The 62,553-nt window shown below is 43.6% G+C and overlaps 1 protein-coding gene across 3 annotated transcripts; it reads left to right on the top strand.

Annotated features, from left to right (window-relative positions):
• The first annotated feature begins 27,543 nt into the window (after positions 1–27,543).
• ITGA2B (integrin subunit alpha 2b) lies at positions 27,544–62,014 on the top strand. 3 transcript variants are annotated; one of them, XM_069952025.1, is made up of 31 exons: positions 27,544–27,598; positions 27,669–27,825; positions 30,382–30,512; positions 31,164–31,258; positions 32,387–32,558; positions 33,902–33,951; positions 34,548–34,593; positions 35,522–35,638; positions 36,911–36,955; positions 37,971–38,011; positions 39,112–39,162; positions 39,540–39,592; positions 40,530–40,738; positions 40,941–41,123; positions 41,202–41,247; positions 41,589–41,690; positions 43,498–43,553; positions 43,893–44,044; positions 44,131–44,253; positions 44,733–44,800; positions 45,650–45,797; positions 46,070–46,156; positions 47,020–47,099; positions 47,351–47,431; positions 48,725–48,830; positions 50,603–50,752; positions 51,006–51,161; positions 53,918–54,031; positions 55,713–55,814; positions 61,544–61,666; positions 61,791–62,014. In XM_069952025.1, exons 2-31 carry the CDS (start codon positions 27,686–27,688, stop codon positions 61,854–61,856), a joined length of 3,093 nt encoding a protein of 1,030 aa, XP_069808126.1. In that variant the 5' UTR covers positions 27,544–27,598; positions 27,669–27,685; the 3' UTR covers positions 61,857–62,014. The 3 variants fall into 3 exon arrangements, with proteins under 3 accessions (XP_069808126.1, XP_069808129.1, XP_069808128.1); XM_069952028.1 differs by lacking the exon at positions 36,911–36,955; XM_069952027.1 differs by lacking the exon at positions 27,544–27,598 and having other exon boundaries at positions 27,612–27,825.
• The last annotated feature ends 539 nt before the right edge of the window (positions 62,015–62,553 follow it).

The following is a 62,553-nucleotide window of genomic DNA, read 5'->3' as shown; positions in this document are numbered from 1 at the left end:
TTCATCAGCTTAGAAATTCATTTAAAAGAGGAAGCCCGTCACAGAACTCTCAGGACTTTACTGAGAACACAAACTAAAGACAACATTTTTGTACCATAGAAAATTCAAGAATAAAAAAAATGCTTTTCAAAGGTGTCCATAGCCCTAAAACTCTTGCGGCATTTCCTTGTTTGAAGCATATAACTAGTCTTAAAGGAAAAGTCCGTCCATTTTTAAAATCCGGCAGGGGAGAATAGAAATAGAAACTTCCCTCTCCCCGCGCCCGCAGTGAGCAGCGGGACCAGCCTCGGGACCCCCGCCAGCCACTCAGTCAATTAGTGACTGGGGGTGGGATGCCATTCCCAATTGCTGATTGGCTGAGCCAGGACATCATCACAACTCGGGGGGGAGGGGGGAATGCCTTACCGGCAGGGGGCCCGTGGCCGGTCCGGCTGCTCACCACGGGCACGGGGATAAGGTAAGATTCTACTCATTATCAAATTTCCCCCTGATGGCTTCAGATTTTAAAAGCCAGACTTCTCCCTTAAGGGAAAACATGGAAACTGTATGCATGGTTTCAATATTATGCTGAACTGATGTGAAAATAATTATTTAGTTGTTTTTCAGCTTTACCAACTCATGTGTCCCATATTCAGTGCTTTTGTTATTTGCATTGAAGAATTGTGTATGACGTTATAACGTCTAACCTGGAACATCTACTACTGGCCTTAAACTGACTGAAAATATGGATGCATAAATAATTCCTAAACACTGTCATAGTACAATAGTTGTTATGAATACAGACATGTTCATGTTTTTGGATAGCTCTTGTAGCCTTAGTATGACTGTGTATTACTTATCCTGCTACTATGGTAGTGGAACAAAATACAGAGAGTGCATATTACTCCTTTGCTAACACTAATATCACATATTGATATGATCCTTATAGAGTACCTACTGTTTTTATGCTGGCTGAACCAAGAGGCAGTGAGATGGTCCCAGTGGCTTCTCCCTGCCCCACCAGCTTTGAATGCTAAATCTTTTTCCATTTGAGTATAGGGAAAGCTCTGTTAATCGAGGCCCGTGGGGTTGGGTGAAGCCTCCCGGGACTACCATTCTTTTTTTTATTAATTGTATCTTTATTGAAATTTTTCCTTTTTTTTAAGACAAACAATGACAATAGTTCAATCTCGTCAATGATACAACACGTATTCACGTCTATGGCATCTTTGGGTTTTAAAATAGAAGCAAACAAGTTAACACTTCGAAGCATCCATGTAACAGACAGAATAATAAGAAAAACAACAAAAAATTGAAATAAAAATAAAAAGGGATAGACAGGACACCAGATACAGAAAACACAAGAGGAAAAGGGGGGGGGGGGAGGGAAGGAAGTGGATAGAAACTGTGGTCTACTAGGGACTGCCAACTTATGGAACCCTCATGCGAGTGGATTCTTTATCCGCCCAGTATATGTCCCACAAATTCCAAACCTGTTTAAGTTGGTCTAACCTATTATTAATCATGGCCGTCAATTGCTCCATATTCCTTACGTCCAGGATACGTGAGTACAAATCATTCTTAGTGGAAACCACCGTTCTCCTCCAGAACCGGGCTATCAGACATCGGGCCGCAGTAAGAACATGGAGCAGCAGTTTCATAATTTTGCGACCCAGTTTCATAGCGGGTACATTAAATAAATAGAAGACAGGATCTAGAGGAATATCTAAGCCGCTAAGTTCTTTGATCAGATCTCTCACCAGTTCCCAATAAGGGACTATCAAAGGGCATGTCCAATATATATGTTGGAGGGATCCCACTCCCCTTCCACATCTCCCAACACAATTGGGGCAGTGTTGGATTTATGGCATGTAGAAATTCAGGCGTATGGTACCAAAAGTACATCAGTTTGTACTTATTCTCTTTATAGGTTGTACATATGGAGGTTTTGGCTGCCCTATCCCATATCAGCCGCCAAATAGGATGGGGCAACCGTTTACCAAAGAGTGTTTCCCATCGGGTCATATAAGGATATCTAATATCTTCTTCAGGAATAGAGCCCTTCAAGATGCGATATATATCAGAGATCAGCCCTTTAGTAGAGACCCCTGCCTTACATAGCCTCTCGAAGTCTGTAGGAAGAGAGACTGTGGTAGATGAGAAAAGTGTGGTCATAAAATGTTTGATTTGGAGATATTGGTATTGGGCAGTACTGGGAAGTTTATGGTTAGTGACCAAGGTATCAAATGGGAGTAAGGTTCTATCCCTAAAATTAACAATATCAGCAAACCTAAACAATTTACTAGCTTGCCATATCCTAGTCATGGTGCTGGTTAGACTAGTTGGTAGGTCTGGATGGAACTAAAAGAAGTCATGGGAGATTTTTTAGAAACTAAGGGAAACTTTTTAATACACGTCCGCCATATTTGTCGGGTATGTGCTATGGGGCCGAGTACCGATCCCTGCAATAATGTATTCGGGGTGACCCATAAAAGGGAATTAGGGTGCACTGGAGCCATCCACAGTTTTTCAAGCATCATCCACTTCATGTAGGCCAGAGGCGCCGACCAAGCTGGAATATGGCGCAAATGGGCTGCCCAATAGTAGCAAATTAAATTGGGTAAAGCCAGGCCTCCCATAGATTTGGGAGCCTGTAGGATGTTTTTCGCAATTCTATGCCGCCTATGAGCCCACAAGAAGCGTAGGATAGAAGCCTGTATTGCTTTCGGGGACTACCATTCTAACTCTTGGTTGAGGCAGCATGAAAATTACTGGTTCCCTTTTTGATGGTCATATTCACTGCCAATAACAAGTACGAAATGGCGACTTAGCACATTGATCAGTACTTTTGCTCAATGTTTATGAAGGATTTGAGTTTTCAGGCAAATGTTCATGCAAACTACTGTCAGCAGCTTATCCCATGCTTACACCAGGGGATGTCCTGCTGTAAAATGCTAGCTTTTATGCCCCCATAAATGATGTGATTAATGACAAGTGTTTTATTATTTGTTCACTGGGCATGTCAACACACAGCAATCATGGAGCAAGGGCATTTGTATGTACATTCATTCTTGAGATTATCACCCTGTGTAAAAGATCATTTACACTGGCCGTACACATTAGATTGATTGGATGGGTCACCATAGGTCTATGGCACAATGTTACCAGTCTATCATGTTGCAAATTCTAATATTTTTCTGATTTGTAAGTTTTCTTGATAACGTAGTAACAAATTATCCTCCACTCGCTTATTTTTTGTATAAGCATCCCCCCCCCCCCCCAAATCAGAAGATTGTTAGGATAAATATGGTGCTAGAAGATTCTCATGCGAATTGGTACATTTGCTTTAATGCACTGTAGAAAGTATATGCAACTCTTGAAGGGGTTATCCAGCGCTACAAAAACATGGCCACTTTACCCCTACTGTTGTCTCCAGTTTGGTTGGGGTTTTGAAACTCAGTTCCATTGAAGTAAATGGAGCTTAATTGCAAACTGCACCTGAACTGGAGACAACAGTAGGGGGAAAAGTGGCCATGTTTTTGTAGCGCTGGATAACCCCTTTAAACAGCCAAAAAGCAAAAGTAGTGAATGTAAACCAACAGTGTGTGTCTAGAACATTGGGTCAAAACTGCAAAATATAATTGCCAATAATAATAGTAATAAAATTGTACTTTAGATTTGTTATAGAACTTTATTAACATTTTTCAGGTCCTGGACAACCTCTTTTATTATCCTATCATTGTGGTTTTTTTTGTTTTGTTTTTTTGCTACAAGCAGAAACTATTTTCAGAATAAGCAGGAGAGCCTGAGGTAAGACATCGCAAGTCATGTCCCTGCCAGCCATCAATATCCTGGAGGTAAGATTGGAGTTTGTTGATTGACTCCAGGGAGTCACACGCTTCTCACTGCAAGTTCTAGAGATGGGATGGTGTCTGAACACCCTGGACCAACCAATCGAAACTTTAAATATGTCCCTAAGGGTCCTATTAGACAAAGCAATTTTTACCGATAATTGATTGCAAACGAGATTATCGTTAACCTGAAATCTTTCACCATATTACACAGAGCGAGAGTCGTTAGTTACAATTGTTATAACGATCGTTACTATCATTGCTTACTCCATCTGATCCCAGCAAAAGAATGAACAATATGTAATTCCACTGAACAAATGCAAAATTATAACAAATGATTAACAATGATTTTAGAGTCAGATCTAAATCGACAGACGATTTTTCGATCGTTGCCTGCAATAACACAGGATGATTTACGTATAAATTCAAACAATATACCGATTTTCCACACTATTATCTGCCCGTGTAATAGGGCCCTAAAATATGTTGAAGTTTTTTGTTTTTTTTTAAAGCTCTGGTACTTTTTAAGGCTTAAATAGTTAATTAATAGAGATGAGCGAACCTCGAGCATGCTCGAGTCCATCCGAACTTTCGGCATTTGATTAGCGGTGGCTGCTGAAGTTGGATAAAGCCCTAAGGCTATGTGGAAAACATGGGTATAGTCATTGGCTGTATCCATGTTTTCCAGACAAACTTAGAGCTTTATCCAAGTTCAGTAACCGCCACTAATCAGATGCCGATCGTTCGGGTTCGGATGGACCCGAACCCGCTTCGCTCATCTCTATTAATTAACTTAAAACCTATTGTATTCATCAATACCATTATGTTTGCAACCATGATGGAAGCCTACACCTGATTTGAGACTTAAAGGGGATGGCCTCTGTATAATAAAATAGTTTGGTGTACAGTATAAGTGTACTCACTGCACACACTGACAGCAGCTGTCTGTGTAGATGATAGAGCTCAAATCAGAGACTCCTGCTCTGTGGTGATTCTGGCCAACATGGAGGAGCATGTGACCATGCCTTTCCCCTTGTGTCCTCCTTAGGCATATACATGTTTAGTGGTGGACACTGAGCAGTTTTACTTGCATAAGGTGGCCAACCCCTTTAACCTCTTAAGGAAATATGACGTACCCCTACGTCATATGTCCTCACTTGCACTTCAAAGCGCGCGCGGCCCCGCTTTGAAGTGCCGCGATCCCGGGTGCCGCGAGTAGCCCGGGACCGCTGCTATTAGCGGGCACGGTCTGATCGCCGTGCCCGCTAATTAGCTAATCGGAGGCAGCTGTCAAAGTTGACAGCTGCCTCCGATTACCGGAGGCAATGTTTCCCTGGGGTCTAGTGGGGGAGATCGCTCCTCCGGGACCTTGTCCCGGAGGAGCGATCTCCGTTACTGATGCCGGCCGGGGACGCGTCCAAGATGGCGCCGTCCTCGGCTCGGCACTCGTTCGTTTTCGGCTGCAGCAGCCGAAAGCAAACGAGTGCCGATCTCATGGATCTCTGCAGCATATCTATGCTGCAGAGATCTCAATGAGAGATCACAGTGTATATACTAGAAGTCCCCCAGGGGGGCTTCTAGTATATGTGTAAAAAAAAAAAATAGTGTTGTTAATAGTAAAAAGCCCCCTCCCCTAATAAAAGTCTGAATCACCCCACTTTTCCCAGGTTTTAAATAAAAGTAAACAAATAAATAAATAAACATGTTTGCTATCGCCGCGTGCGTAATCGCCCAAACTATTAATTAATCACATTCCTGATCTCGTACGGTAAACGGCGTCAGCGCAAAAAAATCCCAAAGTGCAAAATTGCGCATTTTTGGTCGCATCAAATCCAGAAAAAATTTAATAAAAAGCGATCAAAAAGACGTATATGGGCAATCAAGGTACCGATAGAAAGATCACATCATGGCGCAAAAAATGACACCTCGCACAGCCCCATAGACCAAAGGATAAAAGCGCTATAAGCCTGGGAATGGAGCGATTTTAAGGAACCTATATTGGTTAACAACGGTTTGAATTTTTTACAGGCCATCAGATACAATATAAGTTATACATGTTAAATATCGTTTTAATCGTAACAACTTGAGGAACATGCATAACAAGTAAGTTTTACCCCAGGGCGAATGGCGTAAAAACACATTTCCCCCAAATAAAAGAAATGTGTTTTTTTTTTCAATTTCACCACACTTTGAATTTTTTTCTGGTTTCGCAGTGTACTTTATGCAAAAATTCAGCCTGTAATTGCAAAGTACAATTAGTGACGCAAAAAATAAGGGGTCATGTGGGTTTCTAGGTGGAAAAATGCAAGTGCTATGACCTTTTAAACACAAGGAGGAAAAGCCGAAAACGTAAAAACGAAAATGGGCCACGTCCGTAAAGGGTTAAACATGTGTGTACATTTCCATCTGATGCAATAGTGTTAACTATTAACTAACTTAAAAAAATATGTTTAGGGTATAAACCCACACACCGTATATGCAGCAGATATGCAACAAATACGCAGCAGATTTGTTGGTACAGATTTGATGCTGTGTTCAGTTATTTAGATCTAATCTGCTGCGAGTTTGCTGCGTATCGCAGCAGTAAATACGCTGCATATACTGTGAGTGGGTTTATACCCTTAGGGTACAAACCCACACACCGTATACGCAGCAAATACGCAACAAATACGCAGCAAATACGCAGCAGTTTGATGGTGAAGATTTAATGCTGAGTTCAGTTATTTAGATCTAATCTGCTGCGTTTTTGCTGCGTATTTGTTGCGTTTCTGCTGCGTATTCGCTGCGTATCGCAGCAGTAAATACGCTGTGTATACGGTGTGTGGGTTTATACCCTAAAAGTAGTTTTCCAGGGAAACTGGTTGATGGTACTCATGCTGTAAAATAAAAACCGTGAACAAAGCCAGAAACATTTTGCTCCATTCACTGTGCAGAGGCTGTGATGGGTTACAGTAGCTTTGGTCCCATAGAAGTGAATTGGAGCGAAGCTGAAGTAACCCAGTGGTGACTATACAATATGCAGAGCCGAGGCTTCTGGCTCCCTAAGCGGTGTTTACATCTGGCCTCTATAACTTGTCAGGACAGCTAATGCACCCTGTAGATCAGGTATTTGAGCCCTATCCTGATGATAGGCCATCAGTTTTTCCTGGAAAACCGCTTAAATGTTTCATTTTTTTCCTCAACCATTTTTAGCAGACAGTATTGACACATTACCTGTAGATATGTTTGTTCCCTGCAAATGGTGTTAGTTCAACCTTTGCATAACACACAATGTATCTACGGAAAGAGAATGGGTCATGTTGAAAGTGCAGTCCATTCTACAGGTGTTGTGTTAGAGCACGAGGAGCTGAACAGATTGATAAAAAGTCTTATTAAAAAAAGTTCCTTGGTAACCTCTATGTAAATTTGAGCCTTCTCATTAAGTAGTCAAGTTGGCGGTTGTGCACTGTGACTTACAGCTATATTTGTGTTGGGAAGAGCTGTCTGTCTATGATTAGGACCACCCACTTGACTAGTACAACATTTCCAGAAATGAATAAACTGTTCCCACAAATCCATATATGATGCTGCTCAGCAGCTACTGCTCTATAATATGACCCCTGCATTTTCAGCATGAAAGGTTTCCTTTTAACATTGTGTAGGTGTTGACATTTTTGGCAGGTTCTGGCATGTCCATTTTTAGGATTCAAGAGATCCACACAGCCAACAATATGAATGATCCCAGGTAAACTTGATGGTAGATACTGTTCACAAGTATTGTTGAGCTGTTGCTATATTCAGTTAACCTTCTGAGCCATGGGTGTTGGGCAAGCACAGGAACTTGTGAGCACTTATCTATAACACCAGTTTCTCTCTAACCACATCACTGTATCACTGTGAAACACTTGGAATCAATCCACTATAAATTACCCAGAAATTTTCCTTGGAATGGAGTTTTCTTTTTTTCATTTGTAACTTGCCCTTTATCATTTTGTGAAGATGAAGAAAACTGTGGCTCTGAAGATTTAACTTGGGGGAATCTACTAAATGTATATTTTTAGCTGCTATTTGACAAATGTATTAAAATATATAGCAGACCATGTACTACACAACTAGGCAGGGTCAACTAAGCTGTGCTTGATTTGGGAGACACTTGCCCACCATAGGACATTTTATATACCACTAGTTTGATGTGACACCTGTACTGTTGTATGCAATTACTAGGTTTTAATTCTGCACCTCGTGTATTTGAGATTAAACTCAAATGCACCACCTTCTCAAGAGTTTGATAAGTTATACTAAGGTGCACAATGTAGCCTCCTAAATAAAGAGTTTGCATACATTTTGGCTGAAAAAGAGAAAACTACCCCACTGTAAGGGGCCTTTTACCTGTCTGCAAAATACTGGCCGTGCACAGACTGTATTCTGCAGACAGACCTTAGAGCTTCCGGCATGAGCACTTATGATGCCGTGGGGTCCGAAGCTGTTTAAATATTTGTGCTACTATACTGGCACAGCAGCACCAAAGGGCAATAGTAATGATCCAGCAATCATTTGTGTGGCCCTCCCCACACAATGCTTGATTCATACAATAGGCTCTATAAATATGGGCCAATCTCTTAGATTGCATTTACAGTGCATGGTTGGCCCTTAGGCTGCATTTGCATGTTGCGGTTCCTGCATGCAGCCTAAACCATGCTCCCATGTGGTTTCCCATAACCATTCAATGTTGATGTTAATCCCTAATGGGGAAGAGCTAGTGGGATTTTGGGTACATTTAGGATTGCAAATGTGGGAAAGTGGCCTTAGTTCTTCTACCCAGTTAGCATTATAACATAGAGCAGTGTTCCTCAAGTTGTGACTCTACAGCAGTTGCAAAACTACTACTCCCATCATGCCCTGACAGCCTTTGGCCATTTAGAGTCAGAAGAGAAGTCATAGTTGTATTTCTTACTAAGGTGCATTACCTAAGGAAAATGTTCAAATCTAGTACAAATCCAGAACATGCAATATATATAAGTATGTATAATAATTCACCAGTAGTTCTACCATAGTCAAGCCTTCCCTGCTGATAACAAAAATGCGATCATATGAAGTCTTCTTAAAGCGAGACTGTACCCACAATCTGACCCCCCCACCCCAAACCACTTGTACCTTCAGATAGCTGCTTTTAATCCAAGATCTGTCCTTGTGTCCATTCAGCAGGTGATGCAGTTATTGTCCCAAAAACAGTTTTTAAACTGGCAGCCCCGTGCCCAACGGCCGGGGCTTAAACTGTGTATGCATTAAGCTGGCACAACATCTCTGTCCCTCCTCCCCGCCCTCCTCATCATTACGAATGCTCCTGGCAGATTGTCTGCTCACCTGTGTGAATACTGGACATGGGCTGGATCGTTAAGGCACCTGTGCAATGTTCAGCATGGAGAAAATGTTCCAGTGGCATTACTAATAGTGAAGAGGGTGGGGAGGAGGGACGGAGGGATGTTTTTAAAGTTAGGGCACAGATACTCCCATTTGGCACGGGCTGCAAGTTTAAAAGTTGTTTTTTAGGTCAATTACTGCATCACCTGCCGAACGGGCCCCAGGACAGATCTTGGATTAAAAGCAGCCATCCGAAGGTACAAGTGGTTTGGGGGGGACAGATTGTGGGTACAGAGTCGCTTTAATGTATTACATTTTTCACTAGAACCTCCTATCTGGTATACTTTCCGACCCTTACTGTCCTCTATGTATAAACTATAATGCTATTAATACCCTAAGTAATCTATTGCTCTGTAGCATACAGCACTGGCCCCAAGTGATAAGGACGAATCTTTCCTGTTCTAACTACCAGAAGAATTCTGCTCAGGGTATAGAGGGAATAAAGCATGGTCAGGGGGAGAAGTACCAGGTCTAGCGTATGGCAAAGCAATGCATATACTACCAAGATGAATTTAGAATCTAATTCTGTTTAATCAATGATCACTGAAGGGTTAAATTCATTAATTGGAACAATATCAACCTCTTAACTATGCTGCTTTTATGTTTTATATGTGTGATTTCTTGTATTTTAACACTTTTATAGAGGTTCTCTGCTGTGGATAATCCTTATTTGTTGGAATGTATCAGTTTGTTGGATGCATCTAACCTGCTGATAGTCTAACAAGGCAGGGGATGGGGAGTGTGACCATACCTTTATTTAGATCTGCTATAAATATTCATAGAAGGTATGCTGCAGGAGCCAGGGAGTGGGAAAATTAAGATTTATTAATGGCACAGTGGACCTTCTAAATAGGTGTGGTCACACTCCACTTGCTCTTCCCCATTAGAATCTATTATCAGAGTAAATTTGTCTAACCTGCTACGTTCCCTTTGAGGATCCATTAGTGTAACAAAGTGTTCCCTTCTTTAACCAGCTGTAATCTGAGAAGAAAATTGATGTGTTCCTTTCTCTGCAGCGCCACCACAGGTTTATAAAAGCATTACACAGCGCCATTCAAATTGGTGAGCTGTCTGTGTAATACATGGTATCATATAACATATACCTATGAGAACTAAACATTTGTCACATAAACATGTGAGAGGCAGGATTGTGGAACAAATAGCCATAATGTTTTATTTGTATTAACATAAAACTGCATTCCCCCCACCTCACCCCATCCACCTTTCACCGCCAACATTACGAAGCTATTGCCAATAATACTCCAAATTAGAAGATGTCATAGCTGATATCGGACAACTCATACAACGGACCAGCAAACAAACCCTATTGGCAGTCTGTTTTCAGATGCTGGAAACTGAAGTAACTTACAGATTGGAAAAATGTGCCAAACTTTCTTTCACTAATTTTTTAACATTTAACGCATAAAGGCCACCTCAGGTTTAGACCACTCAGAGTTATGAACTACTTCGGAATAACATACTACCCATTGGGGGTCTAAAGATTTAAAGTGAGACTGTATCTACCAACCCACCCTACCCCACCAAACTGCTAGTACCATCCATTTGATGAGAGTAAATCCTTATAAAGAGTATAAAGAACAAATGGGAACACGGGACTACAAGTCCCTATGATGGAAAAGGGATAATAAGGAGAACATGTACACGCACACAGTGCGGTAATGCAAATGCAAACAGAAAATGGTAACATGGAACAAGAAATAAAGATAGCACTAATATTCAAAAGGCTCCAAGAGAATGGGGCCAAAGTGTTGGCCGGTCTTAGCCAAGCACGGCACAAGAAATAATGTATTACCGCGTATGAACTAGATTTAAAAAAAAAATAATAAAGAAACAAGAAGAGAGAAGAGGAACGGAAACAATCAGACAAGACAACAAAAGGGGAGGTCGGATGACGGCTGTCCCTGATGGCAGGGGGGGGGGGGCATGCGTTCTAAATATGTAGGTATGAGGGGTCAATTCTAAGAGGTGGCTGTTCTGTAGGAATCAGAGTCCTGGAATATGAGCCATTGGCCCCACGTGGCAGTGTACCTTTTCACCGCCGCTGGGGCAACGGCGAAGAGATTTTCCATGTGATGCGTTTGGGTTATCTCAGCAAACCAGTCATCAATGGTTGGGGGGGTCAATGGATTTCCATTTTCGGGGGATAACGGTTTTAGCGGCTTGGAGCAGATGACGCGCCAATGACTTTTTAAAGCGTGATTGGGCTGTTGGAAACAAGAAGAGTAGCATCGCTTTAGGGGTATTGGGGATAGTGGTGCCCGTGATTTCTTTTATGAGGCGCAGGACTGTCGACCAGAACGTTTGTAGTTTAGGACATCCCCACCAAATGTGTGTCATGGTGCCTCCCACGCCCCCACAACGCCAACATACATCAGGAACTGAAGGGTACAATTTATGAAGTGCAGCTGGGACCCGGTACCAACGGGATAAAATCTTATAACAAGTCTCCTGCAACTTACACGCCATGGTAGCTTTATGGGAGAGGTAAAAGGCCTTAGACCACTGTTGTGGCGTAAAAGTTTTCCCCAACTCAGTCTCCCATGCCGAGCAATAAGACAGCGCTTTGTAGAGCATGTGGGTACGTGATAAAGTTGCGTAATAATGTTGTAGCTGAATATACTCGAACAGGTATCTTGGCGAGGAGGGTGTGGCGGCGAGGATGTCGGATAATGGAAGCAAAGCCCCCTGTTTGACCACTTGATAAAAGCGGAGAGGAAGATCTTTGGGCGTACCCAAAAAGGTAAAGATTCCAGAGTGTGGCGTGTGGTATAAGACAAAGGTGTACGGTCTTCCAAGGTAGGAGACCACGTCAGTGTGGACAGGGGTCGAGGGCATTGAGCTTGTGCTAATTGCACTCAGAGCTTGGTGGTTGAGTGATGGAACATGTCCAGAATCCGAGCATGGACACAGGCTAAGTAGTACAGGCGGCAGTCCGGCAGACCAACCCCACCCACATCCTTAGAACGGGAGAGCACCTCACGCCTTATTCTGGGGCGACCGGACGACCAAACAAAAGAGGAGAAACAATGCTGTATTTGTTTCCAGAAAGGGGCTGGTATGGGGATGGTCTGCAGGAGATAAAGCAGCCGGGGCAGGAGGGTCATTTTCAGGATATTGATTCTCCCGAACCAAGAAAAATCTTTCTGGGTCCAACTTTTTAAGTCTACAAGGAAACGGTTTAGCAGGGGAAGAAAATTAACATCAAAGAGCTGGGACAATTTAGGAGGGATGCGTATACCTAAGTATGTTATGCCCACTGAGGGCCACGTAAATGGGAAATTTTCCTGAAGAGAGCGCACTGTGGCGCTATCCAGAGTAACGTTCAGTGCTTCAGATTTAGAAAGGTTGATTTTAAAATTGGACCACACGCCAAACTGATCTAACCGGGACATAAGGGAAGGAAGAGAAATACGCGGATTAGTGACGTAGACAAGTAGATCATCCGCAAAAGCACTTGTACTCATGAGATCCTACAGTAACCCCCCTTATGTCTGGGTCAAAGCGAGTGGTGGACATCAGGTTTTCCATAACAAGGACATAAAGAAGAGGGGACAGAGGGCATCCTTGTCTAGTTCCGTTGGAAATGGAAAAGGATGCCGACAACGTGCCATTGATTTTTAAACGGGCAGAGGGGGTGTTGTAAAGAGCGAAGATTTTGGAGATGAAAGACGGGCCAAAGCCAATATGTTGCAGGGTTTGTACCAGGGAGGGCCACAAAATCCTATTGAAAGCCTTTTCGGCATCTAGTGAGAGAATCATCAAGGGGACATTGTTAGACTGAGCATAGTGAACAATGTCCAATGTCTTGAGAGTATTATCGCGGGCTTCCTTCCCTGGTACAAAGCCCACTTGATCAGGGTGAATGAGAGTGGGCAGGTGCGGGTTCAACCTATTGGCAAGTAGTTTGGCATGAAGTTTTAAGTCTACATTGAGGAGGGATATGTGCCTATAGCTCCCGCAGGACTGAGGATCCTTCCCAGGTTTTGGGATAAGGGCAATGTGGGCCATAGTAGTGTGTTGCGGGAAGGGGGTAGTGTCGGATATGGAATTAAAGGCCAAGAGCATAACCGGGCCTAAGGATTCCTATAACACTTTGTAAAATTGGGCCGTCAGGCCATCTGGCCCCGGGCTCCTCCCTCCCGGAAGTTGTGAGATTGCACAATTAAGTTTGTGGATAGCGAATGGCTCATTCAGATCTGCTGCGGCTTCACTGGGGATACGCGCTGCAATAGGTGGGGGAGAGAAAGGCTCGGGAGCCGGGACTGAGGGTCTGGGGAGGTTATAGAGGGCAGCAGGGGCGTAGCTAAAGGCTGATGGGCCCTGGTGCAAAATTTTAGCTTGGGGCCCCCCCATCTCCCCCCGATCAGGCAAAGTCCTATCTAACGTTATATCCAATTACTCTAATGTGCCACCATGTTCTAATGCCCTGTCACTGCCTCCACCTCATGTACTGCACTACTGCCCCCTATAATTAATGGACTGTACTGTGTCATTGTCTAATCATTGTATTCCAATCTTTGACTCTACAGCTGAAAAACTAAAACTCTCATCATGAACTGCCAGTTGGAAACGATGAGGGTTGTAGTGCTGCAACCTGAAGAGCCACATGCTGCAAAACTACAACTCCCATTATAAACTGTCAGCAGGGCACGATGAAGTTTGAACTTCTGCAACCTGGAGAAGTCACCTGATATCACCTGCAGTCCTATGTAACACCACAGATAACAGTGATGTCCCTCTGAGTACAGATAATGTAGTAGATGTCACCTGCAGTCCTATGTACCACCACAGAAAACACAGTGATATCTCTGAGTACAGATCATGTAGTAGATGTTCCCTGCAGTCCTATGTAACACCACAGATAACACAGTGATATCTCTGAGTATAGATAATGTAGATGCAGCACAAGCTGGAGCTCAACGCGGTAAAGATACGGCCATAGGACATAGCTTGGGCCGCCAAGGCAGATGTCTGGAGGAGGGGGCGCTGGTACTTGCTGTCATCTGATTAGGTAAGAGGCCTAATCAGATGACAGCATGTGCCAGCGGGCGCAGCGGGACAGATTAGCGCAGTGCTTCCCAACCTTTTCCACCTCGAGGCACCCCTACTAAATGATGTTCTACAAAATAAGAAAACCGTCATACAGTGACTCACCGGTGATGTCTTCTTTGATCTGAGGCGTCACTTTCCCTTTTCCTCTTCATCCGGCCCAGTCCTCCAAGATGATTCCTTCCAGATACGTTTCATCCCCTTAGAACCTGCGAGACAAACAATTTAGGCTCCGCACATTTCTAGCAACTTCCTTCCCTTCCTCCCTCCTGTAGGCTCCCATAGTAACTGCACTGTTTGGTGTAATGTGCAGTAAAGTGAGTAGGAATGTGGGATGCCCCCTGTATGTAGGATCCCCTGCTGTGCCCCCATGAGCTAATAATGCCCCCAGAGATGCCCCCATACAATAATAATGCCCCCAGAGGTGCCCTCATGAGCTAATTATGCCCCCAGAGGTGCCCTCATGAACAAATAATGGCCCCAGAGGTGCCCTCATGAGCTAATAATGCCCCCAGAGGTGCCCTCATGAGCTAATAATGCCCCCAGAGGTGCCCCCATGGACTAATAATGCCCCCAGAGGTGCCCCCATGAACTAATAATGCCCCCAGAGGTGCCCCCATCAACTAATAATGCCCCCATGAGCTAATAATGCCCCCAGAGGTGCCCCCATGAGCTAATAATGCCCCCAGAGGTGGCGCCCATGAGCTAATAATGCCCCCAGAGGTGGCCCTAATGAGCTAAAAATGCCCCCAGAGGTGGCCCCCATGAGCTAAAAATGCCCCCAGAGGTGCCCCCATGAACTAATAATGCCCCCATGAACTAATAATGCCTCCAGAGGTGCCCCCATGAACTAATAATGCCCCCAGAGTTGCCCCCTATGAACTAATAACGCCCCCAGAGGTGCCCCCATGAGCTAATAGTGCCCCCCAGAGGTGCCCCCATGAAATAATAATGCCCCCAGAGGTGCCCCCATGAGCTAATAGTGCCCCCAGAGGTGCCCCTATGAACTAATAGTGCCCCCAGAGGTGCCCCTATGAACTAATAATGCCCCCAGAGGTGCCCCCATATACTAATAATGCCCCCAGAGGTGCCCCCATATACTAATAATGCCCCCAGAGGTGCCCCCATCAACTAATAATGCCCCCAGAGGTGCCCCCATGAGCTAATAATGCCCCCATGAGCTAATAATGCCCCCAGAGGTGGCCCCCATGAACTAATAATGCCCCCATATACTAATAATGCCCCCAGAGGTGCCCCCATATACTAATAATGCCCCCAGAGGTGCCCCCATATACTAATAATGCCCCCAGAGTTGCCCCATCAACTAATAATGCCCCCAGAGGTGCCCCCATGAGCTAATAATGTCCCCAGAGGTGCCCCCATGAGCTAATAATGCCCCCAGAGGTGGCCCCCATGAACTAATAATGCCCCCAGAGGTGCCCCCATGAGCTAATAATGCCCACAGAGTTGCCCCCAAGAACTAATAATGCCCCCAGAGGTGCCCCCATACAATAATAATGCTCCCAGAGGTGCCCCCATATACTAATAATGCCCCCAGAGGTGCCCCCATACAATAATGATGCCCCCAGAGGTGCCCCCAAGAACTAATAATGCCCCCAGAGGTGCCCCCATACAATAATAATGCCCCCAGAGGTGCCCCCAAGAACTAATAATGCCCCCAGAGGTGCCCCCATATACTAATAATGCCCCCAGAGGTGCCCCTAAAAAAACAAACATCCTACTCACCTAATCGGCGCTGTGTAGCTGCAGGCAGCAGCTCTCCTCCTCTTCGGGCTCCATCTTGCGAGCCGCAGGGACGGGACTTCCGGCAGGCGTGATGACGTCACATCATCACACCTGCCGGAGAGGTCACGGCCCGGCCTCCCATAGGCTGCTGGTATGAAGTGCCGGCAGCCTATGGGAGAGAATACAGGAGGAGGACGCTGACAGGTCCTTCTCCTGTATTCTGATCGCTTTAATGTTCCGCCCGAACATCAAAGCGATCAGTGCATCCCGAGAAGCTGCGCGGCCGCAGCTTCTCGGGATGCTTAAAGTGACACTGTCACAAGTGGCAAGGGGGGGCCGTGCGGGCCCCCCTAGCGTAGGGGCCCGGTCGCCATGGCGACCCCTATAGCTACGCCACTGGAGGGCAGTATAATAGGAGTGGAAAGTGGATGTGGTTTCCGGGGTGGCGTGAGTGGTTACATTTGCAGTGGTCCGGATACAGATATGTGATTGCGCCAGTTTTTCCCTTAGAGCCCTTGCCAACAAACGCCCACACTTGTTGCCGTGTTCATAAAATTTGCTACGACAAGACTGCAGCAGAAGTCCCCAGGACGTCTCCAAGACGTGGCAGGGCTGCCCTTTGGGCTAGAGTGTGTCGTGAGAGGTCCGGTAGAATAAGTAGGTGTACCCCTCTGTGGATAACAGCACGACGTTTGGGAGCTTGCAAGAGGATTTCTTCCTTTGTGGAGTAGAAGTGGACCCGGCAGATGACATCTCTAGGTTTCTGATCATCCCGACTGGGTGGGCGCAAGGCCCTGTGTTCCCTGTCCAGTTCAATATGTGTGTTAGGAGGTTGTCCCAGGAAGTCATTGAAGATATTGGAGAGGACTGCAAATAAATCAGAAGATGCCACTGACTCCGGAAGACCTCGGATCCGCAGATTATTGCGACGGTTGCGGTTCTCAATGTCGTCCAGATGTTGCTGGAGGACAAACAATTGGTCAGAGTGCAAGTCCACTGTAGTTTGCAGGGCAGACAAGGAAGCAGAGGCATGTTCCTGAGCTGCCTCCAGGTTATCAACTTTGGTGGAAACAACTGCCAATTCTGTACGAAATTGCGCGAATTCTTGTTTACATTCGTCCACTAGTTGTTAAGCTAAGGTGTATATATCGGTTCTCATAGGCAGAGATTGAGTAAGCAGTTTGAGATCCGCCAGGGAGGCTGGTCTGCTGTCATCTAGTCCAGAGGAGTAAGAAGCAGCCAGATGCAATGGCAGGTCCTGGGTTGAGTGGGCAAATGGCGGGGTGGACTGTCTGAATATTGGCGGGGTGCCCGTCCGGGACGGAGGGACGTCCAATAAGCCCACTGGGGCCAAAGAAAGGCCGTGAGGAGGGGGGTGCCAGCGGCAGCGTGGACAATGGCCACAGTCTGGCCTACTGAGGCCTGATTGGGAGCAGGGGAGTCCCCCCAGGAGGAGCCAGAAGACCACGCAGGGGACAGGCCGCCCGGCATGCCGGCAGGGACCACAGTTAGTGAGGCTGCAGATGTTTCCCTCCGGGGTGGAGAGGGGGCAGGAGGAGAAAACCACGGGTCCTGGGGGGCCTGCACCCATGGGGCAGCATGTGGATTCAGGTTTGCAGGGGTAGGCTGGAGGGCATCAGTCCCCTGTGCATGGGGGGAGCGCCATTTTGGGTCTGGATCTGGGCCTGCCGGGTGGTGGAGAGAGGGGCGGATGGGGGAGAAGGGGGTAGCAAACAGGGGGCACAGCCCTGTGATACCTGGCAATGTCCTGGGCAGGCGTCCCCCCGGAGTCAGCGGCGCAGCTGTGAGCCTCTGAGCTGCGGCTCCTGTGTCCTGGGTCCGGGCAAGATGGCTGCCGGGTCGCAGAGAAGGCTGCAATGTAGGAGGGCTGGGGGCCCATGCCGGACCGTCTTGGCAAGAGGGTAAGCGGGAGGAGGTTACCGGATCGCCCAGGGCCTGGGAGATGGTTGCGGGTGCACCCATTACGGGTCTCGGGCGAGGCACTGAGGGAGAGGCGGGATCGGGTACCTCATGGCGGCGGCCATCTTCTCTGTCCTGCAGGGCTGCCGCTCGCGTGGTCGGTGGTGCCGCAGGGCGGACGAAATACTGATCAATGTCCCCCTGGGGAGACACAGAACGGGAGACAGAGCGACTCCTGGTCTTCCTGGACGTTTTCCCCATTGTAGGAGTGGTGGATGCCCGTGGATTGCTGTGAGGTCTGGAGGAGCTCTGCAAGGTGCGTCCTCACACAAGCATGGCAAGACACGCCCCCCACTGGTTGTGTCTTTTAAAATGTGCACAGTGCCTTGGTTAGAGCAAAAAATTTTTCTTTTACTTCTTTCTTTTTTTCTTGTGTCATTTGCGTGACTTGGAATGTTTGTGCCACAGGTCTGCAACGCCTCTCCTTTCTTCCTCTCCCCCCTGCTCATTGTTTAGACAAGTGTTGAATGGAAATCCTGCCTGGGGATGTTCCTAATGATGACAAGGGTAAGGAGGAAGAAAGGAGAGGCACCACAGACCTGGGGCACAGACACGCTAGGCCATGTTGGTATGACACAGCGCTGCAGATGAAAAGATTATTTTTTTGCTCTAACCAAGGCATTGGGCATATTTTAAAAGACAAACTGGTAAGGATCTACTCTCATCAGACAGATGGTACTAGTGGTTTGGTTGGGTGCGTTGGTGGATACAGAGTTGCTTTAAGATTTCAACCCCTATCAATATTTTATAAAACCACATGTAAAATAAAAAAAGTACCATTAACAGTATGTACATCAGAGGCATACAGATTTGATTGGGATGATTTGTTTGCATCTGTGAACTTGCCATTAGAAAGCTTAATAATGCTAAGATGAAAGCACAAGAAAGAAAAAAATAATTGTTAGGATATTGGTTGCATCAAGAGTCACTGCACCTTTGTTGTTACCTTGGAAAAGCTGCTTTGCTGGTTGATGCTCATTTATTGGTGACAAACCAAGCATTTTTAGGAAGGACATGCTATTATAACTTTACGTTGGGGATCCTGGATAAGGATTCCTACTAAGGCTGAATCAAACTCCTCCTGCTGCTCTATCCTGTGTTATATGCCGCCTATGATTGAGGAGCCAAGGATTTTTGAGTATAATTCTGGATCAATCCATATAACTCTCCACAATCTCTTTTTGACATGGGGATCTAACCAACTCTGCCCAAGGGTTCTGTTTTTTACAGTGCCGAAAGCAAGACACAGTGTCCACAGAGTCATGAAACCTCATTGCACCTAGAATGTTAGTGTCGTGCAGACCACAGTGCAGGTGGAATATGGGCAAATCATATGCTACCATACTGATACATAATGATGAATATGTTTAAACCACAGATAGCTATATCAATTAACCATTAATGTCCTCGCATATGGCACGATTACACCTGTAAAAACAATGAATGATATGAAATTATTTATACAGACCCTAAATGGCAATATTAATTAAACGTTGAATGCAACGCAATTACAACTATTATGGTATTGGTATATTGGAAAAGGAACTTTGTATGTTCCTACATCGATTTTATATGCAGCGAATATAAAAAGGTAAGAATACTATATATTTCCATCTCCTACTGATTTTATATCATATGTTTATAACTATCAAAAAAACCTTGCAAAATTGCATATTATAAAGATGGTATCACCAAAGCGCCAAAAATGATCAATTGATGCACAATGTGTTGGCCATCATATAACAATGTCCATGAATTATGCGCATGCGCCCTGGAGAACAAGAAGCCTGTCTATTGTATCTATTCCCACAAGGTGAAAAATTAAATAACATTACAAGGATGAATTTAGGTAACATGAAGAACTACAGCCAGGCTCAGGAGCCAACAATATTATACAATACCATAATCAACAGTAACAGTAAAATGAAGGACCTAATAATCCTGCTCTAATATCCCAACAGTCCAAGACAGAATTCTCCAGAGATGCGGCTTAGAGCAAGAACTCCCTCAAAGTACAACTTATCCATTAAAGCAAAAGGAGTCTTTTTCTCCTCAACATAAACTTGAAATGGCAAAAGGATACAAGAGTATGAGTTCCAATCAGAAAATAATTCAAGGAATGATAGTCACAAATCCAGAAGGGCTAAACACAAAATTAAACAAGGATATAAGTAGGGATAGGGACACTGGAATCAAAGAAAATAAATAAAAACAGTACAAGTGCCAAAGTGTAAAACAAACAATATAAAGGTGTCTAGTACAATTAAGCAATAAAAATAGTGATAAAATTAGGGGATTGACTAATAAGAATGAGTGATACAAGTGATTGTTTTCTGTGTATAATAAATATGAATACCTTGTGTACATATAAATAAGAATTAATACCTACTTTAATCAGTGAGTGCAAAAAAAAAGGGTCCCCAGCCACCTACCCATGATAAATCACTTTTTATAAAATACTACAAATAAAAGCTCCTCATTTAGACCAAATGGAGTTCTAGAATTCAGTTGGTAAACAGGATTCTTTGCGGAGGAGAATGGAAACCAAATGACCCCCCCATATTGCCCTGTACCTTTTTAATGCCAAAAACCCTCAATTCATCACACTTACCTCTGTGACATTTGAGAAAGTGAGCAGCCACTAAAGTGGACATTCTTTCCATCCTTTTATCACGTTCCACCAGTGATATTGCCGAAATATGCTTCTGAATCTGTTTCTTCATTTCCTGGGTTGTCTGGCCAATGTAAATTTTAGGACATGAACAAGCCAACACATATATTACATTCTTTGACTTACAATTTAATAAATTGTTTGATATTAATCTGCTGACCATCCCCAGGGTGTGCAAAAATCTTAGTGGGTGTTACAAATTTACATTCACCATAAGGGTAAGATCCTGTTAGGGGTGGCCTCTCCCCAGCCTCTGTGATGGTCAAGAGAAATGGCTTATCACCAACTTGTCCTTTTAAGTTTGCAGCCCAATTTTTGGTGTTGAATGTATATACTTAACAATTCATTGGTCATTTAATAAAATATCCCACCGTGATCTGACAATATGACATACTTTGTTCCACTGATTATTGTAATTTGTGACAAGTCTTACCTTGTTGTCATTTCTACGTTCTTTCTTCAGGAACTCGGCACAGTCACCATCGCGTGCCCTTAGATAACCCTGGGATATAATTCTCTGTGTATATCCATGGTTCTTCAATCTATGGGTTAAGTCTTGTGCTGATTCCCTGAAGTCAGCCTCTTCCGAACATACTTGTTTAAGTTTTGAGAATTGTCCAATCGGGATACCTCTCTTGGTAGGTGAGGGATGAAAAATGGAGAAGACTATTCGTGGCAGAAATAGTTTGATCCGGATTTTGTTGTCAATCATCTGTATCTTCAGATCAAGAAACTCCACCTCTGTTGATGAAATTCTATATGTTAAATGGATATTCCAAGCGTTAGTATTTGAACGCAACAAAAACGAGATGCATGCTGCTTCAGTGCCCACCCAGAAGAACAAAACATTGTCTATATAACGGTACCACCGTAGTACCTCCTCCTGGAATTCACACAAAGGGTACACGTGTGAGCCCTCCCAACCTAAAAATAGGTTGGCGTACGAGGGCGCACAACGTGCACCTATCGCAGTGCCAGACGCCTGACAGTAGTATGCTCTATCAAATATGAAATAGTTATGATGTAAAATGAAGCCAAGCAAATCCACAATGAAAGAGTTGAGCATACCATCACTTCCATCTTGTTTGTAGAAAGTATTCAACTGCTCCAATTACATCTCTATGGGCAGTATAAGAATATAAGGATTCCACGTCACACGAAACTATTAACACTTTGTTGTAGTCAGAGGTAGATTTTCAAGCTCCTGTAATAGGTGAGATGAATCCTGCAAGTAAGAAGGAAGATTAACCACAATCGGTTGTAGATGTACATCCAAATAAATACAGGCCTTCTCGCACAGACTGCCTATCCCAGCCACAATTGGTCGACCAGGTGGTTGGTACAACCATTTGTGGACCTTGGGCAATAAATAGAATGTTGCCACAACAGGTTCTTCAACCCAGATAAAATCAAATTCTTTCTAGGTGAGAATGCCATAGTTTTTAGCCGATGTCAACAATGACTTGAAGTGTGTCGTTGGCTAGCTGTTGTTTGGCTTCATTGATTTACATATCTGTAGGCCACAACACTGTTTCCCCCTTGTCAGCCTCCTTAATGACAAAGGAGGTGTTTTTTTTGAGGCTGTTGATAGCTTTTCTCTTCCCAGATGTAATGTTATGCCCCCTGGTAATGTCTGGGGTTAGTTTTTGGACATCCTTGCATATAAGGTCAAAGAACATTTGTAAGGGTGCGTTAACATTGAGGAACTCTCGCAGATAAACTCTGCGGAATTCTGTACGCGCTTACGGACGCACGCCTTTCCGCCGGCTCCATAGACACCATTCTATGGGCCAGCTAAATACGCATTCCGCCTAAAGAATTGACATGTCAGTTCTTTTGGCGGAATGCGGAATCAGCCGGCCCATAGAATGGTGTCTATGGAGCCGACAGAAAGGCGCACGTCCGTGAGCGCGTACAGCCGGCGGAGTTTATCCGCGAGAATTCCTCAATGTGAACCCACCCTAATGTAGGAAATGGATGTAGAGGGATCATTTTCATTGAGGGTTTTTGTAATTGAAAGGCTTTCTTACCTGTAGTTGGTTCATTTTCTTCTAGCAATTCCAAAAGGTCAAGAAATAGTTGGCGACCCTCCATGTGTACATCCTGTTTAAGATGCGGTCGATCATATAGCAACTTAAATGACAGCTGCCTACAAAAAAGATAAATGTCCTTGATCAAAGTAAATTTATCCAACAAAAACTGACCTTTCTGTTAGTTCATATGTGGAGAGGTTAATAATTTGTAGACTGGTGTCCGGGACAGCTTTTAACGGACAGACTTCCTCTTGTTGTGCCAAGGGGGGTAATGATTTGCTCCTAGTTTTTTTTTTTTTTTTATTTATGACGTCCTCGCACTCGCTGTTGTCTGATAAAAAAACATCACTTTGACTTGACTCTGTGGCACTTGAAACTAAATTACCTGTGCTAACACCTCCACGAGTATTACCATGATGTTTCCATCTAAAAGCTCTTTTTTTTTTTTTTCTCAAAATCCATTTTGTCGCTGAAGAATTAGCTTTTTTTTCCAGTTACAATTTCCTTTTCATATTTATCAATTGTTTCTTTTAGTTTACTCAGAAAAGATAATACCAAGCTCTCCTTATCAAAGGTGCTAATTGTGGACTCTAGAGTCCGTATCTTGGTTTTAGTCTGTGCAAGAAGTTCTTTGTCATGATTGATAAGCATCCCCATCATGATGTTAGAACATTGTAATAAACCAGTTTCCCATATTCCATAATGGTGCGTTCACACCTACAGGATCTGCAGCTGATTTTCTGCAGCAGATTTCATTTAAATAACTGAACACAGCATCAAATCTGCTGCAGATCTGCTGCAGATCCTGTAGGTGTGAACGCACCCTAAAAAAGTATTACCTCCCTTGCTGGGAAAATTTGAACACTCAATCCTCTGGGAGCCATCTTGCGGCAGTCATTGTCCACAGGATCCAACAGCATGCAAAAACAAGTGCACCAATGGCTTTTGCCAGAACTGCTCCGATACCCAGGGTCTCCATCAGCAACGCCTCAAACGGAAACGATGCATCTTCTGTCCAATATCAAGCAATCACAAAAAAAATTTGATATGTTGCAGTTGTGCAAAAGTACTCAAATTATACTTGTGACGAATGCAAACAATAAATTTAACACCTTGAACCTTATTTACCATTTTATATAGAAAAAAAATCTTTTTTTTTCTTCTTTTAAGAAAAGTATTTACATACAGTTTGAGTTATATAAAGAATATTCAATGTGCAATATGCATAGATATTGCAAAAAGGCCATGTAATATTTTTTGACACAAAAAATAATAAAGTTTTTTTTATTTTTTCATTTGTTTATGAACAACCATGTTTACATGGCCGACACGAGAAAGCTGGTTCCGCGGTCCGTTTTTTTTTAACCGTGACCCCATTCCAGTGTACGGCGCCCTTCTATCCACGGGTACCAGGCCTGGACCAAAGCACAGGAGGCCAGCTGGCCCGCCCCCATTGATTCTAATGGATCCGCGTCATAGAGGGGAGCGGACCAGCTGGCCGCCTGTGCTTTAGCCCCGGCCCGGTACCCGTGGATAGAATGGCGCCGTACACGGGAACCAGGGCGGGGTTAAAAAAATGGACTGCAGCACCGGCTTCTTTGTGACGGCGCTATTCTAGCCGTGGGTGATATTAAAGAGGATGTACCTGACGGTCCGGCTAAAAAGGACCGAAACATTATAAGTGTATAGTAGACCCGAACGGAGGTTAACATTATTTCTATATATTCTAAATCTACATTTCTATAAATCTATATTTATTAGTTGCCTTAGGGTGCCTATATACGTACCGTATTGCAGTGGATTTCCCTCACAGAATCTGCATGGTACAAACAAACGCACATAATACGCTGCTGCGGAAATACATTGCCATTGAGTTACATAGTAATCATTATTACAGAGGATTTCATTGCAAAAAACTCAGCGTCAAATCCACTGCGATACGTTATGTGGGAAGGCACCCTTAAATTAAAACAAAGCAGAGATACCGTTAAAAAGTTAAATTTATAGAAATGAGCAAACCTACTACAGCCACCAACTTCTTCAGCCACTAGCATTTAAATGATTTGATGAACCCATTCGTGTACTCTAGGTTTGCCAATGAAGCGCTGAAAAAAAAGGGGAATAAAAAGATCCCTGAAAAAATGTGCACTAATTTTGTTTCAACCAATTATAATAGCAATAATCAGATATTGGACAAAATACTGGTATTTACTAAAGAAAGACCCAGTTTTAAGTAAATTAATAGAAAAAAAAAGAAATCACCTTTCGGCGAGCAAGAACCATCAGAAATATTAGAGCCCCAAGTAGGATAAGAAATAGTACAAGCAGAATAAATACAAGAGATGCCATTGATAAAACTGGTGTGTTCAAGTGTAAAAAAAAAAAAAAGATGTATCAATATTGCACATGGGGGTAAGCTTGTTTAGATCAAATGTATCAGGAGTAGAGAAGAGCGAAGCGAATCAAAATTTACTGCAAATCGCACTGTCAATTCCCCCCAGTTTTTGAAGAAAATGTGCAAAAAAAACTAAATGGCGGCCGCACATGCTGTCTGGAGCGTCCTTAGCGCCCGTTCAGCAGCTGCAGGCCCCTCTGTGATAACAGCACCTCCCCCTCTATATAAGGCGGTTCATTAATGGAGGTGGCCAGTCGGCTGTGTGTGGAGGAGAGAGCAGGATGGCAGATAGAGCAGAGCAGGGCGAGACTAACAGCAATTTAGGGACAGAGAGGAGAGGAATGGCGGAAATTGGATGAATGACTAGCTGGTTGAAATTTTTTTAAATTGTAATTTTCCGATTTTTGACACTTTCACAACAACATGCTTTAACAAATTTACCTTTCCGTAATAATCCCAGTAGTGAAACTATTATAGTTTTTGCTGTTTTAATAAAATTCGACTGAAAATTTGCAAAGGTTGCGGAACAAATTTCCGGCTACTTTGCTCATCTTCAATCAGGAGCACAGTTTAAGTTCAAACAAAAGTCAGATTGTACTACTACTACTTTTGTTATTTATTAAATTGTGAATGTGGGCCCCAGTACATTGGACGCATGACACAACCACTACATGCACGTATAAATAGTCACAGATGCAACATGCATAAGGATTTCATAAAACAAAGGAACACAAACGAGTTTGCAACAAATTTACAATAATACCAATAAAACATGTTTCTGTTACAACTATAGATAGATGTATGTGTCTTTTAGATCTATAGAATGCACTGTGTAGTGCCAAATGAGTTGAATAAAACCATTGAACATGTGTGAAAGATACGGTAGAAACTTTATGTGGATTCCGTAGAATGGAGTCCATGGGACGGGCAATGAAATCCTCGGGAACTTCTCTGCGCGGATTCCTCAGTGTGTACCCACCCTTAAAGGGAACCTGTCAAACCCCGCCCCAGCCAACCCCAAACGCCGCCCCCCCCCCCCGTGTCGGGGTGACCGTCTCCCGACCCCCGTTAGAGCAGCCTTTACTCAGCTAATCCCGCCGGGTCCCGCTTCTGGAGATGGTCGGGTCACGGAGATATCGGCGCCCGCCGCACGCGCTCCTCAGATTAGTCCAACGCTCATAGAGAATGATTGAGCGCTGGACTCTCCTGTCATTCTCTATGACTGTTGGTCTCATCTGAGGAGCGCGCGCACCGGGCTTTGGGCGCCAATATCTCTGTTACCCGACCATCTCCAGAAGCGGGACCCAGCGGGATTAGGTGAGTATAGGGTGCTCTAACGGGGGGTCGGGAGCCTGTCACCCCGTCACCGGGGGTGATAGGTCCTCTTTAAGCAGACGAGTTTTCTCTGTTAGGGCCCATTCACACTAGTAAAACGGGGAAACTTCAAGTGGAACACCCCCGTAGCTTAGAATCCCACCTTCCTCAGTGTCTCAATGTAATGTGTTACACGCCTCTGCTCTCCACTCAAAGAATTGACAAGTCAATTCTTTAAGTGGAGAGTGGAGGTGCATAACACATTATATTGAGAGACTGAGCCAGACGGGATTCCGAGCTCAGTGCACAAGGGGGGATTCCACTCTGAATTTCGGCCTGTTTTACTCAGTGTGAACATACCCTAAGAAGAATGATTCCATCGCTTTTTTACGTAGTGCGTTTTTGAGAATCCCACTCCACAGACAGCGCAGCAGGGAGTTACAGACGCCACTTGTCGTCATGATGATAGGGTGGGCATCCAAGAAGGTAATACAAGATTTTTTTTTATTTATTGGTTATATAAACTAAAGATATATATTGTGAACAACACCATTAATGCGCACAATGATATCAGAAGGTATAAGTAACCGAAAGTGGTTCCAGGGGCCACAGCTAAAATGTGTGTGTGTGTAAATATATATATATATATAATATATATATATATATATATATATATATATATAGCAGTTTGGAGTAGTGCGTTTTAGTGCTTGAAAAAGAAAGGCTTGTTTTTGATGTATATGTTTTTGTTTAATATATGGCTGAGTGTTCGCGTGTTTGACCGTTGACTGGTTCACATACGTTTTTTGGAAACCTCATATTGCACCTGCGATTTCCATTTTGAAGGGGAAATCTTTTTTTTTTTAGCACACCATTCTGTGTATTGGCTGTCTAAATTGGATTCTACATACTACACTAGAAGGCGCCATTCGCTCTTGTCTTTTTTTTTTTCCTAATCATTTAAAAGGTCTCTGTTTTTCTATTTTGGACATGGAGGGTGTGCTCTTCCTGGTGGAGGAAGTGGTGGTAACACATGAAAGCTCGTTAGAGATAAGACGCGTAATACATGAGTGAATATATTAGCTGACACATTTATGGATGTGGATGGATGAGTAGCAGGCTGAAGGTGGAAGTTAACACTACTCTAGTACAGGACTGGGTATGTGAATGAGGGGAAGATATTGTGATAAGTAGAGAAGAACTAAATACAAGAAGTTTTTGTTTTACAGATTTATGTGGTTACACCATGTTGTTGCATCTACTGCCCCTTCTCTTCTTGTATACCTTCGCTTTGAATCTGGAAACCCAGAATCCTAAAAACATCTCTGGACCCAAAGGCAGCTACTTTGGGTTTTCCATTGACATCTATGAGCCAGGAAACAATGAGTAAGTAGACTTAATAATTCTGAACTTAGAGCACATCCACCCCACTTTCTTCTGTAGCCTTCAGCAGCTTGTTTGTTGTAACCGGTGATGTGTTCTCTGATGGGGAGGTAGTCCATCCTGCAAAAATTCAGGGCCTTGGGAACGCTTCTTTTACACTTTGCACTGGCAATTTGTTTGCAGTATTTCTCTAGTAATATTTTTTTAACCAATTTTTGTCATCATCAATAGTTGTACTTGATTATGTCTGCCTATTGCACTTATTTATTGCCAGGTTTATTGGCAAATTATAAAATATTCTGGATTATTGGATGATCACACTTTGTATGCTACTAGGACTTCAAAGGTGTTATCCAGAATTAGAACAGTTCATACAGAAGTGTGGCTGCGATTGACCACCACGCTTTTCCACTATTGGTCAGAATGGAAGAAAACTAAGACCCAAGCTGTATAAACTCTTAAGTCGTCACTGTCATTTCAAACACCTGACTTCCAGCTATTGCTCTGTGTTGTACCGAAAATGTCTTCATACCCCCAGGGAAAAACACTCCAAAGTCTTGGTTCATAGGTTAATCCCTTCCCTGCAATCTATTGCTCACTCTAATTTGTTAGACTAAGGCCTTATTCACACGTCCCATAATCTACGGATCCGTATTCGAGTTAGTGCACATTGTTGTCTATTGGACTATTCACACAATCAGTAGATTACTAAGACGCAAACCAATGCTGAAAAAGAAAAGACATTTCCTTGTGCGGACCTAGATTTTTTTTGTACGGATCCTCTCGTAGAACACAATGGGATCCGCTATTTATTACGGATTGTTACCTGTTTGGCATCCGTATTTCCATAAAAAAATACGGATGAGTTATAATTGACATGTTGAAAAAAAGAATTCACAGAAAAACGGATGCACTACATATGCTCAATCCGTAATTTTTAGCGGATTGTACAGGTGGATAGCAGGAGAAAATGAAAAAAAATAAATAAATACTGGACGTGTGCATAAGGCCTAAGTCCATCCCAGAAAAATTAGGCCAGGCCTACTTTGTGCTATGTGCAGGAGAGAAAGAAAGCCTGAGCTATGTACCTGGATCCTATGTATGCCTTCTCCAGAGGATCCTCACTGGCCTGCAAGGTAAATCAAGGCTTTCCTCTCGTCTCTGACCACACACAAAAGTTCTGGCAGCTGGAAAACCACAGCACTCTTCAAAATAGTGATGAAGCAATACATTGATTTACAGTTCAACTAGATTAAATGAATGCGTAGAGACAAATTATGAATAGGCTTTATGCATTTCATCTGGTTGTATTTTAAAGGAGAAGTCCAGGCAAATCGATTTTTTTTTTGTGCTGGGGAGGAAGATTAAAGAAATAACGTGTTCTTACCTCCTCCAGCACTGGTGGCCACGTACTGCTGCTCCAGTCCCTATGGCCTTGTCCGCTTTCTGGTCTGAGTTGGGGCCCTGGTCGTAACGTGTGCAGTCAGCAGCCGTAGCAGGGGTACTGCCTCAGCCGCTGACTGGCTGAGCAGACCACACATGTCACGACTTGGGTCCGGCTCAAACCAGGAAGTGTCCAGGGACCTGGGCAGTGTTATATGCGGCAACCAGCGTTGGAGCCGGGGAGGTAAGAACATGTTTTTTTTTTAATCCTCCCCAGCGCTTTAAGTCAATGTATGTGTGTACGGAAAAAAAATTCATCACTAATGCAATTTTTAAAAGTGCCATAGTTTTCCTACTCTCCACATCAATGCTGAAGAACCTCTTTCCATAGAGCACCTGATATCTGGATAGTGTGGGGTTATAAGTTTACTTTAAAGTTCTGGCAGCTGTCCCATGCTGGTGTTCCTTCCGCTGTGTGTACACAATGCTGCCTCCTGAAAGTAATTTCCTCCCTTCCCCCTAGCTTCTCAATTTCAGCAGCTGCAGTTCTGACCTTACGCATCTCTCCTGGTCCCATAGGCTTCATTCTATGATTTGGCAGATTCCGCTGTTCGTCCAAAGAAAGAGCTGGTTAATTCTTTGGGCAGATGGTGGAATCTTCCAAACATAGAATGAAGCCTATGGGACCAGCGCAGATGCGCGTAGGGGCGGGCTGCGGAATCTGAAGCAGGTGATCCGTCGGGATTCTATAATGTAGACATGCACTAACCCCTTGCGAACCCAGTGCATCAGTATCTTGCTGCCCAACATGGCATCTTATAGTAGTGTACTGTAAAACATCCTCCAGCACAGTGCTAGCCCATTAATTCCTTTTGCCAACACTATGTCACGGCATAGCAGTAAGGAGTATGTGTTGTGCTTTTATTGACCAGAAAACTAAGGGAAAAGAAGTCCAGGCATGTGTAATACTGTCAAACAGCTTAGCTTTGGTCCTGTAGCCTGAAATGGAGAGAATGGATATAGGTGTGCAACATAGAGGGGACTCTTGGGGCATCAACAGAAAAATAATCAATGGATATTGCAAACTTGCTTTATATCACATATACTGTTGATTTAGATTTTGAAAGTTATAACGACAGGTACACTTTAAGCTTATGACAACTTTTCTTTTCTTAGGTTAAGCATTGTTGTGGGCGCTCCAAAACTGAATACATCTCAGCCCGGTGTCACTAGTGGTGGAGGCGTCTTCCTGTGCCCATGGCAGTCTACCAGCAATGACTGCTCCATCATCCCATTTGACCAAACAGGTGCAGTATTACTGTGCAGATGGTAAAGTATATTATCTGTATGTTTTGTCAGCAGCTCCTGTGCCACATGAGAATAGCAGTAGAGGTGACATGATTGGTGATGCACAGGGGTTGCAGGTACAGATTTTGAAGCACGGTTTTAAAGCGAAAATGGATGCCTCATGATAATCTGCCTAATCATGCCTATTCGGCAGATTATTGCTTCATGCAATAGAGACAACAATCAGCTGATGACAACGAAAATCGGCTGATCGTGTCTTTTGGTCCTGAACTAAAATCGTCGGCCGCTGACTGTGCATCACTACGAATAATAGCAATGCACCACCGATGGCTGATGACTGTGTAAAAAGAAAAAGTATTTACGTCATGTGACTTCAGTCCCTAACATGGCGCATGCTGCAGTATATTCTATTCTATCTGATTCATATGGAATCTATCAAATTAGGAATGTTAGTTTGAGATGTGCAGACCCACAGAGGTCTAAGGACTTCTCCATTTTGCTGGATCCACTTCTGGCTTATTATGCAAACTAGAGCCTTTTATTTCCAAAAAAATGCTCTGTGTTAAACCAGCCTAATACAGCCATATGTATAAGTCCTAAACCTGTCAACTGTTCTCATCATTGCTAACGTTGTTGTATCTATTCCACAGGTGACATACACAACACCAGGAATAATATAATACAGGTTTTTAAGTCTCACCAGTGGTTTGGAGCAACAGTAAGAACCTGGAAAACTAACATTCTGGTATGCATGTTATACAATACATACTAGATATGAATCTAGATTGACGATGAATTTAAGGTGTAAGTGTCATTAAATTTTTTTATTGCAAAAATCAATAGTACAAGCAATTTAAAAAAAACCTTTAATAGGAAAAAAAAAGCTTCTTTCTGTACTCAAATACTTTATCTGTGCATTATCAGGCAAAGCCGTCTTCATTAGGGTGCGTGCACACTGCGGGCATGTCTGCACGCGTGTCAGAGACTTCATTCTATGCACGGGCGGATAATGAATCTGTCCAAGCATAGAATGGAGTCTATGACACGGGCGGAGACGCGTGCCCCCCACCTCAGTCCACCGGCGGGTGCGAGCTGCGGAATGCGCAACGGGTTATCCGTCCCCATTCCGCAATGTTCACGCACCCTTAGAGAGCAGCAAAGTTAAGACTTGTTTGCTGAGTCAATTCTAACCTATGGAGGGGGAAGGGGCCGAGGGGGATGAGTGAGCAGGAAGAGGTAACAAACAGCCCTGCTGTTTGCAGACTGGGCACATAAAACACTGTATTTAGAGGTCAGAAAGGTCAGTGCTTATCTGGGAGCTTGGTGAGAGAAGATTGCAAAATGTAAAGTTTTGCAGGGCTGACTTTTCTCCTCTTCGTGCTCACTAATCCCCCACATAGCCCCTCCCCTCTCCATAGAGCATAATGGACACAGAAATCCTGCTTCTTCTAAGTGAGGGGGGGAGGTAGGAAAACAGCTTTTTGTGTATGGAAGGAAACTCTTGCTTATTAAAACCCTATTACAGAGTTTCTTAAAATGGTTTGTACTACTGATATTTATTGATTTCTGAAAAGTGACATTTAAATGACAGTTACGCTTTAAGTTTTTATTGGTAAGGGTCTTAATGTTCAGGCCGCAACTGATCAGTAGACTGAGCAAAGAGATACATGTACTGCCATTTGTCCCTCTCCCTGATCTGTGTTTATGTGAGCCAGGTTGCCAGTTAAGCTGAAATTTTAGGGTATGGTCATCATTTAACTTACGTTTGTGGCCATCTTTAGAGTTAGAGCATGTAAATCCAGCCTAATATGTATGATACTGAACATGTGTATGACTTGATATTCAACATATTCTCTCCACTTTCTGCTTTCAGGCTTGTGCCCCCTTGCAACATTTTACTTTCCAACTTAGCGGAGACAGATTCAATCAGTCCGGAAAAACTCCCACTGGGGCTTGTTACTTGACTACAGATCTGAAGAATAGCTATGAATTTGCTCCATGTCGAGAGCGCAAAGTAGAGTATACCTCTGCCCTAAGGAATTACAGTACGGCTGTTGGACTACATATATATATATATATTCAAGAAAATATATACTTTACATGTTCAAAAGCATTTGTCATATATAAAAAATTGTCATATGATAGTTTTGATAAGGGTCTCAGTACTGAGACCACCACCAATCTAGATATAGCTGGGAGAAACGTGTAGTTGTGTGCTTGCCCCCCCCCCCCCCAAATTATTGCTCAATCTGTCTCATTGCAGGAAACAGGCTCCATAGTTTTATACTCCAATTAGTCAGTGCTAGTGCCATGCCGGGGAGGGAAGCGCTCAGCTGTATGATTCTTCAAGTTATATCTAAAGATTGGTGGAGGGTTGATCACTGAGACCCCAACCAATTAAAACGTCTGTATGACATAAGTTTAAGAAGGGTTTTCCGAACTTGCAAAGTTCTCCCTTATCTGCACTATATGGGATGACGATCTGATCACTAGGGCCCTTGACGATATTGAACACGACCATGAAGAAACACTAATGTGCACACTACTGAGGCCTTTTGATTTAAACTTTGTCTGCTGTATACAATTTTTTAAAAATTTTAAAGTGTTTTTCTGTGAAGCAGAAGACTTCTGAAACCTCCTGCTCCCCGACACTGAGATTGTACGTTTCGGCAGTATGCCTTCAGAGATGCGGAGATATGCATATCCTAATCGCACATGGTGTCCAATAGCTGACCCCTTTGTTCTTGGAGAAAAAAGTTGCAGCCAGAGCTCTCTAGCTGCGGATTACCCCTCTCTTCCCCATAGAGAACACGGGAACGCTCGGCCGTGCTTAATGTTTCTGTGTATGGAGAGGACGGGAGAGATAACTAACAGCTGGATAATCGCTTGGCCGCCAGTTATTGAAGGTGTAAGACCACCTTTAGGTGTCATTCACGCTAACATCAGAGGCTTCCCCAGTAGCCTCAGTTTTGACAGGAACAAAAAACATAGCATATTGTCCTGTTCTTTCCATCCAAACAATGGAATCCAACAAAGCCCATTACAGTCAGTGGGGTCCATTAGGCACAGTTGTGGTGCATCATTTAATAGGCCAGACACTGTTTTTATGGTTTCTATTGTAACCTTAACAATTTTGTGATCTGAGCTTTTCTCACCCATATCTATAGATTTTGATACTGGAATTGTGTAAGAAATTGATCTCATAATAAACAATTTGTACTGTAGCTTAGATTTTCCTTCTAGTAATGGGTCGCCTACTCGCCTTTACTTGTCTTTGTGACTAATATAATGGCGCCACCTGCAGATTATTTTGTGAAACTGCATATGTATCAACATATGATATAGGCACAACTGTATATTAACACATACATTGTCCTGTCATACACAGGGAATGATAAACGCTTCTGTGAGCTGGGATTCAGTGCAGAAATAAGCAAGGTGAGTTCTAATACAGATAGATTATAGCAGCTCCAGTATATATACTTATATACTTGTCATCTATGACTTCAGGAAGAATAAAACATACATGAATAAATCTGTGTTATGCTGCTTTACATGGCCAGAGGAGGCGGTGTATGACACTGATTTTCTTTGAAAATTTTTAAATCCCTGTGTCAGGCTCCACCCCCTGTAATTCTGATACTCCCACCAATCAAATGTTTGACGTGTTGCTAGGACATGCCATGAGTTTGTTAAAGAGACAGACACCCTTTAAATACAGGTAACCATTAAAAATAAATAAAAATAAATAAATAAAAACCAACTCTCCTATGTCAAAAAACTAATGGAGAGTTATGGCTCATATAATATAATGATTTTTATTAAAAAAATAATTGCTTGATGATTAAGGTCTAAAGGCCTACCATGGACAATCCATTATCACAGCACCAGTTCTCACTGAAATCACTGGTCACCTTGCTGGTGAGGAGCACAATAGACAGAAGTAGATTACCCAGACATTGTGGTTTGGAAAGGCTTATAAAATCAGTAGTTTGGAACCATTCACCCCAAGGATCCTGGTTTGTTTTCTGCAGGACGGGACACTGTTAGCAGGAGCACCAGCTGGCTACTTTTTTGATGGTAAGTTTCCACTCTATTTCTCCTCTCACCTGTAGTACAGACATTATGAATGTCCCCCGTAATACAGAATGTCGGGTGACCTGGTGGAAAGCGACACTTTTAGAGAACCTAGACACGAATGGCTGTGCTGCACATTGACATGCAGAAAATCAGCAGTGTATTTTATTAGCAGCAAAGTGCATGGGATGTCTCCTCTACGTGCTATGAAACAAAAGTAAAGAAAATCTGCATGCAAATCGACCAGCAGTGCAGATTTTATTGCAGACATTTATATTTGCAAATTTTTATATTGGCTTAATATACATATTCATCTTAAATTCATTTTGCTGTGGAGTAGTTAGAAGTAAAAAACAAAATCTGCAACCATTTCTTTTATTCTTTTCTTTTATTTATTTATCAACATATCCTGTGATCATTGTCTGTGCAGGTCAGGCTTTGCCTAGTGTAAAATAAGAGTTGCTTTTGGCCCAATATTAAATGGTCATTGACGTTTCAAACAACTTCCCTCCATGTGCTAGCCTATATGATCACTCTGCACAGTGAGTGGTGATTACTGTCATCACTCGCTCTGCTTCTAGTTTCTAGTACAATTATCGTGCGCTGTAGAGAGACATTAAAATATACAGGTGAACATAGCAGGGGATTGAAACCTCAGGGCTTATACAACCTGCAGTACCCGGCATAAACGTTAGTGGCAGCAGTGGGTTTTATGTCAAACACACTATACTTTTTTTTTATATATTATATAGTAATATAATTTTACTAGTAATGTATTAGGAAAGAAAATTGGAGGATTTAACCATACTATGTAGCTTATTAACAATCAAAAAAAGGACAGGTACTCTTCAAACTTTTGCAATGTAATTCATAGCTGCCATTTTCCCTTTGTGCTATTTACAGTAACCCCTTTTGTCTTTGCTGTGTATAGGCCTCTCCATGACTGTGCCCCTGTCATCTATTCAGAACGCTGCCAAGGACCCTCTACCAACTTTTCATAGACTGTTCACATCACCTGAGTTCACTGTTTCAGTTGATGCATATCAAGGTGTGTATCATTCTTTGAAAGTCTTCAGGATAAAGGGTGTAAATATGCAAATGGCAGATACGCTTCTCATCTGGAATCAGGACATATATCTTTATCATCCTGTCCTGCACCTAGCACAGTACAAGTCCAGGTTAGTCCAACCCATGTCCTCTTAAGCCCCTATTCCACGGGTCGTTAAGAGAAGCAAACAAGCTATTCAACGCGGCGGGGAGCTGCGGGGGGGGGGGGCTGCCGCCCGGGTGATCGCTGATCGTCCTGGCAGCCCAATGGATATAGCAGCGTCTGCTGCCGACGCTCCTATTCAACGGAGCGACGGCAGCAGATCGTTGCTTTATCAGTCGCTTGTTTTTCAACATGTTGAAAAACAAGCGACTGCAACGATCAGCCGACATGAACGATGTCGGCTGATCGTTTCCCTCTATTCCACGGTACGACTATCGTCCATAGCGGCCGATATCGACCGAATACGGACGATAATAGTTCCGTGGAATAGGGCCTTTACCCACCGCCTCTGAACCTGGTTGCATCAGCCTTTCCCCTTTAAGTGACAGAGGAGGTGGACTGGACCAAGCTGGGCTTTTACCATGCTGGGGAATGCCCCCTGGAGCTCTCAGACTCCTTTACATATTAACAAAAAAGCTTATATCTTAGCAATTAGCAAAGATATTCTCAACATGACGTTAAGGAACCTAATTCATATTTAATAGAGATGAGCAAACCTGGAGCATGCTCGAGTCGATCCGAACCCGAACTTTCGGCATTTGATTAGCGGTGGCTGCTGAACTTGGATAAAGCCCTAAGGCTATGTGGAAAACATGGATATAGTCATTGGCTGTATCCATGTTTTCCAGACAACCTTAGAGCTTTATCTAAGTTCAGCAGCCCCAGCTAATCAAATGCCGAACGATCGGGTTCGGATCGACTCGAACCCGAACCCAGTTCACTCATCTCTAAAACCATTTCTTACTTTTGTTACCATACGAGGCCACAGAGATAATAACATAGCTCCCATGTGCATTCTCACTAAGCTTTCCCGGACCCCTGAATGGTAAATTATACAGGGATCCATGCACACTCTTACATGGCTTGTCATTCAGGATTCATGCCATGTATGATGACTACTCTTTTAATGCTGATTTTAACCTCTGTGACTTTATGGCATAAATGCACTGCAGCGAAATCAGCTGGAAACTGTGTGAAGGTTACACGTATATGTCTGACTGGATGTATATAACAGACCATGTTATTGGTTTTCTCATCTTCTACTTACAGGCTTCTCAGTTGCTTTTGGAGAATTTTCACAAGATAGCAATCCAGGTATTGCACATGTTGGATGAACTTATCTATGATTGGTGGGAGCTATTTTGGAACATATTTTATTATTATTGACACTGGTGTTTTGCGGGAACTATTTAATGAAGATGCCAGTTGGGGACCTGTGAGGCGTCTGTTTCTCAAACTGGAGACTCTAATGTGCTTATCTTCTTGCTTAGTTGTGCAACGCGGCCTCCCACTTCTTTTTCTATTCTGGTTAGAGCCTGTTTGTGCTGTCCTCTGAAGGGAGTAGTACACACCGTTGTAGGAAATCTTCAATTTCTTAGCAATTTCTCACATGGAATAGCCTTCATTTCTAAGAACAAGAATAGATTGTCGAGTTTCAGATGAAACTTCTCTTTTTCTGGCCATTTTGAGCATTTAATTGACCCCACAAATGTGATGCTCCAGAAACTCAATCTGCTCAAAGGAAGGTCAGTTTTGTAGCTTCTGTAACGAGCTAGACTGTTTTCAAATGTGTGAACATGATTGCACAAGGCTTTTCTAATCATCAATTAGCCTTCTGAGCCAATAAGCAAACACATTGTACCATTAGAACACTGGAGTGATAGTTGCTGGAAATGGGCCTCTATACACCTATGTAGATATTGCACCAAAAACCAGACATTTGCAGCTGGAATAGTCATTTACCACATTAGCAATGTATAGAGTGTATTTGTTTAAAGTTAGGACTAGTTTAAAGTTATCTTCATTGAAAAGTATAGTGCTTTTCCTTAAAAAATAAGGACATTTCATTGTGACCCCAAACTTTTGAACGGTAGTGTGTGTGTGTGTGTGTGTATATATATATATATATATATATATATATATATGTGTGTGTATATATATATATATATATATATATATATATATATATATATATATATATATATAATATTATTTTTTAGGCAAACCAAGATTTTCAATAACTAAAGCGCAGTTATAATGAGCAAACCCCATGTCAATGCTTGCATCTAATATTTGTTTGTCTTTATTATAATAATTTTGTATTTTGCAGACCTTGTCATTGGAGTCCCAAACTATCTGGATGTTGGAGCAGTAAGTAAACTGCAAAAGTAGACTTTGTAACTTTTTAGTATTGTTTCCTACTGATGCTTATGGAGGCATTTCCATGTGTGGACATTGACTGACTGAGGTGCGGATTTTAAATCTGGAACATTAGATTATCCTATGGATACACTGCAGATTTATTGGATTGTGCTGCAAATCTGCAGTTGTGGGTTCAAATCACAGTAATGGTATCATAGAGACATATCAAATGTTCAGACCCCCCACCAATTAGAAGAACCCTGCAGGAGAAGTTCTCAGCTGAGCGCTGCTCTCCCCGTCAGGAGAGAGAAAATAGGCTTTATAGGCTTTATAGACTCCTGCCACAAAAAGGGGTGAGGAGTGCTCAGCTGAGCAAGAAGGCATAAAAAATATGCTGTAGATATGAGCGTGACTTAAGCTTGCCATAGGATGTATCCATGTTTTCAAGGACTCCCTAAGGCAAAAAAACAAAACAAAAAAACTGTTTTCAGATCAACTGGTGTCAGAAAGTCATACAGACTTGTAATTTACTTATATCTAAAAAATCTCTGGTCTTCGAGTACTTATCAGCTGCTGTATGTCCTGCAGGAAAGGGTGTATTCTTTTCAGTCTGACACAGTGCTCTCTGCTGTCACCAGGAACTGTCCAGAGCAGGAGAGGTTTACTATGGGGATTTGCTACTCCTCTGCTTAGTTCAAAACATGGACAGAGGTGGCAGCAGAGAGCACTGTGTCAGACTAGAAAGAATACACCACTTGCTGCAGGACATATAGCAGCTGATGAGTACTGGAACCAGTTGATTTGAAAGAAATGTTTTTCTCCAAACGACCCCTTTTATTTCATTTTCTCTCTGCAGTAATGATGTTCTTAGCTACATGCTTACCAATATTTTACTTTTTTTATTATTATTATTATTATTATTATTATTATTTATTTATAAAGCGCCCTTAGTTCCAGAGCGCTATACAATAGATAGGCAACAGGCAGGAACAATACAAGATCAGAAAACATTACATGAAGGCAAAAGACAGACTGGTACATGGGGGAAGAGGACCCTGCCCGCGAGGGCTCACAATCTATATTTTACCTTACTTTTGTTTCTATTACAGGTTCAGATATTTTCTAATTCACGTCTTCTTCCAGTCATTAAGGGGACTCAGGTTTGTGGTTGTCTTTTTAACTCCTGTCTAGTGGATAAGGGCATGGACATGCTTTAGAAACGGCCTTCCTTTTTGATAAGGGGGATTGTATTAGTCTCAGTTGCAAATTTTGATGCATGCTGAGGTCCACAACAGATTATATTATGACTGGAGTATGAACATCAGGCTTAGTAAATTTCCCCCAATGTTTACTGTAAGGTAGACAGTCCACCATGGCTGCAGAAGGCCGTGACCTTCATGTTCTGTTTGTTTTTGTACTTAAACTGACGTGATATGGTGCATGTGGTCCATAGCCACCACACCAGCACTTATATCAATCCAGTAGAGCATTGCTGGGCAGGTCTGTATAGTGAAGGTGTGTGATATATTCCTTTCAGGTGGCTTCATACTTTGGTTATGCTGTAGCTGTCACTGATATTGACAATGATGGGTGAGTAAATAGCCACAGTCCGTTCATTAACTTGCCAGTGTTTGATGTAAGGTGCTGCAATATTTGTTTCAATAGTATATAGAGACATCTAGTGGTTGATTTGAGGTAATGCAACATAAGAACTAATGGCATCAAGCAAGAGGAAGAGTTGATATGGTTGATCAACAGTACGGCTGACTGCATAGTCCCTACAAGGATTGTCCCTCAGCTTGTTTACAGCCCTAAGCAACCAATGTCAGCACTGATAAGAGTCAACCCCTTTATCACTAGACGATGATACCATTTAGGTGCTGTCATATTGTGTACTCAGATCCAATGTAGAGCTATGCTCTCCCATGGTTACAAACCACAAACAGAATTTGTGATAAATTACCAGACCCAGGCATTTTCAATCTCTCTCCATATTACAGTGTGTAGCTCCCCTCAGTACATGGCCCCCTGTGAAGTCCCCCCTGTCAGTATATGGTCCCCTGTGAAGTCCCCCCTGTCAGTATATGGCCCCCTGTGTAGTCCCCCCCCCATCAGTATATGGCTCCCAATGTGGTCTCCCCCCCCCCTTACAGGGCCAGTGAGCACACTTAAAACAAAACTCACCTCCTGCTCGCTTCTCTGTCGCTGCAGTTCTCCCAGCACTGCTCTCCCCTGTTCTCTTCTGGCACAGGCAACATGTGTTACAGACACTGCCTGCATTGAAATTGTAGACTTCTGGTGCAGGCAGCTTCTATAACACACATTGCCTGTCCTGGAAGACAGAAGAGGAGAACACATGTCGGGAGAGCTGCAGCAACGGTGGAGCCTGTTGGACATGATTTTTTTTTCTTTACTCTTTGATGCCGGTAGTTTGGATACCTGTGAGCCCCCCAGAAGCCTCGGGCCCCGGGCGGCCACCCAAACCACCCACATTATAATCCGCCACTGGTCATACATCTTCTTGCAGGTACGATGATCTCCTGGTTGGAGCGCCTGTTTTCCTAGAGCGCCGCACTGGTGGGAAGTTGAAAGAAGTCGGACAAGTTTACGTGTTTATGCAGAAGCCCACAAAATATTTTGGCAAAGATTACCAGGTGCTTAGCGGGAACCATGTTTATGGCCAGTTTGGTGCATCAATTGCTCCATTGGGAGACCTAGATCTCGATGGATACAATGGTAAGAACAAGTTGATCCTTATGCTGGCCATACATTCTTGCACATAAGCTGCTGCCAGAGGAGTTTAGGCTTTCTGCCCTCTTCCCATTCAGAATGCATGCACAATATGTAGAGAAGATATCTGGTGGCTGAGCGTGTATAGCGATCTTTAGCCATTGTCACTCTCATAGTCACACGCTATGCTTGGTTTTTCTCATCCTAGATGTGGCTGTCGGCTCTCCATTTGGAGGAAAATCAGGAGGAGGGTGTGTGTATATTTATAAAGGGGAAAAGTCCGGGCTATCGGCACAACCATCACAGATCCTAGAGAACCCCCTATCAACACCTTCTAAATTTGGATTTACACTCCGAGGAGGAAAAGATATAGATGATAATGGGTATCCAGGTAATAACCAACTTGCAGTCTCATTTAATCCATTGCCTCTCATTCTCTCTCATGTATTCTGATTTGTGCCTTGTGTAGATCTGATTGTCGGGGCATTTGGAGCAGACACGGTGTATGTGTACAGGTGAGAGAGTTTACACTTATGGGTTGTTGCTAGTCAGATGTAGCTTCATAACAAAGTTATCAGTAATGGGATTTGGGTTTGTGGATCATTTATCAGTAAGAAATATTACAGGGTCCTCTTTGATGCACATTAGTGTATATATTCTGCAGGCTACCACATGCACTGTCAGCTATTCTTCTCAGATTCCTATATAACAAACTCCTAGCTCTCCTGAAATAAGATAGCATTACTGAGCGACCCACGTGTAACCGAAGATCATTGGCCCAGCTTTGTGGCTTCCGCGCCATTGGTTATTTATCATTTTTACCTGGGTTAGTCATGATTTTGTTCTCTTTTCATAGAGCCCAGCCTGTTGTTGCCCTACATGCTTCTGTCACATTTTCACCTGTAACCTTGAACCCTGATGAGAAGCTTTGTACATTTCATTCCAAAAACGTCACTTGGTAAGAGCACAGCCATTGGCCATTATTGTATGGTGTGACTGCGTAGATTGTGCTAAATACAATATTGTATCTAGTCAAAGAGATTAATAAGGTGCGTACTGAGTGAGGACTGGTCAAGAGTGCAAAAAAAAGCATGGTGGTAATGAGAGTTAGAGGGTTATCGAGAGTGAGGGACCCCCTATGTATTATAGCCATATGTCCTTGTAGGTCATAGAATAACCCTTTAGGATGCATTCACACCTACAGGATCTGCAGTAGATTTGATCTAAATACACTTATTTAGATCAAATCTGTTGCGGATCCTGTACGTGTGAACGCACCCTTAAAGGGTTGAGGCTTGCATGCACACTTTAAAGTCTTGTTCTTATTCATAATAAAATTGATATGTTATAGAAACCAAAGTTTTAGCGGTCAGGCTCTGGGGGATCACCAGGTCTCATAGACACATAGGGGGAGATCCATCAAAGGGTGTAAAATTTAGACTGGTGCAAACTGCCCACAGCAACCAATCACAGCTCAGCTTCCAGCTCTGGTGAAAGAAAAGAGGAGCTGTGATTGGTTGCTGTGGGAAGTTTGCACCAGTCTAAATTTTACACCTTTTGATAAATCTCCCCCATAGAGTGGGGGGAGAAGCATTGTGCTGCCAGCTTCCCTGTCTTCTTGTTGTTCTGTCTGACCGCTCAGATCCTGACATCTCAAAAGGTTTTTTTTTTTTTACAGGCATGTATGCTTTAACATAGAGAGTTATAACTTAAACTGATAGTGGTTTCTAACTAGGGATGCACCGAAAAATCGATACTACTATCGATTTTCAGGGCAAAAAAATAATTCGGTACCAGGATTTCCTGGTATTCAATACTTTGTTAAGCTACAAAATAGCGTAGCTTAACATAGAATTAAGTACAGAGAACATGACAGAGGGGTTGCGGGAGGTAGTGCACTGGCTTCCGGGTCAATGTCCACGTGTATATATACGTGCACACACACGCATACATATACATGTGTGTATATATATATATATATATATATATATATATATATATATATATATATATATATATATATATACACTTTGTATAAAATTGGTGCCTGCATCCCATATAGTACAGCATCCTGCTTATATTGAGGACCTGGGCAGCACACCACACATTAGAGATTACACAGACCGCCGCTCCCCAGCAGACAGGCTTAGATACATTAAAGATTATACCCATGATAGGATTAAACAGAGAATCTGAGCAGACTGTATCACGCAGGGCAGCTACATCACATCCTAGAAAAAAAAATGTAACAAAAAAGTAATCAAAACCATATACAAACATGGTACCAATCAAAGCCACAGATCATGGTGCAAAAAAATTTATAAAAAAAAGAAAAAAAAAAAATTGTCAAATAAAAGGAACAGAAATTGTATCACTGTAATAGTAGGTGCTGAAGAATATAGATAGCATGTCAGATGTATCACACAGTGAACAGTGTAAAAGCTGAAGGCGTTATGTCTGTGTTTTTATGGGTTTTTTTTAATAGGTTATTTATTGAAATAAAAAATGTTGGTATTGGTACCGAATAAGAAATTCTTGTATCGTAACATCACTATTTCTAACTATAACATAACTGCAAATTAGCTATTCAATATTCATCTGCTGTAAGCATTGATAATAGCCATGTGGCTCCTGCAGTCTCAGGTATATTCATACCTGAGTAATCATAGAGCCTCAATACATACAATCTGCATAAGTTGTTACCATTCTCTCTTATGGGTCCACAATGGAAGATATTACCATCACTAATCCATTTCCTTTTCCAGCTTTGATGTGATCATCTGCGTCCAAACCTCAGGGAAAAGCCTGCCCAAAACATTAAGTAAGAAAAATATGTATTTTCTCTATAAAATTTTCAAAATGCTGTACAGTGGATTGTCTATGCCAGTGTGTGCTAAAACACCCATCATTATCAACAGTAGCCTCTAGCCTTATAGGTTGGCCTGGGCTATACAATTGTTATGCATTTGTGGACAGTGTTCTCTCTTTGAGGATCAAATAGCCATGTGGTCATTTTACCTTCCCACCTTCATGGGCCCTTTGACATGGAATGGGAGGCAAAAGATCACTGTAGCTACGCTCTTATTGGGCCCCATAGCTGCTGCTTATATGGCATGAACTAGGACATTTAGACATGTTTTTTCCTTGTGTTACTTTTTAGATCTTTTGGCTGACATTCAGCTGGACAGCCAAAAGAACAGAATTCTACGTAGAACCATGTTCCTTAATTCTACATCATCTAGCAAAACCGTATCCATTACAGTGACAGATAACAGGGCCCCTGTGTGCAGTAATGTCACAGCTTACCTGAAGGTGTGTATCAAGCACCTGATCATAGATGGATAGATAGATAAATATATGAGTGGCTACTGTAATGTGCCTATTATTGATCCCTACAGGATGAATCAGAGTTTAAGGATAAGCTTAGCCCCATTGCTGTCAGTGTCAACTTTAGTCTGGCTGCACAACCTGCAGATGTCTTATCTCCAGTAATATATGGAAATACCTTTCTTCAGGAGCAGGTGAGACAATGGGCATAAGGGGGATATCTAGGCTGTGCTTTCTGACTCTTAACTACATAGCGAGCCCCATTCTAGACCATAAATGATAGGAAAAATTAAGTTTTGCTTCAGTTCAATGTCTGCCTTCATCACTGATTTTGCAGGCAGGGCCACCAAAGGTTATTGTGAGTTGTCCTGTCTACTGAGAATAACGCTAAAGCAGGTCCTAAAATAAGTTACCTCAAAGTAAGTCCTGCCCAAGTCTCGTTCGCACAGTCTTATAAGTGCATAAGGTCTTTAAGCCACTACTTCTTCACTGTTGGCCCCAAGCCCTTATTTCTGCATTGTATCACCTCTACAAGTACAAACCATGGCGAGCAACACAAGTTAATGCAAACACAGTCTTGTGATCATTGGTTTCAGGCTTGGTGGACACTTAGCCATTGCTTCTGTATCCAGCTTTTTGCGCTACCTATAACTATCACCCTTTTGTATTCTAGATTCATATCCTTTTGGACTGTGGTGATGACAACATCTGCATACCTGACCTTCATCTGAGCGCAGAATGGTCAGTTCTGCTAAGATGGCCTTTACAGGCTCCTTGAAATTAGCTGATAGGTGTATGTTTGTACCACAATGCCAGGTTAATTGTGAATATTTGCCCCTTTGACCATGATGAAAATCCACAACAGAATGGACATGCTGCATATTGAAAAATCCACAGCATACACATAAAATCTCTTTACTTAGCTCAGAAAAGGCTGGTGCAAGTACTGTCTTTAGTAGATATGTCAACAGGTGAAGAGGGGAGCACTTGTAGGATACACTGCAGTGGATAGTGGTCTTCCTCTCTTCCTTGCTTATCCTGTGATAGGGTCTAAGGGTGACGTAATCATTTATCAGTCTGTAAGGTGCAGGATGCTTGAGTTGTAGCTTTGACTAGGCCTGGCCTGAAGCCCACTAGGTCCTAGAGGACAGTGGGGAATCCTGTTTGGATCATCCCCAAAGTCTGTAAAGTTTTCTTTCTTCTTATTTAACTCATTTGCATTACCCTTTAGGGTAGCTTCACACGTACCGTATCGCTGCGTGTTTGGTGCGATTTTAACATGCGAGTTTTGATTTTCACATGAAAATCATGTGAAAATCAAAACTCGCATGTAAAAGTTGCACTAAAAACGCAGCGACACGGTACGTGTGAAGGCACCCTTAGTTTGTGTTATCTAGGTATTCCTGCAACACTTCACAGGCGTACTCAGCCATCTTGTGACAACTCTAGGGAAGGGAAAGCTAGGCTGCTCTTTTCCTCTGCTTACTCTTTCCTGGCTGACATGGGTTCAGGTCATTCTATCAGATCAAGTATTTCCACAAACCACTGATCAGTCTATTTGTCTGATTTGTCTTCTATTCTTTTTCCAAGGAAAGGAGGGCCTCTGGTTATCGGGGTTGATAATGTTGCAGAAATCCAGTTCAGTGCCGCAAACCAAGGAGAAGGAGCCTATGAAGCCGAGCTCCACATCAGCCTTCCACCCGGGGCGCACTACATGCAGGTCTTAAGTAAGGCTGAGGTGCGTTGAATTGAACGTTCATATAGTCAATAGTAGGTCTACAATTGTGATGAAATGGAAAGCATCACCAGAAAATGATCTTATATATTCCAATGAAAATGCATTAAGAATTGTAGACGGTTGTGTCAGCAGCTGAAACCAAATGATAAAAAAATAATAGCCCTTTTCCGCAAACACTGACACTCCTGTCTTTAGTATATATAAGATATTGCAGCCTAGCACTATGCAAGTAATTTCTAATAGTAACTACTGTTTGATTTATGTTATTCTAGGAGAAAATAATCTGTACCCCCAGAAAAGCAAATGGGACTGAACTTGTTATTTGTGAGCTGGGGAATCCTATGAAGCACGGGGCAGAGGTGAGTTCTGCAAAATGTAGTGTTCACAGGTCCGTGGAAGATTGTGATTACTGTATAGCCTAGCCTTTATTTTACCATTACATAACTCTGGAGGGTGTTCTTTTTCTCCCAATGAGATGAAAAACCAAACAAGGGGCACTTCAGATGATGCGTTCACCATTTATTTAAAAAATATATATATATTGGTGCAAACACTCACCAATAGGTGGTGCCTTTTTTGCATAAACTGAAACTTTCACAAATGCAAAGGTGATGAGCCGCCATTTCCCAACAGCATGCCCCCTCTCTCTCACCCCATGACTTCTGTTAATGGGGTTTCACAAAGGACCGGGCCTACTGTGACAGACTGGCATCAGTGTCGGAGTGAAGGGACAGCATTCATTAGCATGTTGTAACAACTAAATTTGTTTCTGTGAAAGTGCATCTAAAATTGCATCGGAAGGTGGTCTCCTTAAAAAGTGACCACAATGCATTATATATGGTGAAACTGAAAATCCATCACACAAAATGTGGTCTGGAGGTTTCACTGTCTATATGTGTGTATGTGAAATTTGTATATTAGAGTTGAGTAAACTTTGCTTGATTATGTCTGAAACAGAGTATGCAGCATTTGATTAGCGGTGGCTGCTGAAGTTGCACATAAGGGGTCTGGACAAACTCGAGCATGTTTGAATTACGCTCAACTCTAGTCTATATGTATTTCATGGATTGTATAAGTGTGTTCATTTATATGTGCATTTGGGCTGTTTTTGTGTATGAAATGTATATGTTCGTTGCCGTAACCACCTTCCCATTTGCAAAAGGTCATTGTTTCCTGGTTCTGACTATTGGTTGTGAATGCTGTTTCCCTCCACATACTGTAGATACCTGGTACACTACAGCTGACAATCGGTAATCTGGAAGACAGTGGCGGCAACTTCTCTTTCCCTATGCAGATAAAAAGGTGAGGCTCAGGCTCCCTTGTAGGGCTCCAAACCCTCCCTCTTCATGGTAGATGACTATGAGTTTTTTTTTTTTGTTAGCTAAATCTCGTTCACTTACTATGGATAAACATGAGACGTAGATAGTTTGCAAGGCTGCTTTTTTCTATTGGCTGTGTCAGTTCTGGCAGCTGAGTCCTATTCGCGTAAAACCAATGCAGTAAAATGATGCCATTTTGCCAAATAAAAGCATGTCTTAATATTTTATTTCCAGTCGAAACAGTCACAATCCAAGCAGTCCAATGGTTTGGCTCTACAAGAACATCATTGTGAAAACATCACTTGATCTCAGAGGGTACGTTTATGGGAATTATTTTTAAAGTTACATACACCTGTTGTTAAAAAAACAGGTTAGTATAAAGTTAATCCAGTGTGGATAAGTTATCCTACTAATGTATGCAGCAAATGCTTAAAGGGGTTTTCTCAACTAACATAGTTACACTCATCATGTTAAATTTTACAATGAGCTGCCAGCAACAGGATGAATAGAGCAGCATATTAGGAGAAGGGGGCATCTTTGCTAAATGAATGTATTAGCAAAAATAATTTACTTGACTGGTACTACAAGTCTAACTATGTTAGCTGAGATGGGAATACCCCTTTAAATTACAGATGTGGGGAGAAAAAATAATAAAAGTAAGATTTTAATGACACTTAAAGGGAACCTGTTACATTGTACATGTAGTCAAATCTACCATCACGTTATTGAGCAGTGGGGGCCTAACGGATACAGTAAATAGATATTTTTGTGGGAAAAGATTAGTGTTTAGGAGTCTGATGGGAGGTTCTGTCATTGAATGGCACTGTCCAATGGACTCCTAACAGAATGAACAGTGATTTTAAAGGCGTTATCCAGCGCTACAAAAACATGGCCTCTTTCCCCCTCAGTTCCATTGAAGTAAATTGAGCTTAATGGCAAACTGCACCTGAACTGGAGACAACAGTAGGGGGAAAAGTGGCCATGTTTTTGTAGCGCTGGATAACCCCTTTAATGAGTAAGTTATGTTATACTACTGCCAGTAGGTTAAAGACATTGCTCTGGATAAGAATCCTGGTTCTCCTGTTTATCCTGAATATTGGAAATGAGTCTTGCTTTGAGTTGGTCTGAGCTGCACTACCAGTCACAGCTCATGGGCAGGAATAGTGCTGTTCTAGAATAAGAAATAGCAGATCCTATATGTTTACAATCTTATACAAGTCCTGGAAGTCTCTTATAGACCAGGTCCAGGTAAGTAGAATTTTCTGTTGATTTGTGGTGCAGATAATTCAATTGGATGGAGAGTAAAAAATCTGCAACTTTTCTGCAGCATGGATGTTTGTGCTTCAGGTGGATTTCACCTTTTCCAATTCACTCAATAAAATTTGCTATAAAACCTGCACATTTAGCTGTGGATTTGCGATACAATCTGTTACAGAAATTGTCCACCTTGCCTAGGTTTACCTAAAGAATGGTCAAAGCTGGTTTGGCTCTACCCTAGTGTAATGGATTTAGGACTGTACTCTTGTTTATTGTAGATAAGTATACTTAATAACTGGTGGATTGTAAGTGATCTGAGTGATGATGTTTAATTTTTCTTCCATGAACCAGGAGCATTCACCCTGCAGAAGTTATTCTTCCATTACCCAACTGGGAATCAAAAGAGGATTCAAAGAACCCCAGTGACAGAGGCGAAATGGTGTCTCAGATCTATGAGGTAAACATATTCCTGTTAGGTAGAAGCTAAGTCACCTGTATAGCCTAATCCCCACATGATAGGTATACAGTATAACCACTGCAACATATTCTTGACCTAATGTTGATGAATTTCTATGAGTGGTGATGCAGTGTCCCACTGGATATTTGTCTGTTTCTGTGGTTGGGTGTCATCAAGCAAATGCCTTATTTTTTCTCTGTATGTATGTGTGTGTGTGTGTGGGGGGGAGGGGTGTATTACACTCAAACCGATGTTTGCTGTTGTTTGTGAGCAATGATGGCGGCAGGAGGCAGCGGTGGTGCTCTGCAAAGTAGTGGAGGCATTGTCATGTATAAGTCTGCCACTGGGGTAGCCAGGGGGCTTGAGGCGGGGTGCCGAGCGGGTAATGGGAGATATGATAGGAGACATGGGTTATAATCCCTAACCAAGCCCATTGAAGAGACGGGAGGAAATGTGATCCTGGTCTCGGGAGGAGGGGGGCAGGAGGAAGGAGCAAGACCGAGTGGACACAAAGGGGGTGAGTCAGGAGAAAAAAACCAAAACGGTTCAGAACAGGTAATTACTTGCTTTGGGTATATGGAGCTGTGGGTGGGCTATTTAACAATGCAAAAAGGATTTTGGGTGGAATACCCCGTTAACACATACACAGTTGAGAGGAAGGAAGTTCACTGATTCTAGAGTTAGCCTGTCTAATGAGAGGCAGTGTGTTGAGGCAGTCTATCTAAAGTGAGGAGGGAAGGGGTACTTACAGCTCCTGTTAAGAATCTTGAACCACTTGGGGTGGGGGTAAAGTGTGTGTGTGAGTACGATTATGAGAGTGGGCAGAGAGTAATGAAGACAAGTGAATGAGATGTCACTACAGGGTTCTACCAGGATCCAGTTACCACCTGCTCCCAGGAGAAAGACAAGTAACTAGTGACATGATCAAGGGCCGGAGTAAAGTCCATCTGTTTCAGGTACCCTTAAAGCACCAAGCCTCAGGGCTTCCTCCCTGTTACCATCTGTTTTCTCCTGGAAACATGTATATGCTGCTCATCTCATGTTATTCTACTTAAAGGGTTTATCCAGCAAAAAAAAAAAATTCTTTCAGATCAACTGGTGTCAGACAGTTATATGGATTTGTAATTTACTTCTATTTAAAAATCTCAAGACTTCCCATACTTATCAGCTGCTGTATATACTGCAGGAAGTGTTGTTTATTTACATTCAGACACAGTGCTCTCTGCTGACACCTCTGGCCAAGTCAGGAACTGTCCAGAGCAGAAGCAAATCCCCATAGAAAACCTCTCCTGCTCAGGACAGTTCCTGACTCGACCAGAGATGTCAGCAGAGAGCACTGTGTCTGTATGTAAATAAACATTTCCTGCAGGATATACAGCAGTTGATAAGTATGGGAAGACTTGAGATTTTTAAATAGAAGTAAATTACAAATCTGTATAAGTTTCTGACACCAGTTGATTTAAAAGAAAAAAATTTTGTCGCTGGACAACCCCTTTAACTTTATCTCTAACCTCGTCATGACAAACCATGTCTGGCTAGACATTTCCAATGCAGGAAAAGTGTGATATTACATAGCGGTCATTTGAATAAATGTTTATGTAATGTGTGGATGGGCAGGATAAGTCTGGGCATCTCTGCACCTCTGACCTGGCCCATAGCCTTGGGACTTAAGAAGGGACCCACTTTTATCACATCCTTATTCCCTTTTAAGATTTTATAGTAACATAATATCTTGTCTGCTGCAGTAGTATTGAGTTTGTATTCTTTCATAGCTCCACAATGGCGGGCCAGGCACAGTCCAGGTTCAGTTAGTCATTCAGAGCCCTGAAACATATGAAGGAGAGCTTTTCCTGTACCCATTCAGTCTGATCAAAGATGAAGTTATGAATTGTACTGAAGTGCCATCCATCAACACTCTACAGGTCAGTGGTTCCGCTCCGTCCATCACATGCCAGCATTTGCATTACTTTTATGCTCCTCTCCCAAAGGATTGTCTGTCTTTTCTGTCTGGGTTTTTTACAGTAGGGATTTGTGAAGGGACAACCTCTACCCCATCACATCTGTAACTATATTGTCTTTCCAGTTCAGTAGATTCATTAAATTGATCTGAAGCAAAATAACCTGTAGATGAAAGTATAATTAAAACCTTTTGGGTTTGTTTGTATTTTTTTTTAGCTTATGAAGCCAACTGCGGCCCCTGTCAGCAAGTCCGATAGTCATAGAGTGAATAGGAGAGAATTGCGAGGGGACGGTCATAACGTTGAAATAACTGAAAATGGAAACCAAACCACTATAGAAAGTGGTTTCCGTCCTAAGCTACCAATTCTACTAGTAAGTACCCAGGATGCACCAGCAATGAGGTAGACAAGCAGACACGGGAGACGGTATCTAAAGAGCAATGGTGGTCTAAACTGAGCAGTTCAAACCCTGACCAGTCAAAAGTTTTAATATGTCTCTGAAATATAGTAAAAGGTTTTATTAATTGCTTAAAGGGGTAGTGCAGCGCTAAGCAATTATTCACAAAATAACACACATTACAAAGTTATACAACTTATAATATAATAATTTATGTATTCTTAGTGAATGGCCCCCTTCCCCGTGTCCCCCCCCCCCACCCACGCTTAACCCGGAAGTGTGATGCATTATACTCACCTGATTCGTGTCAACCCCCGGCCACCATCTTGTGACAATGATGTAATCTTCGGGAGGCCAACCGAACCGCTGCAGCCGTCCCTCATGCGCCCCCCCCTCTGCCGCGTCATCAGCTGCTTAGGCGCGATTGGCTGAGCATAACTAAGCTCAGCCAACCGCGGCTGAGCAGCTGATGACGCGGCAGAGGGGGGCCAGCATGAGGGATGGGTCATCAGCTGCTCAGCCGCGATTGGCTGAGCTTAGTTATGCTCAACCAATCGCGGCTAAGCAGCTGATGACGCGGCAGAGGGGGGCCGGCATGAAGGAGGGCTGGTGCGGTCCGGCCAGCCTCCCGAAGACTACGTCATTGTCCCCAAGATAGGGTCCGGGGTCGACACGAATCAGATATGTATAGTGCACAGCCCAAAACGACAGAAATGGCTGCACATCGCACCCATGGCTGACAAGAAAGCTTATTCAGCTACATTTAAAACCAACATCAGAAGTTAGTAATATAATTTGGCCAAACCATATTGCCTCATGTACCACGTGCAGGTCTTCTGATACACATGAGTCCCTAACCAAAAAACATCACTGTGCCGGTCAACGACCACAATCCCCGCAAAACGTGCGCAAGCAGAGAAGGGGGGGCCAAGGAATGGCCCTGCAACCCCATTGTCACAGGACCAGACCCTAAAGGGCCCCCCCGAACACCGCAGGCGCCACCTGCGGAAAAAGTAGACGCCAAGCAACACAAGTGTGAACAAGCTCTTACCTCTCTCTCCATTCCTCTGCAGGTAGAAGGGGAGAATACTAGGAGATCCTCCCCTTATGTACACAGGTGCTTCCCGCTAATTTGGATCACATGGGTCTTACAAAGCACGAGTGCTAGCCACAATGAAAAAAGGGACAGAATACATAAAATATGCACAAGCCAAAAAGACAGAAATGGCTGCACATCGCACCCATGGCTGACACGAAAGCTTATTCAGCTACATTTAAAACCAACATCAGAAGTTAGTATATAATTTGGCCAAACCATATTGTCTCATGTACCACGTGCAGGTCTTCTGATACACATGAGTCCCTAACCAAAAAACATCACTGTGCCGGTCAGCGACCACAATCCCTGCAAAACGTGCGCAAGCAGAGAAGGGGGGCCAAGGAATGGCCCTGCAACCCCATTGTCACAGGACCAGACCCAAACACTTGTGTTGCTTGGCGTCCACTTTTTCCGCCGGTGGCGCCTGCGGGGTCCGGGGGGGCCCTTTAGGGTCTGGTCCTGTGACAATGGGGTTGCAGGGCCATTCCGTGGCCCCCTTTCTCTGCTTGCGCACGTTCTGCGAGGATTGTGGTCGCTGACCGGCACAGTGATGTTTTTTGGTTAGGGACTCATGTGTATCAGAAGACCTGCACGTGGTACATGAGGCAATATGGTTTGGCCAAATTATATACTAACTTCTGATGTTGGTTTTAAATGTAGCTGAATAAGCTTTCGTGTCAGCCATGGGTGCGATGTGCAGCCATTTCTGTCTTTTTGGCTTGTGCATATTTTATGTATTATGTCCCTTTTTTCATTGTGGCTAGCACTCGTGCTTTGTAAGACCCATGTGATCCAAATTAGCGGGAAGCACCTGTGTACATAAGGGGAGGATCTCCTAGTATTCTCCCATTCTACCTGCAGAGGAATGGAGAGAGAGGTAAGAGCTTCTTCACACTTGTGTTGCTTGGCGTCCACTTTTTCCGCCGGTGGTGCCTGCAGGGTCCGGGGGGGCCCTTTAGGGTCTGGTCCTGTGACAATGGGGTTGCAGGGCCATTCCTTGGCCCCCCTTCTCTGCTTGCGCACGTTTTGCGGGGATTGTGGTCGCTGACTGGCACAGTGATGTTTTTTGGTTAGGGACTCATGTGTATCAGAAGACCTGCACGTGGTACATGAGGCAATATGGTTTGGCCAAATTATATACTAACTTCTGATGTTGGTTTTAAATGTAGCTGAATAAGCTTTCGTGTCAGCCATGGGTGCGATGTGCAGCCATTTCTGTTGTTTTGGCTTGTAGATATGTATAGTGCACTACACTTACGGGGTGGGGGGGTGGACACGGGGAAGGGGGCCATTCACTAACATAACATACATTACAAAGTTGTATAACTTTGTAATGTGTGTTATTTAGTGAATAATTTTCTAACGCCGCACTACCCCTTTAATGTCAGGAACACTTCAATGGTGCGTTTACACAGACAGATTTATCTGACAGATTTTTGAAGCCAAAACCATGAACAGACTCTAAACAGAGAACAGGTCATAAAGGAAAGACTGAGATCTATTCTCTTTTCAAATCGATCCCTGGCTTTGGCTTCAAAAATCTGTCCGATTAAATCTCTGTGTAAATGCACCATAAGACTTCTTACATGTAGACAATTCAGGGGCTTTAATTCATAATTTTTTTTTTTTGTAGAATTGTTCTAATTCATCCTGTTGGGAGATAAGATGTGTCATTGACAAAATGGAAAAAGGACACAGAGCAACACTGAAACTTGACTCTGTTTTGTGGGTCTCCAGCTTCCTCAAGGTAAGGGATATGCAACTTGTGTTCAGTAGTTACTTGTTTGCAAATAGCCCATTGGTTCACAAAGATGACAGAAATACATAAGTTAAAGTGAAACAATGGAGGCAAAAAAATGTTCAAATACAATACATTGCTTTAATGAATTAATATTACTAACTTTATTATTATTTAAGTGTTTTTTTTTTTTTATATTCATATGTACTTCTGTTGACTGGCAGTAGTAAGGGGTGACAAGACCTCCTCTGCTGCCACCAACATTGTGTCAGAAACAGCAGGGTTTGTTTCCTCTGTGTACTGTATATTCTTATATACAGTTCATAGGGTATGAGAGGCTGCCTGACACAATCGCAGCTTCTGCACAGTAAGCAACAATTACTATTACCACTTACTGTGTTAGAAGGTGCAGAGGTGGTCAGACACTGCGATCGAGCTGGACAGACCTTCCCCCAGGGAATGTACAGTATATATACAGTGCACGGAAGGAGCAGACCCTGCCCTACATAGTCACATTGCTGTCCGACTAGAACCAAGCAGGCATTGGGGAACTGCAGGTGGGAGCAGAGGAGGCCGTGTCACCCTTTACTGGCAAAAACATTTTTCCTCTTCAGTCTGAGGGGTACCCCTTTTAACATCGGCCTGCCGTCTTGCAGTGTTTTTGTTGATGTAGTCAAAACAACTCCTATGGGGCAGGTCCTAAAGGCCGCTTTACACTGCACGATCCTTAGATCGTTCAGGCTGCCCATTGAAGACAGAGGTGGTCTGCTGCTGCCCCTCCTGTTGCACATAGAGATGCGCTGCAGACAGTCGCTGCACTAATCATGCTGTGTTAGCATGTTGAAAGACCACGATCAGCCGATATTGTGTATGTTGGCTGATCATTGCCTTTTAACATGCCCTATTACGTGAAATGTCCTATTACAAGTCAGGCTGATAATCGCTTCATGTAATAGGGCTTTAAAAAGACTCTGTTAGTAGGTTTATGATGTCCTATCTCAGGGTAACATAAACTAGTAATAGAGAATGATGTATCACTTACATTGTTTTGTGCAGCTGATGTGAAGATCCTCCTGAATAACATGGACAATAAGTAGTCCTCTCAGTAGTCCTATGTGTGTGAGCCCAGTAGTCCTCAATATTCAAATGATGCAGAAAACTCCGCCCACCAGCTGCTATTTGGCAGCTATCTATCTATGCTGTATATAGTCATTAACTGTCAATCAGCAGATGGGGAGAGGGGTGTGGCAAGAATACTATTCTCCTGCATGTTAGGAGAACGGATGAACAGAATCATAGTAATACACCAATCTCTTCAGCATTTCTGTCACTAGTTTATGCTGCCCTCATTTAAGGTGGAATAAACCTAGTGACAGGTTCCTTTTAAGTGTTAGTGGAAAAAAAACCCTCCCAAATGCCTTGGCATGGGATTTAGAATAAATCCCTAGATTCATTGAAAAAGTAGGACCTCACCAATAGCAGTGCAGCCCATGACTGGATGGTGATTGTGTAATACCTGTGTGTACCCACCATACTTACACCTCCAATATAATAAGTTTAGTTTATTAACAACTAATAAAATGTTGCTATATCTGGGGGGGGGGGGGGGGAGGGGGGACCTAGTGTCTGTGTTATCTAAAACAGCAGCCTTGACATCCAGAACTTTTTGTTGTCCTTTCTTCATATACAGAGACCACAACAGAAATTCACTTTGCGTTCCAACGGATATTTCCGAGTGATAGATGTCCCGTATACAATCAAGCCTAGTGACTTCATATCCAACAAGACCTCTGTAGGTTTTTTTTTTTTGCTTTTGGTTTGTAGAAAGAATATAGGACCATCTTCCTATTGAGAATACATGCATTTTCAGAAGAGTGTGCATATGTATAGAGGGGTCAGAAGGAATAGTTATTGGCTGAATAAGTGTTTGATTGACATCAATCTAAGCTGTATGGCCAGCTGGGTTCTTGCCATAGTATATGATGCATGGTTCTCTGGAGTTATCAGATACATAATGAGGCAGGTTGACTAACAGTGGAAACATTTCACTGTATAGGTGTATGCTTTAAAGCAAATGTCCTAGCAGGTACATCGCTTCAAGATTTTAACATCAATGGACCAGTGCCGACACTGGGAAGCCAGTGCCGCGGTCCCTTTTATGAACCAGGACCCAGTTGCCGTGCACGGCACCAGTCTATACCCGGTCACCGCCCACTCTGAAGCACTGGAAGAGACCCGGCCCGCCCCCAGTGGAGGGAAACTCCCTCCCCTCTGTGATGTGGCTCCATTAGAATCCGTCACTGGTCTATTGATGATGAAATCTTAAAACGATATACCTGCTGGTACATTCGCTTTAAAGCATACCTGCCATTGCACAATACGTTAGACATGACACAGAAACACAGGGGTGATTCTAGCCTCTCTGCTGCCCGAGGCGAACTATAGGATGACGCCCCCCCCCCCCCCCCGTTGTCCACCCTACACATATAAATAGGCTTTCATGTCAAGACACAGTCATTTTATTTCTTGTGTTATGGCAAGGGTTATTAAATAAAGAAGTTTAAAGAATAATACTGACTGTACTCTCTCAGGAACAGAGATCTGCAGGGCAGAGACTCTGGGATAGTTCTAAATCCTTTCTTGACATCGACAGGCACAATCAAGGTTTCCGGACAAACTCTCACAACACTGAAAAAGACAAAGAAGACACATAAGTAGACTGAGTACACCATGCAGATTCTTTTAGGCACTAACTTCCAATTCCAAAGGGATTCTCTTGTCCTTTTTAGGAGGTTTTATCATTGTAAGCATATTACAAAGTGCCCTTCTTCTTGCATCCCCAACAATCAACTCCCACCCTGACCTCATAGCGGCAGCTACAACTCCCACCCTGACCTCATAGCGGCAGCTACAACTCCTATCCTGACCTCATAGCGGCAGCTACAACTCCCACCCTGACCTCATAGCTGCAGCTACAACTCCCACCCTGACCTCATAGCGGCAGCTACAACTCCTATCCTGACCTCATAGCTGCAGCTACAACTCCTATTCTGACCTCATAGCGGCAGCTACAACTCCTATCCTGACCTCATAGCTGCAGCTACAACTCCTATTCTGACCTCATAGCTGCAGCTACAACTCCTACCCTGACCTCATAGCTGCAGCTACAACTCCTATTCTGACCTCATAGCGGCAGCTACAACTCCTATCCTGACCTCATAGCGGCAGCTACAACTCCCACCCTGACCTCATAGCTGCAGCTACAACTCCTATTCTGACCTCATAGCGGCAGCTACAACTCCTATCCTGACCTCATAGCTGCAGCTACAACTCCTATTCTGACCTCATAGCTGCAGCTACAACTCCCACCCTGACCTCATAGCTGCAGCTACAACTCCTATCCTGACCTCATAGCTGCAGCTACAACTCCTATTCTGACCTCATAGCGGCAGCTACAACTCCTATCCTGACCTCATAGCTGCAGCTACAACTCCCACCCTGACCTCATAGCGGCAGCTACAACTCCTATCCTGACCTCATAGCGGCAGCTACAACTCCTATCCTGACCTCATAGCTGCAGCTACAACTCCTATCCTGACCTCATAGCGGCAGCTACAACTCCTATCCTGACCTCATAGCGGCAGCTACAACTCCTATCCTGACCTCATAGCGGCAGCTACAACTCCTATCCTGACCTCATAGCTGCAGCTACAACTCCCACCCTGACCTCATAGCGGCAGCTACAACTCCTATCCTGACCTCATAGCGGCAGCTACAACTCCCACCCTGACCTCATAGCTGCAGCTACAACTCCCACCCTGACCTCATAGCTGCAGCTACAACTCCTATCCTGACCTCATAGCGGCAGCTACAACTCCCACCCTGACCTCATAGCTGCAGCTACAACTCCCACCCTGACCTCATAGCTGCAGCTACAACTCCTATCCTGACCTCATAGCTGCAGCTACAACTCCTATTCTGACCTCATAGCAGCAGCTACAACTCCCACCCTGACCTCATAGCTGCAGCTACAACTCCCACCCTAACCTCATAGCAGCAGCTACAACTCCCACCCTGACCTCATAGCGGCAGCTACAACTCCTATCCTGACCTCATAGCGGCAGCTACAACTCCCATCCTGACCTCATAGCTGCAGCTACAACTCCTATTCTGACCTCATAGCTGCAGCTACAACTCCTATCCTGACCTCATAGCTGCAGCTACAACTCCTACCCTGACCTCATAGCTGCAGCTACAACTCCCACCCTGACCTCATAGCTGCAGCTACAACTCCTATCCTGACCTCATAGCTGCAGCTACAACTCCCACCCTGACCTCATAGCTGCAGCTACAACTCCCACCCTGACCTCATAGCTGCAGCTACAACTCCTATCCTGACCTCATAGCGGCAGCTACAACTCCTATCCTGACCTCATAGCGGCAGCTACAACTCCTATCCTGACCTCATAGCTGCAGCTACAACTCCTATCCTGACCTCATAGCTGCAGCTACAACTCCTATCCTGACCTCATAGCGGCAGCTACAACTCCCACCCTGACCTCATAGCGGCAGCTACAACTTCCACCCTGACCTCATAGCTGCAGCTACAACTCCTACCCTGACCTCATAGCTGCAGCTACAACTCCTATCCTGACAGCTGGAACTACAACTCCCATCTTTACCTCATGGCTGGAACTAGGGCTGGGCAATATGGGCAAAACATAAAATCTTGATTTCTTTTGATTTTTTTCTCGATACTAGATGTAAATCTTGATTTTTTTTTAAATGTATTCTTTGCTAATTATGATGGGTGTAGTAGTATAGGCATAGTGGCTAAGGGGTGTAGTAACAGTAGAAGCATAGAAGATGAGAGGTATAGTAGTAGATAAGGGGAGTAGCAGTTTTGGGAGTAGTAGTAGTATCAGAAGTGGAGGTAATAGTAGGAATGGTAATGAGAGTAGTATTGGGGTAGTAGTAGAGTAGTATTGGGGTAGTAGTAGAGCAGTATTGGGGTAGTAATAGAGCAGTATTGGGGGTAGTAGTAGAGAAGTATAAGAGTAGTATTGGGGGCAGTAGGAAAGCAGTATTGTGGGTAGTATTGGGGGTAGTAGTACAGCAGTATTGGGGGTAGTAGTAAAGCAGTATAAGAGTAGTATTGGGGGCAGTAGTGTGGTAGTATTGGGGGCAGTAGGAAAGCGGTATTGGGGGCAGTAGTGGGGTAGTATTGGGGGTAGTAGTACAGCAGTATTGGGGGTAGTAGTAGAGCAGTATAAGAGTAGTATTGGGGGCAGTAGGAGAGCAGTATTGGGGGTAGTAGTGTGGTAGTATTGGGGGTAGTAGTAGAGCAGTATTGGGGGTAGTAGTGTGGTAGTATTGGGGGTAGTAGTAGAGCAGTATTGGGGGTAGTAGTAGAGCAGTATAAGAGTAGTATTGGGGGCAGTAGGAGAGCAGTATTGGGGGTAGTAGTGTGGTAGTATTGGGGGTAGTAGTAGAGCAGTATTGGGGGTAGTAGTGTGGTAGTATTGGGGGTAGTAGTAGAGCAGTATTGGGGGTAGTAGTGTGGTAGTATTGGGGGTAGTAGTAGAGCAGTATTGGGGGTATTAGTGGGGTAGTATTGGGGACAGTAGGAGAGCACTATTAGGGGGAGTAGTAGAGCAGTATTGGGGGTATTAGTAGTAGTATTGGGGGTAGTAGTACATCATGGAGACAAGCCCCCCCCCCCCATAAATGTTATCCCCTGTAAGGTCCCCACCATTAATAGATCCCCCAACCCCATTAATTCCAGAATTCTGATTGTAGTTACAAAACTAATTAAAATAAAAAAAAAAGGATCCCCTATATACTCACCTAGTGATCTGGCAGGCTTGTGTACAGCTCCTCTTCTCTCCGCTGCAGACGTGTGACGTCACCAGCGCGCGGGTGGCCGGAAACAGCGTGGCGGTGATTGACAAGGCAGACAGCCAATGGGCTGTCTGCTATTAGTGCGCCTGGGCTGTCGGCATCTCCCTCCTTCTCCTCCGGCCTGACGCTGCATGCTCTGGAAGGAGGCTGAGGGCGGGGACAGAGCAAGACATCCTCCTCCGGCCTGTTACTGGGTGAGTGGCTGGGGGGACGGAGCAGGGGCGGAGCAGAGGCGCACTTCATTCTCCTCCGGGCTCCGGACACAGGGTAGGCGGCCATTGCAGCCCTTAACCTGCGTCCGGATTACCGGCCGGGGGGGGGCCCGGGGGAGATGCGGCGATGCAGCGATGCGGCGGCCGCTACGCTGGAAGGAGGCTGGGGGCGGGGACAGAGCAAGACATCCTCCTCCGGCCTGTTACTGGGTGGGTGGCTGGGGGGGACGGAGCAGGGGCGGAGCAGAGGCGGACTTCATTCACCTCCGGGCTCCGGACACAGGGTAGGCGGCCGCTGCAGCCCTTAACCTGCGTCCTGAATACCGGCCGTGGGGGGGGGTTATGCGGCGGCGGATGCGGCGGCGGCGGCACAACCAGGATCACTGCAGCGGCTGTGTGTGCCCTGCTGTGTCAGTGTCAGTGTGCCGCCCCCATGATTACAGCTGGTGGCGCCGCCTGAGGCAGACATCTCAAGTCGCCTCATCATTGCGGCGCCCCTGCAGAAACATGTCAAAAGTTTTCATCGGTTGAGGTCTTGCTGCTGGCCCCCACTGATCAGGAAAATAAGCAGGGACAGGCACACATTAGCATGCTTCACTTCCCTGCTGTCAATCGCCCTCCTGCAGCTCCATAGACTTATCATTGAGCGGCAGGACAGAGATCACTGAGAGTGTGGTAGTGCAGTGCGCTACCGTGTGCTTCTCTTGGCTTGTTCTTCTGATCAGTCGGGGTCTGAGCACAGGTAAGAACTAATAACCACGTGATGTATTAACATGGGTCTGTGATCTGCTTATGTCGCCTATATACTAACCTCTTCCATAATCAGAACCTCTCACTCCCACCTCCAAGACTTCTCTCGTGCTGCACCAGTTCTCTGGAACTCCCTACCCAAAGACCTCAGACTTATTTCTAACACCCCCAGTTTCAAGCGTGCCCTGAAGACTCATCTCTTCAGGTGTGCTTATAACATTTCCTAATCTCATCTCCCTCTCTGCTATCCCTTCTGCATCCTCTCTATAACCTCTTTGGTGCCATCTACTTTGTACTTGCTACCTGAACTCAGAAAATGGCTTGTGACTGGCTCGCCCAGTCACCTATAGGCACTTTGAGACTCTTTGTACAATGACTGGAACATCGACAAATAAAGCCCTTGTTGCCTCTCGTGTCACCCCCAGTCATCCTAGTCTGTACGCTCTTGAGAGCAGGTCTCTAATTGTGTATTTTTAATTTTATCTTAATTTATTCATTGTATAATTTAAGTATAACCTGCATTGTATTTATATATTTAAACAAGCGCTGCGGAATCTGTTGGTGCTATACAAATAAATATTATTATTGCTATTATTATTACCTAATAGATTATCTCTTGTCCTTTATAATGTCCTCCTATCTACATCTCTGCTCACAGGCTGACCTGGTGGTCCAGTGGATAACCCCTGATGGACAGAAGGAGATTCCCTTATGGTGGATAATTCTTGGAGCCCTGGGGGGGCTGCTAATCCTTGCGCTCTTTATATTTGTCTTTTGGAAGGTAATAAGGGAAAAATGGCCGCCATTACATACCATGCTTGGTTTAGAGGAGAACTTGAGAATGGAATTAGTTGCACTCTCTACTAGATATAACCCTACATCTTCAATTTTTATTTATTTTTTAGCTTGGATTCTTTAGAAGGAACCGACCACCGACTGATGATGAAGACAGTTTAACCGAGGGCCAGTAATGGATAACCTTTCAGTTCCTGCCAGTGTTAATCTCTCTGCGGTTTGAAATAACTTCATATTATCACAAGCTAAAGTTCCTGTATAATGGTGAATAAATAAGCAGCCGCCCATTATTCACATTCATGTTAAATAATGAAGTGTTTTATCTTTTGTATTTTACTCCATTAAAAAAAAATAAATCAGATTGGCGCTCGTATACTAACATGACCGGGCTGTACACAGTGCCTCTGACAGTGTGTATGGAGCATTGGCTGCTTGTGCCCTGCATATGGTGCCTTTGTTACAGCTGCTGACAGAGGCACAATGCAGATGTAAGGAGCCTCCAGCTTCCTGCACCTCCAGTCTGAGTTCACAATATGTGGCAGTGTAATAGGTGATCAGCTGCCTCCATCTCACTCTAGGAGCCAGACCCTACCAGCAGATGTCAGAGCAGCATCTGCTGAGGACAGTGCGGGAACAGAACAGGTAAGTATGAAACACCTCATTAGGGGGGCACAGTACTTTATACCTCATTAGGGGGACATAGTGTGAGAAGGAAGCACTCTGGTCTTCTTAAAAAACACATCATTTACTTCCATAAATATTAAAATTCCATATTTAAGTCACAGCACAAAATTCATAGTATAATAGCAGAAACAACATATTTTCGCCTTTCTCATGGCCACACAAAAAATCCAGTCAGCTGCTTGTTTTCTT

This window comes from Dendropsophus ebraccatus, chromosome 14, assembly GCF_027789765.1.
Source record: "Dendropsophus ebraccatus isolate aDenEbr1 chromosome 14, aDenEbr1.pat, whole genome shotgun sequence".
NCBI lineage: Eukaryota > Metazoa > Chordata > Amphibia > Anura > Hylidae > Dendropsophus > Dendropsophus ebraccatus.
Note: the sequence above shows the minus strand (reverse complement) of the source record. Positions and strands in the feature narration are given on the sequence as shown.

What these genes read in the sequence shown, in the direction of transcription:
- ITGA2B (XM_069952025.1), top strand. Translation starts at nt 27,686, where the DNA reads ATGTTGTTGCATCTACTGCCCCTTCTCTTCTTGTATACCTTCGCTTTG. An exon ending in ACTGATATTGACAATGATGG is followed by an intron (nt 39,593 to 40,529) that starts GTGAGTAAATAG and finishes ATCTTCTTGCAG; the next exon opens with GTACGATGATCTCCTGGTTG. An exon ending in TTCCCTATGCAGATAAAAAG is followed by an intron (nt 47,100 to 47,350) that starts GTGAGGCTCAGG and finishes TTTTATTTCCAG; the next exon opens with TCGAAACAGTCACAATCCAA.